The following is a 69939-nucleotide window of genomic DNA, read 5'->3' as shown; positions in this document are numbered from 1 at the left end:
TAATAGCTCCCTACTATGAATCTCGAGTTTAACTTGTTATGCAGCAGCAAAGAAAAGATGAAGAAAGCTGCAATTTGATCGCTTGGAAAAAAATATTGGATTTTGAATCGTGCTTGTTTCTGGTACTCGTTTGTTCACAGTTATTATGTATATTTGGAGAAGTTATCTAGATATATTTAACAGACATTCAAATTTTCGTCTGTGGAGTTGGTCCATCATCCATGTGAGGTGCAAGCACCAATTTAAGAGGTGATATGTTTCCTTCGTTTTAAACAACTGTATTTTTGAGCCAATAATGGACCACTAATTAAATTCTTTCTTGAAATTGAAAGATACAAAAGAACCACTGAAATAATGTAGATAATTTACTGAAAATCAGGAGAATATAACATAAATATAAAAAATATCGAGTATATAATATATAAAAACGAACAAAAATCCATTCTCCCTTCATGTCATACTTTGCCTATTTCTATATTTTTTTACTCACTCGGCAAATTTGGTATTATTTCTGGGGTCTCTTAGCAGTTCATAAAAGATAACTCGCTGTTACTGGGACATGCAAACGTAATAAAGATTACAACAGAAATCACGAAGAAAATCACACACTGCAAACTTCAAATCACACAGTTTGCTCAGTTGCTCTGACCGTCCTTGTAATTTGTCCAGGCGCTAGAGTTCAAGTATTGCTGTCAAAAAATTTGCACTGTATCAAGCTTTTGATAAAACAAGTGGACTCTGTAATCGAAGAGATGTGTTGAAAACTAAATTTAAATGGTACAGGTAATTAAGCTTTTAAGTGAGATGGTTTAACAATACGTACTGTGTAGGAAGAGGACTACCATCCACCAAGTCTTCATAATGTGAAAACGGCGTACAAGAAGATGGTTTCAGGAAATTTGAATTACTCTCTTTTTCCTCTACTTCCCTTGGTTCAGCAAAAAAATTTGACATTTCATTTCCAGGAAGGCTGACGCTGCGAAATTGGGTACTCGACAGAGCATGATTAATGTGAGGACAAATACTGGACTGAAGGGGTTCCCTTTGAGAAAAGAATTGACCTGAATTAACACTATCATGAATCCAACTGAAATGTCTTGAAATTGCAGCCATTTCTAAGTCTGAATCCAAGTGTGAAGTTGTTGACACGGAAAGTTGGCCTTGCTCATAACCAGAGATAATAATCGAGTCATCCCAGAGATATTGACTAGAGCAATGAAGGCTCTGGCCATGAGTTTTGCTTTTCGAGTTAAAATGGTCCTGGTGATAACTGGGATTATCCTTCCTAATTGTGTCCTTTTGGCTGTGATCTTGAAATCCTGCATCTGCTTGGTGATCACATGATTGCATAACATTTTCAGCATTGTGATTGTCTGATTGATCTAGCGCATCAATTGCAGATTTGGCCTTCTTCATCAGCCAATCAAGGGCCTTGCTCGGACGATCATATCCAAGCCTATCTTGCAAATCATAGAATTGAATTGCAGTGTTTGGTGACAGTCTAACACGTCTCTCTTTAGTCCCCCTTGTGGTGCATACCTTGCTGTGCCTATCCTTCCGTCCCATGGATCGAACAATTCGGCCTCCATGGACATCTATTACCTCTCTTTTCCTTCTTTTTAGCTTTAATTTTGATGATCCTTGATGAAAACCCTCTTGCATTTTCTTGTACAGTGGATAATTCTCGGTTGCGGTGCTAAAATTCCACCATAAATGAATCCAATTTTCAGTAGGTTCTTTATTACCCCTTTTGGCGAGTGGAGCGGCTTTATTTAGTTCTTTGTGTAGGTACAGTACAAGAATGTGCTATCTTGGGCCCTCTAATGCAGGTCAGATGCCAATAGTTTGCTTCTGACTGTACAAACGCAAAACCAAGGTGAACTATATATAGAACTTGACGGTGTTAAGAAAGAGAGAAAAAAAAAAGTTACAACCGGACAGAATTACCAGACAACTAACAAGATTCTGAGGGTCCGTTTGATAGTAAAGATGAAATTTGGGTGGAAAGAAAACGAATTACAGGAAATTAAATTGCCTAGAAATTGTTTTACTGAGAATTGTCAATTATTATGTTTGATTGGTATAATTTTTCAAGTAAAAAATGTTGAAATAAAAATATTTTTTGGTATTCGTTTGGTTTTGTTTTACATAAAAATTGTCAATTAAAGGGATAGAATTTACTGGTATTGGGGATATAATTTGTTTTCATTGCCACTAAAAAAAAAAAAAAACTAAGAATATCATCTATCTTTTGATGTTCGCTTGACTTTATTTTATATGAAAATTGTCAATTAAAGGAAAAAAAATTTATAATTAGGGATAGAATTTGTTTCCATTGTCAGAAAAATATAATAATAATAACAAATAAAAAATAAAATAAAATGATTGGCAGCCTAACTATAGGTGGGAATTGGTTTTCCTTGAAAATTAAGAAAAGTCCACTTTTTAAGAAAATCAAGAAAATGAATTTCATGGAAAACATTTATCATCAAACACTACCAAAATGTGGAAAATAAAAAAAAATTTCCATTTTCCATGAAAAAGATGCCCAATCAAACAGGGCCTAAGTTCTTTTATTTCCTTATCTTTGTTCATTCAGTACTGAAATCCAAGAACAATGATAAAGAAGAGTAAGGTTATCTCACATTTTGCTGGCAACCGCAGCGTGGGAGTTCAATTTCTGAGATATGGAATTAGACTTCTTGTAGGCGCAGTGTACAGACAACTCATGTTCCCTAACCCGTTGGGACACATTCCGCGATTTACCTTCTTTACAAAGCTCTAGGGGCGGAGCGGTAGGGACCCTCAAAGTTGGGGTTTAACCTTTATAACGAAGAGAGAACAACCTCACTGCAGACGAATAGTAACGATTTGATGCCATGTAAACACTATTTAACATTTGTTATGCAATACCTTCTATCTTGTAATTTTAAAGGTTGAACTCCAACCTTGAGGGTCTCCACCGTCCCGTTTCTAGAGTAGCGTGAGGAACGTAAATCGCAGGATGTGTCTCAACAGATTAGGGAACAAAAGCTTGCTTGTACACTGGTGCCTACAAAGAATCCAATTTTATGTCTCAGAAATCGAACTCTCATACTGCGACTGCCAATAAGGCTGTGACTACCTCACTCATATTCTTTGCACCACTGAATTATGCCCTGAGGGACTTCTGTCTTGTAATCTTGATTATACATGGAAAGGGTCCTCATTTCAATTTCAGTTTTGTTACACATGCATTAAATTTAAGTTAGACATCAAATTTGACAATGTATGAGGTCTCAACTTTTTGTATATTGATTTTAATATTACTTTTTTTTTCTTCTTCTTTTTTTCCAACCAATGGCCAGATTTCATCCATATAGGAAGAATGTCATTGAAAATGTAATCCAAAAATGTAAAACTAGCATAATTGTTTCAATTTTACTTGTTGGGTTTGACATTTCAATTTTGTTTTAATAATATTAATAGTTTTATGTAATCCATGGAGCCACTATTTACATTCATCATTATTTTATGTCAATCTCATTCAGTCATTTTATATCTATCCCTATTTTAAAAAGAAAAAATATATATTATTTTTATCGACGTCGCGATTAAATGTTGTCCTTACTAAATTCATTCATTTAAACACTACACAACCACATCATTTTATATATCTATATATACACACACCATTTTTATATATCCATATATCTATACCATTTTCATATATCTCTCTCACCATTTTTACATATCTATTCCATCATAATTTTTTCATATTTTCAATTATTGTCATCAATATGCACCGTCAAATTTATTTATTTATTTTGATAATCCCAATATATTAGCCATCGTTGTTTTGAATTCAAGAAAATCAAGAAGAAAAAAGGGATAACGCTAATAGATAACTCAAATTCTTGTTAATCCTAGTAGAAAATATACTATTTGAATTCAAAAGGCAGATTATCAAATAACTCAAACACAAATAAAAAAAAATACTTCACATACTAAGGCTTTATTTGACAACCATTTTACTACATTCTACCACTTTTTTTCTACAGTACTCATTTTTTCATTTTTAACTACACATTCTTCATTAAAATAATATTGCACGTAAATCAAAAAAATTTCTTTCTTTTTTAATCGCAAATTCTTTATCAATCACTATTCCATAATATATTATTCACAAATAATGGGGCTCAAACACCCTGTAAATTCTTCAAACCCACAATAGAATGTAGTCATAATTTCTTTTTCAAATTCTTCAAATATTGATATGTCTAAATGTACTTGCTCTATTGGTGTCTCTTCCATTGTTGTTTTAACTTTAGTTGAAGGTGATATTTTATTAATATTAGAGTTTTAGCCCCCGTTTGGCCCCCATTAATTTTCATTCCATTACATTTCATTTTTTTCTCTTATTTTCAACCACACAATCTTTCATAAAATAATATTACACGTAAATCGAAAAATTTTCATTCTTTTTCAATCACTCATTTTTCAAAAAAATATTATTCCACATATTTTCATTACCACAAAATGGTGGCCAAACGGAAGCTTAGTTAAACATAAATTCTAGAAAGATGAAAAAGAAAAGGTCCAAAAGAATTAAATGAAAATAAATATTAGTGGATGAATTTAGATTGATATATTTTTATTTAATTTTATATGTCTGTTTAAATAAATTTATGGGCTTGTTTGAGCCACATTATTTTTAAAAAAAATATATTTTTTAACAGTGATTTGATATCATTTCAACTACAAATTTTTCAATAAAATAATATTACACGCAAATTTAAATTTTTCCTCGTTTTTTAACCACACATTTCCCATTAATTTGACATAAATAAATTTTTTTCGTAGAATGTGGCTCAAACATGAGTTATATAAGATTAACAATATAATATATTTTTCTTGTAAATGTAAATAGGGGCTCCCAGGTTGGCACCCACCAATTAAACACGTTTTTGGAATACACCAACTCATAATTTAAACAAGCTTTCTCAAACAGGACTTAAAGTTCAAGAAAAAATTTATCTTTATACGCCTACTCAGTGGTTTTTCTGCGTAGGATTGAGGACGGTCCATGCATTTATCCGTCAAATCTATTACACGAAGGGAAAAAAGCGCAGATCGCACGTGTTTAGCAATTACGAGGTTTTTTTTTTTCTTTTTATCCCTATGAATTCTGACAGGTTTGAGAGATCCCAGAAACTTAGGATCTTAGCCGAACATCTCCGAAACTACAAACCTGACCCAACTTTTGATGCCGTAAATGACAAAACTCACACAAATTCAAGAATTCAAGATCCAATACAAACTTCAGAATCTGTTAACAACCCAAATGCGATTCCATCTGAAGGAATCAAAACCAACAGAGCTGCAGTTTTGATCTGTCTGTTTGAGGGCGAAAAGGGTGATCTTCGTGTAATTCTTACAAAAAGATCTTCTACACTTTCCTCTCATTCCGGTTAGCATTTTAATCGGTCCAGTTTATTACTGAATTTGAGTAGTTCGATGATAATTGCAAGAACTGGGGCAATTTAATTTGCAGGTGAAGTAGCATTGCCTGGAGGAAAAATGGAAGAGGGTGATGCCGGTGATGCCGCGACTGCACTGAGGGAGGCTAAAGAGGAAATTGGATTGGACCCTTGTGCTGTGGATGTTGTAACTGTTCTTCATCCCTTCCATACTAAGGTAATATGTCTATGAAATTCGCTACTAATTCTGGGTGCTGTTATGTTTCGATTAATTTCATCAATTTTTTAACTCTTGTATGATCCAAGCAACAGCACAAAAAAATTGACATGAATCTGCACGTTTGCAATTGAGAAAGACTAATGGGCATAATTGGGTCATCGTATTAAAAGTTTAATATCTAAATTCACCCAATGAAAGAACGAAAACATTGTATCCCAACATATAAGAAATCCCTAACAGAGCCTTGTACCATATAAAAGAAGGCATGAAAAGGAGACACAATGACTTGTGGTTAGGAGTAATGTAAGATTGTGTATATCCAATATTTCTTGCTGCATACTGATGTTCTAAATGGGCTTCCAAACTGTAAGGTAAAGCAATCTGAGTTTTGTTGATGAACTATTGATGCAGTTAGATATGGTTTGCAGTTCTTTGAGGTTAGGAAGTAAAAATAAAAGGTGATTAACCAACTAATGTATTGTTTATTTATATTTAAATTGTATTTGTTTCTATTATTCTCAAGGAATCAAACAAAATAAAAACCTATATTACATGGATCCATTGCTTAGCTCACTGGTTATTCACCTTGATTAGAGGACTTTGTTTAACCTTCTTGCGTTTCTGAAATTTTCTTTTGCATGACAGAAATATTAGAATATAAATATCGGCATTAGCATCTTTCAAACCCATTTCGAGCTCACCTTCTTTAAGAATCTTTGATGGATTGCTCAGTAGATTTTATCTCTCCTCGTTTCTGTGCAGAGGAACATTACTGTAATCCCTGTGATTGGCATAATGTGGGATAAAAGTGCATTCAACCCAGTCCCAAATGTTGACGAGGTGGAAGCAGTATTTGATGCTCCTTTAGAAATGTTTTTAAAGGTTTGTTTGTCTAAAAATATGTTCATGCTTGACATTTATTCCCGGTTGCTCTTTAAAATAGTACTTTGTATTGCCGGATTCAGGATCAAAATCGAAGAGCAGAGGAGCGAGAATGGATGGGAAATAAATATCTGCTCCATTTTTTTGATCATCAAGTAGACAGTGAGACCTATGTGATATGGGCTTTGACAGCTGCAATTTTAATAAAGGTTGCATCAGTTGTGTACGATCGGCCACCTGCTTTTGAAGAGCATAGGCCTAAGTTCTGGAGTAGAAGTCGCCAATGAAGATGCTGCTGCGATTTCCTCATAGTAAGTATGTTCGAAAACCCCAAGTGTATGTTTGGTTCGCGATACTAGACATGTCTAGATAGCACAATAAACGAGATCTAAACTGCTTTCTTTTGGTCATTGAAGTCAAATCTTGTAGATTCCATTCTACCAAACAGACCATATGGGTGGAAAGCTATTGTGTGAGCATGCCACTGACCCATTGAGCTGAAGCTCAGTTTATGTGATACTGTGCTTGTTGTACACTTCATAATTTATACAGTGTTAAGTGGTCTTTTTAGCATTGTTATTCATCTTTTATCTACATATGGAAAGAGTAATATAATGATGAAAATTGAGTTGATTGTATATATGTTTTATGGAGATTTTGAATTGGTTATGTTACTTCAATGAGAGTAGCTCAAATCACTTGTGCTCTGACTTTGAAAGGTCAGCGGAATCAACAGAGGCGGATTTAGGGGCAGCCCCCTAGCTGAATTTGTTGGGAAGAATTTTTTTTGCTAATAATAGATAAAATATTTAGATTATATATTTGATAATTCATATTAACAACAAACATCTATGTAGCTCAGTTGGTTAGTCCTTCCACTATTGAATTAGAGGTCTTGTGTTCGAAATTCTTCAAGAGCAATATTTTTTATAATTTTTGTATTTCAACAATTTTTACCAAAACAAATGTAAGGAAGGTGGTTTGAACCTTTCCTTAAATATATTGACCACTTTATCATCATGACACCTATTGATTTTTAGCACATAATGTAACAAAATAATATATGTTCAATTTTATTAGTTTAATGCAAGTAGAAGCATTCAAATTGGTGCTTTGTCCCTTAATATTGATTTTCTTTTTTTTTTTTCCTTCTAATCAATTGATTTGAGAGTTTGGTCAATTAATGGTGGATGAATTTGTAGAAAAATTGACCTTAATGTCATAAGAAATCTTTCAACAAAACTTATTTAATTAATAAAAGGTTCCACTTTTCGTTCACAAAAAATCGATTGCGAAAAAGTGAAATCATACAAGCGCATAAAATTGATATAAGCACATAAATAATTTTAATTTTGTTAATATAATAATGCTTGTTTAATTAACTTTAATTGTAAACTATTGGTACTTTGTTAATATATATTACCTATTTAATTGAAAATAAATTAGGGCATTTTGCATATTTTGGAACGATTTTTTATCCAAAATGAAAGTTCGTACCTAGTTCTAATTTTAGTGGTGTATCTAGTTCTAATTCCATACGATTTTTTGAAAATTATTTAATTAAATATTAATAAACAACCCCGCTATTACGGACATTGGCCGTCGATAGTAAGCTTTCAACGCTCACGGTCTACCCTAACTGAACTCGACCCTTGGATTTGCCCCTGATCATTGGTTGAGGAGGAGCTAAAAGGTTGAGTAGGTATATTTTCAGATTAATTAAGGAAAAAGTCTACATTATAAGCATCATCATCGACTGGAATGTGACAAAAGTTATCATGAGGTGAATTTGTTGAATTTGGAGAAGAAGTAGGCTGTGAATTTTGTGAAAACCATTCATCACAGTTAGGGAAAGTAGTAATTGATAAATTTATGTGGGCATCAACATATTTTTAGATGAATAAAGAAAATGATTTTCATTAAATTCTATGCGGCAAAATATATATGCAACGACTATGTTAATTAAGACAATGATTTTTTTCATATAACGGATTATATAATAAGACCACATAAGGGTTTGTTTTACGATAAAATTTATACTTTTCTATAATTTTTAAATATGGAAAACATAGGTGATTTGTTTTTGAAATCCCACATTGAGTCAAATGATGTGTGAAATCATTCAAATGAATTCGCCACCTCCGTCATTTTGGAAGATTTTGGTTTTCCTGTCAAAATGATTCTCAACAAAAACTTGAAATTCAAGGAAACAAGATCAGAATTGTTTTTTAAAGGAAATAACCAGTATAGCGAGTAAATTCATCAATAAAAATCACATAATACTGGAATTTTGGAGAAGACAATGTTGGGGTAGGCCCCCATAAGCCAGTGTGGTTTTTTTCAAGAGGAAAATTTGAAATAGTATATCGGATCTATTGAATGAAACATCTTCTAGGTTGACAATTTGTAGATGTAACATTTTTGGTCAATCTTTTTAGCAAATTATATTGTTTTCTGATGTCCTTTAGAAAATGAGATTTGGATGTTCTAAATGAGCATGCCATATTGCTGAAGAGCCTCCTTAAGTAGTGGTGAATCCAACATCAACGTTCAGCTAGGGCGGAGGTTAACTTTGATCGTTGACCGTCGACAATCAATGATCGTAAAAGCCATGTCCTGTCGATAGTCGATCGTTTATTAAAATTAGATTAAATAATATTAAAAATTATTCAATATATATATGAAAAATCTGCAACACATATTTATGTCGTGTTTGGTAAAATAGATTATACACTATTAAATAATATTAAAGAAGAAGAAACTAAAATTTTGTTCATTTTAGTGTCAATAGTGTACCAAACATGTTCTCAGCAATTATCAGTTTTGAATGAAAGCAGGACTTGTTCTTTGGGTTACTGACAAGGGCTTAAGAGTTAAGAACACACATTGATTGAGTTTCACATTTAATCTGTTGGACATTGTAGAGTCTAATCATAGTGTATGCTTAGATATATTGTAAACATTTTTTTTATTATTGTCAAAACCTGCTGCCGTAGAGTGGGTATAGCTCTCAGATTGAGAACAACCACTAAAAACTTGTTTTCTGATTTTATTATTGCTCTCGTAGAAGGGATTTTGGACTTTATTAATTTGTAACAATTTCAAGAAGACATATATCAATGTCTCGGTGTTTTCCAATACCTCTGAAAATGTCAAAGAAGCAGTTCTTGAACACTTTTGGCTTGCTGGATATATTGCTGAAATGGCTGTTCTTGCATTCATGGCAGCTGGTACTATCACAAAAGATATGAAGAAAGAAGGGACACCAATAGCATCTGCTATTTGTTGAATGCTAGTCATTAGAGGCCCAGAGAAGAAGGTCAATACAGCAATTCCCAGTATCACTTGAAATACAGATTTGCTAAAAGGCCATGTCATTGATTTAAACTTGGAACTTCCATTTTGTTTCCCTTCATTCACTAAGTTGTCAACTTCATTCCACATAATCTGCAAATTTCAAAACAAAACCACTGTAATTGTTTTGGATTATACCTAATCCGTATTGTGAAGAGTAATAATTTAGCAAAAACGAAATCAGAAGCAGACAAGCGAATATACCGAAGTTTAACGTCCACTTGCCAAAGCATAATTTCACAGCAATGGTAATTTCATGCCCAAGTATGTATCTCTTTAAAACAGTCCTCTAATTAACTTTATATATGTAGGAATATTAGGGAGGTCCAACATATTTATAGAATCACTAATACAGCCCTGAATCAAAAATATCTGCTAATGAATAGGGTTTATCAAGCAGCGAGGGACCTCTCAGTTCAAGTGGGAGGAAAATTGATGCAATAAGCAAATGCTGTTGCTCACCTTGTCAAATTCATCTATAGACTTTTTTGCATCCTTGCATTTTGTTACATCAATGGCTTTATTAAGCCATTTAGTTACTCCATTGAAGAATTCTTCTTCATCGATTATGTCATCACCATCCTTGTCTAAATCTTTCATCACCTTCTCTATCACATTCTCGCGATCTAGCTGTATTTCTCCAAATTTGACACTATGGATTGCTTGTTCCATTTCGGATTTGGATATCGAGTTGCTTTTGTCGGTATCAAACTTATCGAAAAGACTAGAAAAAGAAACAAAAAAGATCATAAAAAATTTATGGTAAAAAAGTGAGTGCACATTTAAAACATAGTATTAGACCATATGACGAGAATTAGGTTTCTTTTTCTCATTTAATGTTATCTAGTATTGCTAATCCACCTTGCAACCATGAAGTAAAGGAAGAAAAATTACTCTTTTATTCGATTAATATCCGGGCTTCCATCATCGAAGAGAAGATGTTGTCCTTCAAGTGCTTGGCTTTGGGCATGCTTCAAAATCCTTGCCATCAGATGCTCAACCTCTGTGAGCATATTTCTTTTGTTTGGTTGCACTACCTGCAGTTCGAACTAAAGTAAGAGGATCGCAACATATATAGTTACGAAATTCATGTCCAGTACTCATTCCCCTAATGTATATCATCAGTTTTAACAAATAAATCATAATATCCTAAAAAAGTTCAAATCAAAACCAGTAATATCCTCTTGAATCCGTGGAAATCAATTGAAATGCACCATCGAAGAGATAGCTTGCCTCGCGTAAGAACTTTCTGGGCGTAGAATCGCCACTTTTAGCCAACTGCTTAGCTTCATGTATCCATTTTTTGCATCCCTCTACGAACTCATGTTCTTCTATTCTTCCATCCGTATTCTGGTCGAACGTTTTCAGAATTTCAGATACAGCATAGTCTTTGTCTACCTGCACCTTCCCCTTCTGGATATCAAGTATCAACTTTTCCAATTCATGAAATGTAATACAATTGTCATCATCTTTATCTGTTTGGAAAAATAATCTGCAACAACAAATCTACAAATGAGATGCTTCCTTGGGCTAAACTATTGAGCTTTCAAAGTGTTGAAAGGACTCAATTCTACATGTAAAGTGTACTGGCTTGTATGGCTTAGTAGACTAAAACACTCTGTATCAAACATGCTTATATCAAAGTTACCTTTTGATGACTGGAACATTAGGTTGTCCATTTTCATCAATAAGCTTTTCTTGAGCATGTCTTTGAACATGATGCAGAAAACCAGCTAGCAAATTTTCATACTTAACGTACTCTAAACTTCTTTCCTGAATCCAAGGATAAAAAATCTGCCGAAAGAAAAAGGAAAAAAAAATGAAGAAGAAGAAGAGCTATTGAACCACGTATATATTGACTAGTTGTTGGGAAATTTTCATCACTGGGGTTTGGAGAAGAAAACAATAAATAAAAATGATCAAGAAGATGAAAATAAGAAGAAAATCATAATGAGTACGAAGGCTTAAACACAACATTATATCATTGTCATCAAACGATATTTGCCCCCTTTTGAATACAAATTTTGGTGCTTAAAGGATCTCGCGGCAAATAGTTTGAAGGATCAATCAAGTTTTGTAGAGAATCAATACTTATGTACTTGTATAAATTCTCCAAAACTTGAAGAACACAAAGAGAATATTGAATATGGACGAGAAAGACTTTGATTTCTTCTTTGTGGAATGAAGATTATAATCACAAATGCAATCAAGTGGTTTTCTTAATGTTAGAATGATCATCAACCGCCTATTTATAACCATGAAACATTGCTATACGAAGTGGTGCCAAAGTATAGGTGCTCCAAATTTGAATCAAAAACCGCTTCCAACGGCTAATAAAACCTTCTATGCGGTCAAACAGAAGAATCCTATGCAACCGCATAGGCTGTTCGGAAGCAGGGCCTTAAAAAGGGCCTGCACTGTCTTACACGACCGCACCCTTAAGGGCTGTGCGGTTGCATACATAAACATACGGCCTCAATTTCTTCACTTTCATTCCACACACCTCTTTATTGATTTTGAATAATATGTTCCATCACTAGTGTCATTCCTGTAAATGAGTATGTAGCCAAATGAAACATCGCTAGCTAGCTACCTGATAGACAAAGTAGGACAGTAGCAATAAGGTTGATAGTATAATCACAATCAGAATCACGAGTCGCTTTTCAAATGTCGTGTTGAAGACATTGGTTAAATGCACTAGAATATAAGGGATCAAAGAAAGAAGCATAATCCCAGCTGTGTAACAAGTCTTTTTGTCAATTGTGACTCCAGTATCTGCAGTTAAAAAACACCCTTAGTTCATACGTTGATTGATTTATTTTTGATAAATACACAAGTCGAAAAAAAGAGCAAACCCTTCAATTCTGATAGTTTTCCTTTGGCCAGCAAATATTTTGAAACTGAAGAACTTGTTTGCATAGAAGTTGATTTTGGAGATAACTCTATTCTGCCAAAGATTACACACATACCCCACATCACTGTGAGATTAAACACGGTGGATCCAGTGTACACGCCTACTCCAAACGAAACCTTAGATTGAGCAGTCTCTTTGCTCTGGAGTATTCCAGATACTGCAAGAAACAAAAGGAACTGTTAGGTAATATGCCGTAATCCCAATAACCAGAGAAATATTAAGCAAAGCAAGCACAAGTTTTAATAGTGGTTTTCACTCAACGTGAGAACTACATCCACTTTTAATGCATATTTCTTGCTATTTTGGAGATTGCTAGGTTTTTCACTCCTTTCTGTCTCATTTATCCAAAATCGGTTCCCCCCTACCCCCACCCAAAATAAATAAATAAAAATAAAAATAAATAAATAAAGCTTTATATATAGTAATTGAATACGTGCTCAATGGACCCTTGCACCCCTCGACCTTTGTAACAGTCAAAGAAAAGTGCATAGTATGATTAGGCTCCACACAGCAGTGATGCCTGGCAGTAAATTACTAAACTGAATTAATTGCCTTGCTGATCTTGCCTGAGATCTACAATCAACTGTTCGTGAACGCTTTGTTTTAGTGTCACCATATTTTGCGCACCAAAAGTTGACTTATTGATGTATACTACTACTTACCAATCACCATAACCAGTTTTGGCAACACCTTGAGGATTCTGAAAACACTAGCACCATATACACCAGTGCCTAGGATATTGAACAAGGTCTTGCTCCCTTCTGTTACAAGTTTTCCTCCGATTATCAGTATGTACTGATACACGACTATGTGAAAGATATAGCCTCCAATGTTTTCTGCACATGGGAGGAATCCATACTTGTGATGGCACGATTTCAACTGTGCAGAAGAGCCGGCTGACTTAAGAAATGGTGGTTGATTACTGACAATATCAACCCCATCTGAAATTAGATCATCATCAGAACTGAGTCTTAGAATTCGGGCTTGGACACGGCCTATGGCAAGTACAAGCATGAGAAAGTATAGCAAAAGGCTAGGCATTGATAAAGATATATGTGACATGCAATGAATAGCTAAATTTCATTGAGCTTGCGAAAAGGGATATGGAACATATAAAATTTTTCATCGATTTATAAATGACAACTTGTACTCAAGGGATCTCGAATATGGGGAAAAGGAGAAAAGAAATATTTTACTATTTCTTGTGAAATGATTTACGTAGTCCCTGTTGGGTTCAACTAAAATTTTAAATTAAAATCGAAGTCAAATCACACATTTCACGAGATTCGCAACATTTCAATCCATATTTCATCAATTTTATCAATATCTATTAAATATCTAATTTTTATTTATACCAAATAAAAGTATGTTTCACAATTAAGTATGAAGCTTGTCCAAGAAAAAATGGTCATATATATGCGTCAATTCGAACAGTAAATAAAGTGAAAAAAATAAAAAACACATTTAACATATTTAACTGGCAGACATGGAAGAAATTCGACATGATAATAGACAGTGAGTCAATTACCTTCGTTGAATCGACACTAAATAAAGTGAATAAAAAAGAAAAAGAAAAAGAAAAAAAAAACACATTTAACATATTTAAATGGCAGACAGAGAAGAAATTCGACATGATAATAGACAGAAGTGTGTCAATATCCTTCACTGCACTAATCGAGATTGCATAAGATTGGAATTTCCTTTTGGAGAATAAATTCCTTCATCACTTGCTCCACATTAAAAAAGAACATAATCTGAACGTTGTAGGTAATACCATGGGTCCACGTTTTTCACTTCGCATCAAAATCTCACTCTGCCGAATAGTAACTTTTACGTGCCTTTAACGTTCCCATCTAAAGAAATCTTGAGATCATTTAGAGTTTCAAGAATTCGACACAATCCCACTTAATAATACTAAATAAAATCAGAGAAAAAGTTAAAGACGTCTGTAAAAATGATTAGCAGCCACCAAAATCGTCATTGCAAAGAATTCCAGGTCTGTAAACATAATTATCATTACATCCACGCCAATAACAAAAAAAAAAAAGGGAAAATTTAACTCATCTCTTAGTCTCATTAAAAGTTGGTCCGGATACACGAAGTACATCAATACATTCAATTTCGAACTGCGTTCTATCATCTAGTTTATAACTCTTCAAGTGCAAATCTTTATGCTACATGGCTGAATGGAAACTTATCTGTAGCTCCTTCCCCTTCCCCTCCCACGTCCACCACGGCCCCTCACCCTGCCATTGCCCCTTGAGCCACTTCTCCCTCCATAAGACAGGCTTTCAAATGTCCTATTAGCATACTGGTTTTGCATATTGCCAGCTCCACGCCCCTTTTTCGAAGCACTATTGCCAGCACCATTGAGAGCATCAACAGGACGCTTCCCCCTGCAGATGAAAATACAGTAAGTAGGCTGAATTTGTTTCCTCTCCGGAAAAAGCATCAAATTGACAGCATGGAAGATACAGCGAAAGAAAAACTACATTACAGAAGGCATTATAAGAAATAAAAAGTTTCCGTTTGAACTGGCATTCAATCAACTGAAGATTGTGAAAATGGTAGCTATATCATAATTACAAGATAAGCAAAGAATTCTTATACGGTCAGCCCCATAATTTTCACCACATAATATACCGTATCTGTATGGACGCTCACATGTGCATTATTATAATCACTATTGCTGGCATGTTTTAATCCTACCAATTAACACCACCCACCTTCAGGTTGGGGTGGCAATTATGCTCTTCAGATTCACAATTTATGTAATTAGATCAGAAGGAAATTGGAACTAATATTACTGAATTTTCTGTTAGGTATTTTCTGAACAAAGATACAAGATCTGATAATACATTCGTAGTAAGCATATTGCTAACATTTTTAAGAATGGTAAACTAGGTAACAGGACTTTTATCCTTGCGTACATAGTCAAATTTCTTACGTCTCAAAATATATTAGTAAATTGAATGTGCTCAAATGTTCAATTTAGTCAACTCACATCGTGGGACAATAGGATACATACCCAACAGTAGGAGTAGATGTTGTCGAAGTTTTCACAGTTTCTTTCCAGGACAAATTAACTCTCTTGTCACCAATAAATGAAGGTGACTTGGGGTGCAGTGGCTGTAAAAAAAATGCAAGAAGATTAGTTCAAAAACATGCATATGTACTTAGAATTCCAAATCACTTTTATATCCTTGTACCTGTGTCATAGCCAGGATGTTATTGCAAGTTCGCAATCCAGTCGTAGTGTTCTGCTTCTGCATTTTCTGCATAATGCAAAGGTCATATATGTTAATAGTTGGAAAACGATTAACACACTAGGTCTTGTAAGATGAACTCACAATTCTATCCTTTGCTTCATCAGATGAAGCAGCTGCCAATGCTTTGTTGTGTTCAGCCATTCCCTGGGTTAACTTCTTCATTGTAGCCCTCGCTAACTCTTCAACGCAGTTCAACCTGTAGCATTAACAAAAGATATATTAAAAATGTGAGAAGGTCATGAAGATATTATGTTACATTTTTAAACAAAAGGAGAGGAAACAACATCGGTGCATGTGATGGTGAACAGGGGAAATCTTCCTTATATGTAAAGAAACATAACTTGTAAATCAACACTGTCCACCTGTTCATATTTTCTGCAGAAGCTAAAATGAGCTATTACTGGTTTGGTTATGAAAATAAATCATGCAACGGACTCATAAAGTTGGCGCTCTATAATTTCCTTCCCTCTATTTCATAAAGAGCGTCTCTGTGCAACATTCCTCTACTAAACATATTTTTGAGCCTCATTCTTCTAAAAATTCATTTTTTCAAAACTCATTTTCAACCACATATTCTTCAATAAATAATATTACATGCAAACCCAAAACTTTTCTTTAATTTTTAACCACACATTCTCCATCAATCTACTATTCAAAATGCCTCAAACAAGGGCTAAATATCCCCTTTTTTTCTTGTAAAGAGTCTTTCCTAGTGACGGATGGCATGTATTTAAGTACAGGGCCAATCCCATTAGCGAGGTCACAAATTCCACTAGCCACAGGTAATGAAAGCAGTTAGTATTGGAGACATCTAGAGATGGAATGCTCAAATTGTATTAAAAATATAAGTCAGGTGGTGACCAACACGAAATAAACATGTAAGTGGGTGACCTCTAGTGAAATTTTTCGAGAAATTAGGAGACAAAATTATTTTGAAATATTTTAGGAGAAAAATAAATAGAATAAAGATGGTGGTAGGTTGAATAAACTTACCGCTCCGTGAAATCTTTGTATTGCTCAGAGAAGTCCTCCCCTAGCCTATCCGATGGTTGCCCAGTGACAATCTTGAAACCACATAAGCTATTAGTGGCACTTGGAGCCTGTGTAGTCACAAAAGAAAACAAATGAGCACTAAAAAGGCAGTTACACAAAAGGTGTTACAATGGCAAAAATCAAGTAGCAATAATAACCTTATGAGATAAATGGTGGAATGTGTACAACAAGCATTCAACATAGGTAAAGTTCATCTCTTCTCCTGCTTTTCTTCGAGGCATGTACTTCTGAAACAATGAAAGAGAGGTTTCATGAGGCATAACGTCAAATAATATAGAAATATTCTCAGCAAAAGCTCCTTGAATTGTAAAGGTGCTGGCTTCTCGCGACATTTCTTTGGTTGGGGTTGGGGTTGGGGTTATCTAGGCCAGTATGACCTCTAAATCAGTTGTAATATACATTTCTCATATCATTTAGAAGTATTAATTGCCATAAACTAAGACTCCATTTGACAAATTTATCTATGGCTTATAAAGAGGAATAGTAGTGGGTCCCATGAAATGTGTGGATAATAATTAGTAATAGTTATGAATGTGTTTTTGAAATTAATGTTTTGACTTTGACTGAATTTATAAATCCAAAATAAATTTGTATCCAAATGGAGGCTAACTTCTTAAACTTGCCTTTAACAACTGAACGACAGAAGGCAGGATTTGTCTCGAGTCTTGTGGTGAGGTGTAAGGTGAACTCTCGGCAATGTTTTTAAGAAGGTCCACTCTTCGTTCTTCAGGAAGCTGAAACAGAAACCACGCAATTTTCATAGAGAACACATTATTTATAATATGAAAATTGTGGTCGAGGACCATGAGAACATAAAATGAGAAATTAATGCAGAAGCAAGGTTCTATATACAAAAATACAGGGCACACGAACCTAGTAGCTGAATATTACAATGGAACAAGCCCGTAAGGTAATTACCTCATCAAAAACTAAAAAAATGTGTTTGTTCACGTAGTTGAAAAACTTGCTATTAGATGCCCCTCTCTGCATGTTCAAGAAGTTCTGAGGCTGTAAGAATACATTAACATGTAAATAAATTAGAGTGACAATTAATATTCAGTTTAATACACACCTCGAAAAATGGAACAGCCATGAATAGACATGAAATAAGTCTATCAATATGGTCTCCATCTGTAACCTGCAATACAAACAGTGCTAATAATTTAGTATCGTGAAAATGAAACTTCAAAACAACAATTTCTTTTGTTCTTTCCTTTATTTTTTATTACTCTTTTTCATCTAAAAATCACGAGCTGAGACTTGAGCAATCATTTAGAAACTCACACTCAAAACCATAGAAACCAAATGTCTCACATTTTGAACAATTCAGTCAATATAAAGGAGACAACATAACTGAAACCAGTCAGGGCCGTGGTTCAGCTCTCAAATCAAACAGAACGAGAACCCTCTGATCCACCAAGATGATAGAATTCATTTTTGATTAACTTCAAAGGACAACCACAGACTTGGGGTAATTTTAGAGGAAAATGTAAATCTATTCTGGTGGTCAATGCTTCTCTTATGCCACTAAATTTCCAAAACAATTTTATTTCTAGACAGTGCTTCTCAAAGACTGATCAAAGGGGGGAGTGAAAGGTATTTTCTGCTTCACACCACCTCCAAGCTAAGCCAGGGGGTGATAACCACAGTGAAACAAAAGAATAAAGGCTGCAGTGGGTGCTCTTTATTCTTTGACTTACTCATGAAAACGAAGTACACTCTATATGGCAAGACTCATAAGCCCATGCACACTTCTCCTGCACGTAAATATTTCCATTCTACCATGAAATCTAAAATTCCATCACTTGGCAAAATTTAAATAAAAATAAAAAATACGGATCACAAGCCAATTGATAAACTAGAATTGAAACACAGCCATGGAAAATCAGGACCAAGGAGTGAGAACTGTTCACACATAATTGACAACTATACTTCCACTGATGTCCAACAAGAGACAATCCTAACATTGGGATTTGTCCCATTGAAAATCTTATACTGCTGAGCAACAAAAAAATGTCGTAACATGAAGTCTTTTAGGGTGTTGAAGATGAGAAGTTGTGGTCCTACATGGAGTGATTTGTCATTAATAAAATCTATCAGAGAAAAAGAACACATCCAATAGCCATCCAGAAATTAAAAGCACATTTAAGTCAAGGGTGGGTTTCTTAAATAGGAAAGCACCTATTCCTACCACTTCAATTACTAGACACAATCAAGTCTATAAAATGGCCCATCTCCACTTGTGGACGCAAGTTCGGGAAAGCTAGTTGTTAGGCTCTATGGTTTACTCGTGAGAATGATACGGGTTTTGAAATCTTGGATTACAAATTGTAAAGATGGATTGGCTTCTTCCAATATCAGCAACATAATGTAATCTTCGTGCTGACTATACAAGGTAAAAACTTAATTTCCTTGTGAAAGCACAAAAAAGAGAGAGAGACAAATACTATAGTAAACAATACCTAATAAAGAAAATACTCACATTGAATTGTGCATCCAAATCAGCTTGGCCTTCAATGATTTCAATAAGTTCTTGCACTCGCTCGGGAGGAGCTTTCTCTCCAAATATGTTCAGGTTTTTTAAAAAGTCCATAAACATTTTAAATTCAACTCCTGTTACATCTTGTAGACTCTGCAATTTAACCCCCAGTCAATCTGGAATCTTGTTCTAAAAATACCATATCAAAAATAGGTATGCATAATTGATATAACAGTAGCAATTTTCTTTACTTTCTACCAAGAAAATTTCATACTAAAGGAAGATATATTATTCTGCTATCTTTTGTGAAGAAGAATTAAATAATGAAACATGTATCCTTCACCACAAGAGAAGAAAATGTGGGACCAATACAGTGATGATATACCTTTTTAATAAGGTCAGTTATGTGTCTTTCCATTTGATCGGAAGGCTTCAAGAGCTCAGCTTTAAGAGGAAATACCTGCATTAAATATTTCCAATAGAAGGACCAAGTCATTGCATTATTTAGCTCTAACTGTTTAAACCAAAAACAACCATGAATCAACTAAATTGGCATGGAGTCACAGTGTTTATCTTCCCACCTTATCTCTAATAAAGATTAAGGTTCTCTCACGGAGATTTTCATCTATTATTTGCTCGTCGATGCTCTCAATGTGCTTGAACAGGGCTGTCAAAGAAGCTGCATGAAGAAAGCATTACTTAATTGAAGCTCAACAAGACTAAATCCAATTAAAACGGGTAGTAGTTCAACAACCCAGCCCCATTCCTCCGAACAGATAAGCCACAAGGAAAAAGAAAAGGAATGGATAGATAAAGCATGATATAGTTAGCTGAGGATCATGCAGCAAAAGGATTTTGTAGGACTTCTAGTAACGCTAGACAAAATATGTACAGATCGCTTACAGGGCTCAATATTTAGGAACATCAAGACTAGAGGTGGGTATCCATCTAATATATTTGACAGCGAAACACAGAGCCATATCACAGAATTCAAAGCCACAAGGAAAAAGAAAAGGAATGGATAGATAAAGCATGATATAGTTAGCTGAGGATCATGCAGCAAAAGGATTTTGTAGGACTTCTAGTAACGCTAGACAAAATATGTACAGATCGCTTACAGAGCTCAATATTTAGGAACATCAAGACTAGAGGTGGGTATCCATCTAATATATTTGACAGCGAAACACAGAGCCATATCACAGAATTACATCATGTTGGATTTTGTACGCAATAATAAAGAGATGAAAAAAGAAAAATCAACACAAGAATTTTACGTGGTTCGGTGGTGTGCCTATGTCCACGAAAGCGAAGCGGAGATAATTTTATTCAGTAGTGAAAAATAGGATTACAACATATTATTTATACTAACCCTAGCCTGCGCCCATATAAAACTTTAAGGCTCATACAAAAAATACCTCTGTACCGCACCGCGGGGGCAACCCTAACAACCAAACAATGAATTAAACCCGCGCGAGGCCGATACCATCACTCCGCTCCGGCATCGACCCATTTAATTCAGGACCTGTGTTCCACTGTATATGACTCACATGCACAACAATCTTCACCTTGGCGAATATTCACCCCTTAGGAGAAAAACATAACCTGGAAAACCACACCATCTAGGACCAATAGGTTGGAACACATCATCTCTAACACCTAGAGATATTAATCAAGTTCAAGCAATGTTTGAACCTAGCCATTGTGATTGGCTTTGTCATCATGTCTGCTGCATTCTCTGAGGTATGTACATTTTCTAACAACAGCTCTTCTAAAGTAACCAACTCTTTTTATCTTATGAAATCTCACATCAATGTGCTTGATTCTTACACGACAAATCTGATTTTTAGCTAGGAAGATGGCGCTCTGACTATCACAGTACAGCTTCATTCCATCTTGCTTGATCCCAAGTTCCCTGACAAACCCTTTCAACCACAATAATTCCTTGGCTGCCTCAATTGCCGCCATGTACTGTGCTTCGGCTTTAAATAATGCCACAATTGACTGCACCATTGATCTCCAATATATGGGCCTACCTGTGAGTGTGAAAACATAACCTATATGGGACCTTCTATCATTTAAGTCCCCTGCATAATCTGCATCTACGTATCATTGAACTGAAATATCACCATGTCTCTCAAACATGATCCCACACTCCATTGTACCTTTCAAGTACCTGAAAATCCACTTTACAGCTCTCCAATGCTCTCTACCACGATTAGCCATATACTTACTAACCACACTGACTACATGTGCTAGATCTGGTCTGGTACACACCATTGCATACATCAAATATCCAACTGCGCTGGCATAAGGTACCTTTGACATCTCTGCAACTTCTTCATTCTTTGGGCACTGATTATTAGACAATCTGAAGTGATTTGCCAATGGTGTAGCAACTGGTTTTGCATCTGACATGCTCAACCTCTCTAACACTTTCTTCAAATAATTTTTCTGAGACATCCATAATTTTCTGGCTTTCCTATCTCTGTTGATCTCCATGCCAAAAAATTTCTTAGCCAGTCCCAAGTCTTTCAATCAAAATTACTGCTCGGCAAAGATTTCAATCTGTCTACCTCGTCCATGTTCTTAGTAGCAATTAGCATGTCGTCCACATACAACTTCAAGAAAATATATGAGTAATCCTCAAGAACTCTGTAGTAAACACAACAATCATACTCACAACGGCTGTAGCCAATCTGAATCATATGAGAGTTGAATTTCTTGTACCATTGCCGTGGAGACTGCTTAAATCCGTATAAAGACTTCTTCAGTTTACACACAAGATTCTCTGTTCCTGATTAAAAAAACCCTTCTGGCTGCTCCATGAAAATTTGTTCCTCCAAATCACCATGAAGAAAAGCAATCTTCACATCCAACTGCTCTAACTCCAAATCAAAATTAGCCACCATTACCAAAACAATCTTGATGGAGGTGTGTCTGACGACCGGGGAGAAAATTTCATCATAATCTACTCCCTTCTTCTGTGAGTATCCCTTTGCTACTAATCGAGTCTTGTATCTTTCTCCTTCCTTTTCTGACATTGCTTCTTTCTTTCTGTACACCCACTTACACCCTATCTGCTTCTTCCCCCCTGGAAGCTCCACCAAATCCCAAGTATCATTTTTATGCAGTGACTCAATTTCCTCCGTCATAGCCTCTATCCATTTATCTTTCTCCTGACTGCAAATGGCATCCTGAAAAGTTATAGGATCGCTATTGCTGGTAATGAGTGCATAAAAAATCGAATCCTCAAATCCATACTTTGCTGGTGGCTTGATAGTGCGACGTGGTTTATCTAAGGTAACACTATGATACTACTCCACCACTGACCCAGAACTATCCGCTCCCTGAGCATTAATTTCTGTGTTAACATTGTCCAGCTTTACTTGTACCATTTAGCTCTTACCGCTGCCCTCGTCTAAATTGAGCTTCTCTTTATCTGGAGAGGCTTTAAGCATGAATGCTTCATCAAAGACTGCATCCTTACTTATCACCATCTTCCTTGCCCCTGGATCCCAAAACTTGTAACCCTTTACACCTTACATATAGCCTAGAAAAATTCATTTTCTTGATTTCGGATCAAGTTTGGATCGCTGATCGATAGATACATGCACATAAGCCGGACGCCCAAATACTCTCAATTCAGAATAATCAACTTCATTACCTGTCCAAACTTCCTTTGCAACTTTCCCATCTAATGCCGCTCGTGGTGATCTGTTTATGACATAACATGCTATGTTCACAGCTTCTGCCCAAAAACTCTTCGAAAGCCCTACATTCAGCCTCAAATATTTTGCCCATTCTGCAATTGTTCTGTTCATCCTTTCCGCTACACCATTCTGCTGCTTTTTCTTGCGAATTATATAGTGCCGCTGAATATCATGCTCCTCACAAAATTTTAGAAATTGTGAATCTTTGTACTATGTACCATTGTCTATTCTCAGATACTTAATTTTTCTACCAGTTTGGTTCTCAACTTCTGCCTTCCACAACTTGAACTTGGCAAAGACTTTAGACTTGTGCTTCATGAAATATACGCAAACTTTTCTAGAGAAGTCATCAATGAAAGTAATGAAATACTGAGATCCACCTTTTGACAACTCCCTCACTGCTCCCCAAACATTAGAGTACACGTAATCAAGAATGTCCTCTGTCTTGTGCTCTCTCATCTTGAACTGTACTCTGTCTGGTGCTCTCTCATCTTGAACTGTACTCTGGACTGTTTTCCAAGTACACAGAACTTGTAGAAATCCAGCTTGCATGATTTTACCCCTTCAACAAATTCCTCTTGTGAAGCTCAACATGCCACATTCTCCTATACGTCCCAGTCGCATATGCCATAGAAGAGTGTCGTCTGACTCAGATTATGCTGTAGCAACTCCACCTACAACTATATCCCCGAGTAGTTTATAAATATTCCCCACTAATTTCTAACCCTTCATTACAACTATAGCCCCTTTCTTCACTGTAAAAGCCCCACTCTGATTTATAAGAGTAACCATTTGTGTCTAAAGTGCCTAGAGAAATTAGATTCTTTTTCAACTCAAGTAAATGCCTAACATTTTTCAAGGTCCTTACCACACCATCGAATATTTTAAATTTTATGGAACTCATTCTAATGATCTTACATGATGTATCATTACCCATCAAAATGGATCCAAAATTATTAGAACGATATAAATAAAATCAATCTAGATGTGAACATGCTGAATCAAGTACCCAACAGTCATTTAATTTTACAGAATTACCTGGAGAGACTGATAAGATGTCTCCATCTCCAAAATCGAGTCTCTTTCTACAACACTAGCTGAGATTGAGGACTCATCACCTTTCCTTTTATCACCCTGCTTCTTATTGGGAGAGTCTCTCTTAAAGTGGCCCATCTGATGGCATTTGTAGCACTTGACGTTTTTCTTATTTTGATTCCTAAATTTTGATCTTGTGTTCCCTCTATAAGAACCACCCCTGTCCTTCCTTCTCCCATGATCCTAGTAGTCCTTCATGATCAACACTTCATCCTGTGAAATTTAACCAGTACGCAGTTTCCACTGGTTGTAGGGTACCGGGGCTGATGTGACTTCCTCCAATTCGAGAGTCTCTTTACCTCACGTCAACGTGGTCACCAGATGGTCGTACGAATGAAGAAGTGAGCACAGCAAAATCATTGCCTTGTCTTCATCATCAAACTTGATTTCAAGTCGCAATAGATCGTTGATAATTTGATTGAACACATTGGTGTGTTGAATCAGATCTATACCCTCCAACATCTTCAGCCCGTACAGTCGCTACTTCAAATGCAACTTGTTCGTGAGAAACTTCGATATATAACGACTGTCCAATTTCTCCCAAACCTCCGTCGGAGACTCAATGTCCATGACATGATACATGATCTCGTCCGCCAAACAAAGCCGAATTATACCAACTGATTGCGCCTCAGGCTCTTCCCAATCAACATCTAACGTACCCTCTGGCTTCTTCCCAGATAATGCCTTCACCATCCCTTGCTGCGCTAACAAATCCTTCACCCTTCGCTGCCATAATCTGAAATTCTCAGATCCGTCAAACTTCATCACATCGAATTTTGCAATCAAAGAACTAGCCATCTAAACCTGGCTCTAATACCAGTTGTTGAATTTTATGCGCAATAATAAAGAGACCTACGTCCACGAGACCAAAGCAAAGATAATTTTATTCAATAGTGAAAAATAGGGTTACAACATATTATTTATACTAATCCTAGCCTGGGCCCATATAAGACTTTAAGGCCCGTACAAAAAATACCCCTATACCGTACCGTGAGGGCGTTGCCCCGGCACCCCCAAACAATTCGACGTCCTTAACAACCAGACAGTGAATTAAACCCACACAAGCGCAAGGCCAATGCCGTTGCTCCACTCCGGCATCGGCCAATTTAATCCAAGACCTGTGTTCCACTCTATATGAACCACATGCACAACACATCACTTCGTTGCATATCACTAAGGTCCCACTACTTCAAATCAAACCCTACAAGCTATCAATATATGTTTTTAATTGATGTATATATTCCATGCTCTAAAATAATAATAATAATAATTAAATAAAAAATAAACTAAACTGTAAACATGTAAATCAAACCACATGTCAGATATTTATTAACTGTAGATCAGATTTAACCTATTTTCATTGAGTGTCAAGTTTATTAATTTGTTCTTTAGTAGGGCCATGATAGCATATCTGAACTCTGGGAAACGACTTGCCTGAACCATTGAACAGGGATCATGAGTTCGAGAACAAGGCTCACTCAAAGAACTGGGATATGATCTGTAGCCTCATTTTGATGACATCTCATGTCTATGTTTCCAACACTGCAGGTATCCTATAGTTCTTGGAGACAGGCTATTATAACCCATCAGGCAATCCTATTAACTTTTTTTTTCTTCTTGTTTTAGCTGGGGGTACACTAAGACTTAAGTGACGCAGGATACAATAGGAGAATTATATAAGCGGAAAGGGGAGAAAGGAGGGAGAAATAGAAAAAGAGGAGGTGGAGAAAATATCAATCTTTATTTCATTTCAAGGTTGTCTTATTACACCACCATGACACCCTTTGTATAGGGTTTCAAAAATCATAACTAAATTAAGAAATGTTATAAAAGTTATTAAATCACAATCTAATTATGTAACATAAAATACGAATCAAAATATTAAACTAATTAAATAATTATCTCCGATAATATTATATCATTTCTCCCCGGCTGAGGGACTGAAACTTCATATTCCAAGGAGGTTTATCTTTTATCTTGACTAATTTCCTATATTGAACTTTGAACAACGTCCTAAGGTTGAACTCAAGCCAAAGGAGATGATCTTTCTTGTGAATCAAATATTTGAACTATTACTTAAGAATAACAGAAGTTGCAAATGCTCCCAATAACTATGATATGACCAAGGACAACGATCTTTGCTTCTAAACAAACAACGACATAGAACTCCAAAAGGCGAAAATCTATGCAACTCATTCACAAAATCTTCAATTGATTGTGCATAATGAGCACAATGATCTAGCAAAATAAACTGGCATGCGGAAACAATTGAATGCAACAATGGTAGCTTGAATGTACCTCGATAAGAAAACAATTCTACCATATTGAAATCAAACCCTCATTTAAGTGTGATGAGCAATCAAATAGATTAAGTTCAAGTGACAAATTCGATTTTTTCTTTACACGTGTGGGAAAAATGCTTGAACAAATAATGATATTGGATAACGTGGTAACCAGAGAAACATCACAAAGTAGAGGTAAAATCGTATCAAAGTCAACATTAGAGTCGTAAAACATATTAGGCAAGATCAACTTAGGCACAAAATCGAGGATATGTGAACCGTTTGACTTAAGGGACAACAATATAGATAATTCCTCATCCTTGGTATCAAATTATTCGGTTGATTCAACAATAGAAACCTCGATATCTTTCTTAGAAGGAACACAATTAGACTCGAGAGGTGACTGTCGAGACTAGGATGATATACCTAGCTTATGACATGCTTGACAAAGATGGAAGGATATGTTCCATTATATAGCCTATTAGTAAGCGTTATCTAAAGATTGGAATGCAAGAATATCATTAAGTAAGATTTGAGGTTCAAACCATCAATAAACCTAGACGCAACGATGATGGGAGCTTCATAAATATAACAATTGCGAAGTGAACTATATACTAAAAGTGGACATACCTTGCCTATAGTATAAAAAGAATTGATTTAACAATTAAGTTCGATAATATATAGGAGCGTATTTGTTACTTAATATCCGTTTCATTTCATCCCATATTGATAGGACGCTGACTGAGATTATCAATGTTATGCAAAAAGGACTTCCAATAACACCTAAATGATCCAACAAGCAACATATTAGCATGAAAAATACGATGCGGGTCAATCAAGTTGTGATGGTCAAAAAATATCTCAAATGTATTGAGCCAATAAAAAAATGAGTCAGGTCCTATGAGACCATCAAAGTCCCATAACTAGAGTCTGACTTGCCTAGAGGGAGAATTTATGTCTCCGACAAAATTCTTAGGTGGAGGATAATTATGTTGTTAAGTGCAAGGAAAAGGTACATGACCATGGTAGTGACCTAGCGACGTACGTTGGGTGTAAGAATTGTCGTATCAAGAGTACGTGGTGTAAGATGACATTTTTTTTAAATATGAGATAGCATTGGCCACAAACACCTAAATAGGACGTAGAGTTGTCAAATAACAAGATTAGTATACCTCATAAGAGTCGAAACAAGTCGCAGGTGGTGCATGATATATTTCAATTCCAATTCACTTGACAAATGGGCTGCCAGATGACTTATTGGAATTTGGACAAATCTGACAATGTTGGATCAGGTAAATAACCATTAAGTGGAGAAATACCAATTGACCTTGGTAACCTCACAAGGCTCAAATTGAGCTGCTGGCTGTCCAAGAAAATATAAATCCAACTCAAATAACAAGTGGACTGCTCGATGATTTCACAAAACCTCTATTTAGTAAATTGTGTCCCAAAATCTCCGTCAAGAGAATTGCATCCAATACCTCTGCAAACAGGGATTTAGATTTTCAAGTAGTGCCACTTTGCAACAAAATAGCCAATTTTCAGATTAATCGGGCTTGGAGAGTGAATTATGCTATGTACAAGTGATGAGGTGGGCAGCAGGTGAAGGTGGAAGATGTGGGTTAGTTGGAGCAGCAACTGTGAAAGTATGGCATGGGTGGGGTCTGTGCGTAAGTGGCTTGTGAAAGTATGGCATGGGTGGGATCTGCCTCCCACTTGGAATTTCTTTAAAGGATCGTTTTATCTAGGGAAAAATGAGTGATATGTATACAGAATTATTGGGAAACATAAAACTTGAAGGGATGCTATACATTAGACACAAAAAGATAGCATTAAACCTTCCAAATAATATTTAAACTACTAGCACTCTTTTCTGTGCGTGAGACTGTATATTCCGTACAGATTTTAAGACTATCTTCAATCAGTCCACCAATTATTATTATTTACAGTGATCAAATCCAACTAAATTAGAATAACATGACTGATGGTCTCATCTCCATTATTTCCTCATATTACCATAGCTAAGACCAACGTTCTTATGGAAGAGGTTTCAAAGCTGTATTTTCTGTCTATGCATGTTAATAATGCAGTTATTAAAGACGTAAATTTGACATTCTGAGGATAAACAATAACAATAACTACAATCTTGCACCAAAATCAAGCCTTTTGTAAATCAAAGGTTAGGGACCCTTTCCCAATACTACACTACGATATTCAAAATTTCAATCAAAATAAGATGCAATACGTATGTATAGATAGTCTTTCACAATTCAACGAGAAGATACCTTTTACATCTTGCCTCAATAAGGACAAAAGGGCTTTATGCACTGCATCCCGCTCCACATTTTCCTCTAGAACCATTAAGAATATTCGAATTAAATTTTTATATTAACATATTTCTTTGCTTTTCTTATAAGGAACTTTTGGCACTCTATATTCCTGACAGATAAACTTGAAATCAGTTAACTAACCAGCCGTAAGGAGCTGTGCAAGAATGTCAACAATTTTAGAAAGATGCTCTGGTGTATCCTTGCAGAAAAGAGGAAGGCCGCGAATAGCTTGCACCCGAATCTGAATACATAAATTAAACATGTAACTGAGCCTTAAATCCAGGAAAGTTAAAATAAACATGTACGTACAATTATAATTACATTTATTAACAAATGTACCAGACAACAACAATTATTAGCTAAACCAGTAATGTGCAGGAGAAAAGATTAGTTACTTAAATCTAATCCACTTCATGCTTGAATAAAATGTTTAAAGCTTCTATCCTCACATCCATTTCGCACAAAGGATAAATAATTTCATGCAAACAAAAGAGAGAAGCTGACCCCAAGCTCTTCAGCTTCACACAAATCAAGATGTGCATCAACAGCATTGACCGATAGGCCTGGAAAATACTTAAAAAACCTCGGAATAAGCTGCGCTGCTAATTGTCTTGCTTTTACGCTGCTACTCTTGGCCGTCTTTATAATATTCCCATAGTCCTCCGAGTTCTATACAGAAATATAAAATACACATATATTTAAACAAAAAATCGATCTTTTAAAATCAAACGGAAGATAACTAAAAACCCTAGAATAGAAAATCGGAAAGACAATCAAATTGATTCAATGGACGCAAATTACGGAACCTGAGACTTGTCTTTGGCCTCGTTCAGTCGTTCTCCGTACTCGTAGAGCTTCTCGATGTCCTTTGCGTCATCGGAGGTTTCTGCCATTGCTTTATAGTGCGCGTGTTTGTGAGTGAAGAAAGCGACAGCCTACCTGCAGATATAGAGCAATCGTTGCAATATTCGTGCCCGCGTAATTAAGTGAACTGAGTAGATATGTAAGACATACAATTGGAGACTGTATTTGAGCTGGCTCAGCTGAGAAAGGTTTGGGATTTTCGTGCGGAGACGAAGAGGAAAGACACAAGATTGTACCGTGATGACCACGGGAAATGTTCATTGTGACGTTGTGTAAAAAAATAAAATTGAAAATAAATAAATTTAAAGAGTAAAAAAGAAAAAAGAAAAACGGTGTTTCCATATATTTCACAGAACTTTTGGTGGTAGTATTTTTAAGATGGAATAAATATATTGCATTGTTAATTAAACCCCTTTTAGCCCCTATTTAACTCTCGTTTTTTAAAACTCATTTTTCAACAAATTTCAATCTTAAATTATTCTTCTTCATATGTTATTTGTGGCATGCAGAATTTCAAAATAGCTGATGTTGTATCTACGAAAAAAGTTAAATGAAATTATATACGTCACATAGATAATATTTATCTAATGAATAATGCTATTTATAGTCGTTCACTGCGGTAGTTGCCCTACGTGGCATACACATGGCAGGTGATTATTTGATACATTAATATAGTGATTTTTTTTTAATTCATTAATGTATCAAATAACCACCTATCATGTGTATGCCACGTAGGGCGACTGTCGCAGTGAGCGATTGCAAATAGCATTATTCGTATCTAATTCACTTACAAATGTGTAAATATAAAGTAATTTTTCATTCTTATCATAAAAGCTAAACAATTATTTTCAAGCACGTCCCTGTTTGTTTTTCATTATTTTCCCATAAAATAAAAAATATGATCGTTATTTATCATATCCAAACTACCAATTTGAATTTTTATTTTTTGTGTGGGATCCATAACGACTATATTTTTCATTTTTATTCTTACAAAAATGAGAAACAAACTGGGCAAATCTATTTATGTGATGTAATATAATTTTTCATTTTTATCATAAAAGCTAAACAATTATTTTCAAGCACATCCCTGTTTGTTTTCTATTCTTTCCCTATTAAAATGAAAAATATGATCATTATTCATCATATCAAGCTATTAAATTTGAATTTTTATTTCTTATGTGGGATCTATAACGACTATATTTTTTATTTTTTTTCCTTACAAAAATAAAAAATAAAGAGGCAAATCTATTTATATGATGTAATATGACGCACGAAAGTAATGCAATCAAAATCATGCCTCGTGAATGTATGATCAAGGATAAAAACACATATAGAGACATACCCTTTTGCATAATAAATATTTAAAAGTAGGAAAAGGACAATCCATGCTCTTGCAATTTCCAAGCTACAAAACAGGCATATCTAATGCCTACAAGACATCCTAGAACTCAAATTCACGGGTTTCTTTGTTGAAATGCTCCACCAGTTCGTACCTGGCATCATTTAAGTAAAATGATTGTGCAGTCTCGAGAAGCAATTTTGCCTCTGAATCGGTCAGCTTACTAGCGAAACACTACTTTCTGCAAATTCTATATAGTATGAAGCAATGAAATATGTATTAGCTTGAGTTCATCTTGCCTTACAATCTTCTAGACCGGTGAAAAGCGAGCGTGGGATCTGAACTGCATAATCAATTCCAATACACAATTAAGTGGCCTGAAGAACATATATGTTTGTTTAAAATCGTCAACAAATCAATTGTAGGAAAAATTTTAATGGGGTTCAAAAAATTACATCATCCCAAATGTTCGAGAGTTCGTCAGTTGATTTATTCTTTGCCCTCTCTATATCAAATAATGACTCCAAGGGCTTGGTAAAATTGTGTGAACCCAGTTGCAAAGATTGATGTCATGTCAAAACTGAGCGAACACCGCTTTAAGAATTTCCTAGGAACTGTAAGCTTTTGGCACATTGTCAAAAGTTATTCCATAATAAAAGGAATTCGCTTTCTTAGCAAGCACATCAACCGATACAGACCCTCAAGCAGGATCAAAAGCAAGCAGTCCTAAATAATATATAGTAGATATAGCAGACTTTCTTATGCCACTAGCCTGATGGGAGGTACATAAACAAAGGGATATCAAGACTTTCAATCATAATATATTTCCAGAGAAAACTAACTAATAACTTTTTTACATTTTCTGTTATCGAAGAATTGAATTACACCAGGGTTGAATAGTTCCATATACAAAATTCCTACTTTTTAGGACTGATTCTGAAAGTCTAGTTTGATTCAAGTATACCATTAAACACGAAACCTATAAAATTCTCATCTAAAAATGTTCTAGTCTGGTTATTGAAAAACTGAGACCAAAACCACCCCATTTCCAACCCCTTTTACTTGTTATGTTAGGAAGACAATCAATCCATACTAACAAATATCTAAACTTCCAGTCATAATATATTTCCTTTACCCAATTGAGAAAATTAGGACTTCTGCCTGTTTATACTTGGGAAATTGAAGTATACTAGTTAGATAATTTTTTGAGAAAAACCGACCAACCTAAATTTCGAGAGTAAAGGGAAAAGTAACCCAAGTCACCACCTCCATTTCCCCTTAGTCTATTATTCATTCTAATATGCAATATCTCTGATGCTACCAAAAATCGTACCTGCTGATTTTCCGAGCTTGATGACTGGTGAGGAGCACGAACGTGATCTTCCGATACCTGAAACAAAGGCAACGAGGTGTGTTCTCGTCGCCCCTCCGATGCTTAAGTCAGAAAGGGAAATATATGCGTGAGGCTATGTGCTGAAGAACAATGAGAAAACGTACCTGAATAATGGCCCAAGGTTCTGCTTTTATAGGAGTAGGTAGTGTACTCCTAGTAGGATTGTGTTGGTTGGAAGTTTTTATCCAAGGGAATTTCTATTATAAAGAATGTCCTACTTGCAATGGAATTGTTTGACAAGTGGTGTTAGGGTTGATGTAGAATCCTTGGGTGTTTAGGTTTGTTAGTTAGGTACCCAGGTCTTTAGGAGGTATGTTGGTGGTGTATGTCCTCGAGGACTATTTCTCGAGGACATTGAGGGAATGTAAAAGTGTCCTCGAGGTATCTCGAGGACTACAATATCTCGAGGACTTAGATGACCTCGAGGACTGAAGAAGAGAAATGAGGTGGGGGTATGTATTGAGTCCTCGGGAATAAATGCCTCGGGTGTATCAATATTGGCATAGTCAATCTCCATTTCTATATTTTACCTATATCTCGTCCTACAATTTTCCTAGCGGTGTTGTAAAACAAATATGTTAAGCTCTCTTCATCTTTATGGAGAGAAAAATTATAAGCAAAAGGCTGTTTAGATTAGCATATTGGAAGGAGCCGTCAACGACGTTGGCGTGGTCACCGTTATTAAGATTTGAAAGGCATCTGCAGGAGCCCATTTTGGACGAGCCAGCCAACTTCAAGAACCCATAACAATGGATTCAAGTCCAAGTAAGACAAACAAGAAAGTCAAAATGAAATAAACTACGAGCGGACACACAATTGAGAACAAAATTTTAGACTCGTAAATGTTCCTTCTCTTTTCCCTGAGGTCCACAAATCAGGTTACAATTAAAGTTGAGGGCTGAGGGCAACTGGTCCTGTTGAGTATTAATTGTTCAAAACCAACAAAATAATTGTGGAATGAAAAAATGGAGAAAACGGAGGCCCAAGATGGGGCCAGGCTGTTGGAAATATATAGAGGAATGAAGAAGAGACAACAAAAAAAATGAAAATGTAATCGCAAGTTGAATTAATATCCAGAAATTTGAGGAAAATAAAATGGCAGGCTCGAACGCGTAATCGCTATCCTCAAACTATATTTGACTCCTCTCGGAATTGAATGAGATGCTTAAGGATCTTTGGCAACCGATTTGTAGGATTATAACAAGTCTTGTAGATCAGGATCTAGCACCAAAGTATAAGTGTGATCCTCCAAAACTTTAAGAACACAAAGAAGAAATTAAGTGTGAATATCAATCAATTGTTTAATCTTTGATTTTGAAATGAGTATTGGTCACAAAATGTTATTCACATTATTTGGTTTTAGATTTATCACCTATTTATAGGCCTTCACCAAATGTACACGAAATGTGCCAAAATAGGTTGAAAAGCCACCACTTTTAAAGTTATAACGGTAAAAAAAAGGCTCCCAACAATCACAGGAAATCACCATGTGGCCGCATAGTTTTAATCCATGCGGCCACATGGAGTAATTGAAGGGCTCCTTTAAATCTCAGTAGATGGCCATGCGATCGCATGGCACAAAGTTTGGGCCTCCTTTTTTTTTTATATATATATTTCCACCGTTTGGTTTCTATGCTGGGTTTTTTTTTTTTTTTTTTGATGTTGTTTCATTTCATTTTCATTCCTTAATTGAATTTCGAACAACAATATAACAATCCACCACTTGTTCAAAATTTCAATAAAGGATACTCATACTCAAATCATACGATACTCATACATAAGGACTAGATATCTTTCGATTTGAATCTAGCCATAGTGTAATCCAAACAAACTAAAGTCGGAATCAAAGGTAGCTGTATCTTTGAACTAGTTATTCCATGTAACAATATCGGTCCAAACACACACACGAGTACCACGTGTTCTCAAGTTCCTTATATCTCGCTTAGCGCTGTTATGGCATTACGCTCATCCTATTCAACAACCTTTTAAGAGAGAAACTCCAACTCTCACTTGAAGCGGTACCACCTCGAAGTTTGTTTAGGTGAAATTCTTCCAGTACCTTTGTTACTTTTAGAAGTATTTGTGTTTTAGCACTGAACTTCATTAAAACATTTAATGTTCAACCCTCACTTCAGTAACAATTAGCATTATTTTACTTAGGGTAGGGTCATTGCAGATTTTAATAATGTTGTGACCATCCCACATATTGAATAACTTGTTTTTACTCTTTGAACCCGTGGATTACCTTTTGAGTAATGACAGGTAGGGTTGCCGACATTGGTGGACCTTTATTTGAAAGGAGTTTCAACCTCATCCTACTCGAAGTAGATGCCACTAAATCTCTATTTAGTGGTTTAGTTAAAAGATCCGCTAAGTTCTCAATTGACTTTACATAATTTAGGGAAATTATTCCATCTTTGATTAATTTCCTTATGTAATCATGTTTTAGACTCATATGTCTAAACTTTCCATTATATACCTTATTGTATGATTTCGCTAACATGACTTGACTATCACACATGATAGGTATTAAAGACATACTCTTCGATCATAAAAGTATCTCATATAAGAGATCCTTAAGCCACTCAACCTCTTTCCCGGTATCCGATAGTGCAACAAATTCAGATTCCTTGGTCGAGTGTGTTATGCATGTTTGTTTCTTTGATTTCCAAGAAACAGCACCTCCTCCAAGAGTAAACACCCAACTCGAGGTGGATTTACTTTCACCCATACTAGATATCCAACTAGCATCGGTAAATCCTTCCAATACCGTCGGGAATTTATTATATTGTAGGCCCAAGTTCTTGATTTTCTTTAAGAACTCTCCTAATGGCTTTCCAATGATTATTGTTCGGATTGCTAGTAAACCTGTCAAGTTTACTTATTGCATAGGTTATGTCCGGTCTTGTGCATTGAACTGCATACATAAGACTCCTTATAGCACATGTATACTCCAATTGAGCAATCGCCCTTCCACTATTCTTTACAAGAGTCAGATTTGGATCGATTGGGGTACTATATTCCTTTAGGTTCAAATGTTTGAACTTATTTATCACAATCTCAATATAATGTGATTGACTCAAATAGTAACCCACACTAGTCTTTGTGACTTTGATATCCAAAATGGTATCCACATGTTCAAGATCTTTCATTTTGAATGTGAAAGATAGAAACCTCTTCGTTTCTTCTATGTCGTCCATATGATTACTCATAATCAACATGTCATCAACATTTAAGCATATAAATGTCACATAATTTCCACATACTTTGAAATATAAACATTTATCTACAATATTATGTTTAAACCTGAATGATATAATTGCTAAGTCAAATTTCTCATGCCATTTCTTAGGTGCTTGCTTCAATCCGTACAAGGATTTCACCAACTTGCATACCTTATGTTCATTTCTAGGTAGGACAAACCCTTCAAGTTGTTCCATATAGACCTTCTCATCAAGATCTTCATTTAGGAATATTGTCTTGACATCCATTTGATGAACATGCAAGTCATATATTGAAGTTAAAGCGAACAATATCCTGATTGATGTTATTCTAGCAACCGGTACATAGGTATCAAAGTAGTCAATTCCTTCCTTTTGCCGATATCCTTTGGCTACTAGTCTAGCCTTGAAGGTATTTAAGGATCCATCAACATTATATTTTCTTCTAAATACCCATTTACATTCTATAGGTTTGGATCCTGGTGGTAAATCGACAAGTTTCCAAGTTTTATTAGACATTATCGAATCCATTTCATATTTAATTGCATCTTTCTAAAAAATACTATCACGAGAAGCCATAGCTTCTTTATAGGTTTTAGAGTCAGTTTCCACTTGTAGAACAAAATGAATTGTTCTAACAACATTCAACTCATTTCCTTCTACTAAGTAAAAGGAGACAAGTTGATAATCAATTTCATCCGATCCCAAAGATTTTTCAACTCGAGTTCTCTTGCTTCTTCGTGGTTCACTAGACTCATCAACATCTTTAGAAGACATTTCATCACGTGTTCCACTTGAACTAGGGATACTTTCATGATTTTCCCTCAATTCATTATCCGAAGACAATGAATCCTCAAAGAACTCCACATCATTAGATTCGATAATCACATTGGACTCCAAATTCAGCAATCTATAAGATTTGCTATTATTTGCATATCCCACAAAGGCACACTTAATGCCTCTTGGATCCAATTTGGTCTTGTTAGGATTTGTGTTCTTGCTATAAGCATGACACCCCCACACTTTGAAGTATCCAATGTTTGGTTTTCTTTCTTTCCATAATTCATAAGGAGAAACCTTAGTATATTTCTAAGAAATTCTATTATGTATTCTACATGCACTCAACAAAGTTTCACTCCACAAATTAAATGGAAACTTAGCATGAATAATCATGACATTTATCATTTCTACAAATGTTCTATTTTTTCTTTTAGCCAAGCCGTTTTGTTAGGGTGTTCTACGTGCAGAACATTGATGAATAATTTCATGTTGTTCAGAAAACAAATTAAATTCATTGGAAAAATATTCACCACCTCTATCATTTCTCAAGGTTTTAATTTTCTTTCCTAGATAATTTTTAACCTCGTTTTTGTATACTTTAATCATATCAAAAGCTTCACTTTTATGTTTTATCAAGTAAACATACGTATATCTAGAAAAGTTATCAATGAAGGTAATAAAGTAAATATTTCCACCTCTAGTTAACATGCCATTCATTTCAAAAATATTGGTGTGAATAAGTTCTAAAATGTTAAAGTCATTTTTACACTATGGTAAGGCTTTTTGATCATTTTAGATTCAACACAAATCTTGCATTTATTTTCATTATTTCAATCATATGAGATCAATTCATAATTTTTCATGCGTTTCATGGCACTTATTCCAACATGACCTAATCTAGCATGCCATAATGAAAATAAATCCACAACATAAGCGAAATCAGTTTTATTTATTTCATTAAGCATTCGAAATTGTTATTAACAACATTTGTGATTTCTTCATCTTGTTGCTGCAATTTTATTGCTATTTCTTTTGTCTCTACTCCATCCCCCATTATTTTCCAACAATATAAAATGTTATTTCCTGCGATAGAGAGCAAGACAACAATGGCGACAATCAAACTCATGAATCAAGACTTGGTGCAGTTGGATCGGTTCGATGACACAAATTTCACGCGGTAGTAAGACAAGTTGAAATTATTCCTTGTTGCGTTGAAGATCTTCTATATTTTGGATCCAGATTTGGTGTCGTTACCAGAACCCACAAATGGAGAGACCGAAGCAATCAAGGTTGAAAGGCAAAAATGCCAAGAAGATAAATTAATATGCCACGGTCACATACTCAATGCATTGTCGGAGCGTTTGTTTGATTTATACATAACACAACATCGGTGAAGGACATTTGGAATGCATTAGAGAGTAAGTATAAAGCGGAAGAAGAAGGTACCAAGAAATTTTTGATTTTGATATACATTGATTTTAAACTCTCAGATAATATTCCCCTTCTTCTCCAAGTACACGAGATACAAGTGATTGTTAACAAATTAAATGCGGTGAAGATTGAACCCCGAAGACCTTTCTAGTGGGGGCTGTAATCGCTAAACTCTCAAGAACTTGGAAAGAATACGGAAGACTATCATGCATAGTTCTGAAAATTATTTTTTGGAACGACTGCAAAAACATTTTCAGATTGAGGAAGAATCCAGAATGCGGGATAAGAATAAAAACTCTTATGAAGGAACTTCTATGGCTAATGTCGTTGAAAAATCTAAACCGCCTACAAAATCCAGCAAGAGAAAGCCTTCGAGGAACTTTAATAAATCCAAGAAAAAGACCAAAGGAAGATGTTTTGTGTGTGAAAAATCTGGATACTATGCAAAAGATTGTAGACACCGAAAACGAAACATCTCCGAAGGTAAAATAAATTCCATCCAAGAGGACAAAATTGTGGCCACCGTAAGCGAAATAAATGCAATTAAGGGAAAGGTTCTCGGATTGTGGTATGATATTTGTGCTATGATGCATATCATATGACAAATCATTATTCAAAACATATCATGAAGTAGATGGAGACCAAAAGATTCAAATGGGTAACAAGGTTCGGTCCAAAGTGATTGGAAAAGGAAATGTTGATATCATCTTCACATCCGGGAAAATTGTTGCTCTTACAAATGTACTACATAGTCTGGATATGAATAGAAATTTGGTTAGTAGAAATCTTTTAGAAAAATCGAGTATTAAAAATGTATTTAAGTCCGGTAAACTTGTATTATCCCTTAAAGGGAAATTTGTTGATAAAGGCTATTCTTGTAAAGGAATTGTCAAATTTTGTACCGTTGACAAATAAATAAATAAATAAAGTTGATTTTCCTTATTCTCTTGACTTATTTTCATTGTAGCGTGCTAAATTAGTTCATATTGGTAGAAGTACTATGAAACGTAATAAAAATGTTAATTAATTTCATATGATGAAAATAATGAATATAAATGCAAAACATGTGTAGAATCTAAAATGATTGAAGGCCATATCAAAGTGTGAAAAGGATCTTTAGTATCTTAGAATTAATTCATAAAAATATATGTGAATTAAATGGTATGTTAACTAGAGGTGGAAATATATATCTTATTACCTTTATTGATGATAGCACTAGATACACGTATGTTTATTTGATGAAATATAAACACGAGGTTTTTGACATGTTTAAGGTGTATGAGAATGAAGTTGAAAATCATTTAGGTAGGAAAATAAAGACATTAAGAAGTGATAGAGATGGTGAATACTTTTCTAGTAAATTTAACTTATTTTGTGAACAATATGGCACAATTCATCAATGTTCTACACTTAAGACACCCGAGCCAAATGTTTGGCTGAAAGAAAAAATAGAACCTCGGTTGAAATGATTAATAACATGCTTATTTATGCTAAGTTGTTATTTAATGTGTGGGGTGAAACTTTATTAGGTGCATGTAAAATACTTAATAGGATTCCTTCTAAACATACAAATGTTTCTCCTTATAAATTGTGGAAAAGAAGAAAATCGAACATTGAATACTTCAAAGTGTGAGGTGTTTTGCTTATTGCAAGAACATCAACCCTAATAAGATCAAATTGGGTCCAAGAGGCATTAAATGTGTTTTCGTTGGATATGCTAATAATAGCAAATCTTATAGATAGCTAAACTTAGAGATCAATGTGATTATTGAATCAAGTGATGTAGAGTTCTTTGAAAATTTGTTATCATCGGATAATGAATTAAGGGAAAATATCCCTAGATCAAGTGGAACACGTGATGAAATGTCTTCTAAAGATATTGATAAGTCTAGTAAACCACAACGAAGCAAGAGAACTCAAATTAAAAAATCTTTAGGACAGAATAAAATTGATTCTCAATTTATTTCTTTTTACTTAGTAGAAGAAAATGTGTTGAATGTTGTAAGAATAATTCCTTTTGTTCTATAAGTGGAAACCAACCCTAAAACTTTTAAAAAAGTTATGGCTTCTCGTGGCAATATTTTTTGGAAAGATGCAATCAAAGATGAAATGGATTCGATAATGTCAAATAATGCTTAGGAACTTGTCGATTTACCACCGGGATCCAAACTTATTGGATATAAATGGGTTTTTATGAGAAAATATAATGTTGATGGCTCTCTAAATACGTTCAAAACTAGATTGGTGGCCAAAGGTTATCAACAAAATGAAGGAATAGACTATTTTGACACTTATGCAGGGTAGCTAGAATAACATCAATAAGGATATTATTTGTTTTAATTTCAATACATGACTTGCATGTTCGTCAAATGGATGTCAAGACAGCATTCTTAAATGGGGATCTCGATGATGAAGTCTATATGAAACAACCCGACTGTTTTATTCTACCTGAAAACGAACATAAGGTATGCAAGTTGATGAAATCGTTATACGGCTTGAAACAGGCACCTAAGAAATGACATGAGAATTTTGACTTAGCAATTATATCATACGGGTTTAAACATAATAGCATAGATAGATGTTTATATTCTAATATATGTGATGATTGTGTTACTTTTATATGCTTATATGTTGACAACATATTGATTATAAGTAATCACGGGGACAGTATAGAAGAAATGAAGAGGTTTCTATCTTTCACATTCAAAATGAAAGACCTTGGACAGGTGTATACCATCTTAGATATCAAAGTCACAAAGACTAGTGGGAGTTACTATCTAAATCAATCACATTATATAGAAAATCTGATAAATAAGTTCAAACATCTAAAGATAAAAGAGTATAGTGCCCCGATTGATCCAAGTTCAAAACTTGTAAAGAATGATGGAAGGACGATTGCTCAGCTTGAATATGCTAGTGCTATAGGGAATCTTATGTATGTAGTTCAATGTACAAAACCAGATATAACCTATGCAATAAGTAAACTTAGTAGGTTTACTAGCAATCCAAACAATGATCATTGGAAGGCCATTGGGAGAGTTTTTGGATATTTAAAGAATACCAAGAACTTAGGCCTTCAATATACTAAGTTCCCTACGGTATTGGAAGGATTACCGATGCTAGTTAGATTTTTAGCATGGGTGAAAGTAAATCCACCTCGGATTAGATGTTTACTCTAAGAGGAGGTGCTATTTCTTAGAAGTCAAAGAAACAATGCATAACACACTCGACTATGAAATCTAAATTTGTAGCACTATCGAAAACTGAGAAAGAGGCTGAGTGGCTTAAAGATCTCTTTTATGAGATACCTTAGGGATCGAAGAATATTTCTTCAATGCTTATCATATGTGATAGTCAAGCCACATTAGAAAAAGCATATAATGAAGTATACAATGGAAAGTCTAGATATATGAGTCTCAGACATGACTGCATAAGGAAATTAATCAAAGATAGAATAATTTTCCTAAATTATGTGAGGTCAATTAAGAATTTGGTGGATCATTTGACTAAACCTTTAAATAGGATGAGGTTGAAACTCCTAAACCAAATGATCCACCAATGATGGCAACCCTACCCGTTGTTACTTAAAAGGTAATCCACGAGTTCAAAGGATAACAAGTCATTTGATTTGTGGATAGTTGCAACATTATTTGAATCCGCGGCGACCCTATCCTAATTAAAATAATGCTTGTTGTTATTGGAGTGAGGGTTGAGCTTTAAAGCGCTTAATAAAGTTCAGTATTAAAACACAAGTACATCTAACAATAATAAAGGTACTGAAAGAACTCTATCTGGACAAACTTTGAGGTGGTGCCGCCTTAATAGAGAGTTGGAGTTTCTCTCTTAAAAATTTGTTGAAAAGGATAAAACGCAAGGCCATAATAGCTCTAAGTAAGTCATGAGAAACTTGAGAACACGTGGTACTCGTGTGTTTTTTCATCGGTACTGTCATATAGAATAACTAGTTCAAAGCTTAAACACTGCCTTTGATTCCAACTTTACCTTGTGTGAGTTATATTATGATTAAATTTAAATCGAAAGATATCTAGTCATTATGTATGAGTATACTTTGAATACGAGACTTTGTTAATTTTAAACAAATAGGGCATTGTTGAGTATTAATTGTTCAAAACCAAGAAAATAACCGTGGAATGAAAAAATGGTGAAAACAGAGGCCCAAGATAAGGCCATGCGACCGCATGGCATTTGGCTTTGCGGTCACATGGCCACCTTCAAAAAACTAGGTTGGTTTTCTGCATTAACCATGCAACTGCAAAGTTTTAAACCATGCGATCGCATGCTACTTCATATTCGATCGTTGGAGGCCGTTTTCAAACGTTGCAACTTTGAATTTGGTGGCCTTTCACTCGTTTTTTTGCACCATTTCATGGACAAGGTTGAAGTCTATAAATAGTAGAGCCATGATTCAAGGGAAGTTAATTGAAAAACATTTGAGATTCATTCCAATTCCACAATTAAAATTAAACCCTTGTTCAACATTTATATTCATTTACTCTATCGTGTTCTTCAAGTTTTGAAGAATTTTACTTTGTGTTTTAGTAAAAAAAAAAAAAATTTTTTTACAAGACTTGTTATAATCTTTCAAACAATTTGCCAGAATACCCTTAAGTAACTTATAAACACCGGAAAGGGGGCAAATAACATCTGAGGACAGCGATCCCGCCTTCGAGCCTTCGAAATTGTTATTAACAACATTTGTGATTTCTTCATCTTGTTGCTGCAATTTTATTGCTATTTCTTTTGTCTCTACTCCATCCCTCCATTATTTTCCAACAGGTCCACAGCTTTTACTTTGCACAAAACAAAAGGCTCAATCCACTCAATGAAACCATAAATTGGAAAAGAGAAGGCAATTAGATGAAAGACTGAACACATGGGCCATGGCCATTGAGAGCAACATGTGGAAGGGAAAATGTTAAATTTATATTGAAAGGTAGTTAATAAGTTGGTGAGATTCCTCAATGCACTGCATTTAAAGATGGTGTTCAGGTCTCTCTTTCGCGACTCTAGACGACGTAATAATCAATATGATATTAAAACAGACAAAAAAAAGTATGCCATGTCAAAGTCTTCTATTTATGCTCATAAAGTGCCGGTGAGTTTAGTCCATGTTCAAGCATCGAGTACACTTCCATGCTAAGGGCGTATTAGTAACACTAAAAATTACGAATAATACAATATATAAAATTAAAGTCGGTGGCTATGCCCGTGAAAATGAAATGATGCTTTTCGCTGAACAGTGTTATTTTATCTGATATCAAACCAACAAATCCTCGGACTTTAAATATCTAATCAAACAAAAAGAGCAAATGGTATATTGTACAAGGGTAAAGTTTACGCCATCCACCAATAAATTTCTTAGAAAGAGCCACGCAAAATGCAGTAAACTTATTTTTTAAGATAGAATGTTTGATATTCCTAGACATTATTGAAGAAGAAAAAGAAGTTCTCTAGTCGTTTTATTATACTGTTTAGCCCAATGAGTACTGTGTGCTAATAGAGGAAATAAGTCGAGCAGTAATGCATTCATGGTTTTATTCCTTTTATGACACGGATTATACTTTTTCCTGCAGTTTTCTTCCATTTCACGAGGGCTTGTGTGTGTGTGTGTGTCTGTGAAAATTTAATTTTTCACAACTTCTGGGCCTCACGGTCACGGGATTTGATTCTCTCATTAACGTGACAGGTTTTTTTCTCCCAGTGACACTCACTTCAATAATATTTGCTAATTTGTCCTAGAACATTGCTCTCTAAAAAAAAAAACTGCCATGTCTGTCTCTTCCAATTCATTCCCTGTTATCATTTTCGTGCTCATTTTCCTTTTCCTTGTTACATTGGCTATACACTCATTCCCCAAGTCCACGGCCAACACCACTGGCCGGCCGCCACGACAACTCTCTGTCGATTACTACGCCAAATCCTGCCCTCTGGTCGACCAGCTTGTTGCATCCGTAACCTCCCTGCAATTCAGAGAAGCGCCGGTATCTGGTCCAGCCACCATTCGCCTCTTCTTCCATGATTGCTTCGTTGAGGTATTCCCCCATCTCCATATTTAATTGTTGGATCACTTCGTCTAGAAGTTTAAACAACTAATACAACCCGCACAAGTTTAAGCTGTCTTGTAATTATTTATGAATGGTTTTGCTTAAGGGATGTGATGCATCAGTACTTATTAAAACAAGAATGGGAAGCAAAGAATTATCAGAGAAGGACGCAGAGGATAACAAGGAACTAGCAGTGGAGGCATTTGATAGCATAAAGAAGGCCAAATCATTGGTGGAGAGCAAGTGCCCTGGAGTTGTATCCTGCGCAGATATACTTGCAATTGCTGCCAGAGATTTCGTCCATTTGGTGAGACATATTTTCCTGTTATTTTGTTAAATTTATATTGAAAGGTAGTTAATAAGTTGGTGAGATTCCTCAATGCACTGCATTTAAAGATGGTGTTCAGGTCTCTCTTTCGCGACTCTAGACGACGTAATAATCAATATGATATTAAAACAGACAAAAAAAAGTATGCCATGTCAAAGTCTTCTATTTATGCTCATAAAGTGCCGGTGAGTTTAGTCCATGTTCAAGCATCGAGTACACTTCCATGCTAAGGGCGTATTAGTAACACTAAAAATTACGAATAATACAATATATAAAATTAAAGTCGGTGGCTATGCCCGTGAAAATGAAATGATGCTTTTCGCTGAACAGTGTTATTTTATCTGATATCAAACCAACAAATCCTCGGACTTTAAATATCTAATCAAACAAAAAGAGCAAATGGTATATTGTACAAGGGTAAAGTTTACGCCGTCCACCAATAAATTTCTTAGAAAGAGCCACGCAAAATGCAGTAAACTTATTTTTTAAGATAGAATGTTTGATATTCCTAGACATTATTGAAGAAGAAAAAGAAGTTCTCTAGTCGTTTTATTATACTGTTTAGCCCAATGAGTACTGTGTGCTAATAGAGGAAATAAGTCGAGCAGTAATGCATTCATGGTTTTATTCCTTTTATGACACGGATTATACTTTTTCCTGCAGTTTTCTTCCATTTCACGAGGGCTTGTGTGTGTGTGTGTGTCTGTGAAAATTTAATTTTTCACAACTTCTGGGCCTCACGGTCACGGGATTTGATTCTCTCATTAACGTGACAGGTTTTTTTCTCCCAGTGACACTCACTTCAATAATATTTGCTAATTTGTCCTAGAACATTGCTCTCTAAAAAAAAAAACTGCCATGTCTGTCTCTTCCAATTCATTCCCTGTTATCATTTTCGTGCTCATTTTCCTTTTCCTTGTTACATTGGCTATACACTCATTCCCCAAGTCCACGGCCAACACCACTGGCCGGCCGCCACGACAACTCTCTGTCGATTACTACGCCAAATCCTGCCCTCTGGTCGACCAGCTTGTTGCATCCGTAACCTCCCTGCAATTCAGAGAAGCGCCGGTATCTGGTCCAGCCACCATTCGCCTCTTCTTCCATGATTGCTTCGTTGAGGTATCCCCCCATCTCCACATTTAATTGTTGGATCACTTCGTCTAGAAGTTTAAACAACTAATATAACCCGCACAAGTTTAAGCTGTCTTGTAATTATTTATGAATGGTGTTGCTTAAGGGATGTGATGCATCAGTACTTATTAAAACAAGAATGGGAAGCAAAGAATTATCAGAGAAGGACGCAGACGATAACAAGGAACTAGCAGTGGAGGCATTTGATAGCATAAAGAAGGCCAAATCATTGGTGGAGAGCAAGTGCCCCGGAGTTGTATCCTGCGCAGATATACTTGCAATTGCTGCCAGAGATTTCGTCCATTTGGTGAGACATATTTTCCTGTTATTTGGTTGATAGTGACAGACTATTGATTAGGATGTCGAATGCAGGGTGACTAAATTAGAAATATAACAGCTGTAAAATTTTGGCCAGTATATAACCAGACAAATATTAATTTTTTTCTCTAATTTGGTCATTTATCAGTCATCCATGTACCTTCAAATCTGTTTGTGCTTTTGAGGTCTTAAAAAAATTAGGTTTCAACTGTTGTCAGCTATCTAGTCCAATTGTTTCAACCGGGACCGGACGGCATACTGGTTTGGCGGGTTACTAGTCCGACGGGCCGGTCTGGTCCAATTCTTATAACACTAATTACTAGGGTATATATTGATAATGTGATTTTGTATATATTAAAGGCTGGAGGTCCATATTATCAAGTGAAAAAAGGAAGGTGGGATGGAAAAATTTCCATGGCATCAAGAGTCCACTCCAACCTTCCTCAAGCAAATTCAACAGTGGACGAACTTATTTGGCTCTTTAAATCCAAAGGCTTAACACTCGAAGACCTAGTCGTCCTCTCGGGTGCACACACCATTGGTTTTGCCCACTGCCATCATTTTCTCAGTCGCATATACAACTACAAAGGCACCAAGCAACCCGACCCAAATATTGACTCAAGACTCCTGAAGGCCCTCAAAATGTCATGCCCACAATTTGGAGGGAATTATGATGTTGTTGCACCATTTGATGTGAAAACCCCTTTTGCATTTGACAATGCATATTATGGGAATTTGGAGGCTAAATTGGGCTTGTTGGGTTCTGATCAAGCTCTGTTTTTGGACCCAAGAACAAGGCCCTTGGTTCAAAATCTGGCAAAGGATAAAAAGAAGTTTTCCCAGTTATTTGCTGCTGCTATGGATAAAATGGGATCCATTGGGGTGAAGAGGGGAAGGAAACATGGAGAGAAAAGAAAAGATTGTAGTATGCATCTGTGATAACTGTTTTTATTTTCTTTATTTTTTCTTGGGTTTGATAATGTTAATGGATGATTGATTTTAATTTCGTTATTATTCTTTATTTCTTTAATTAACTGAACTTTTTAATTCTTTGGATGAGTTTGTAGGTTCTTGGACCATTTGTCCAAACTAGACTATCCAAGTGCTATTTGAGTCAATTTAGGTCCAAAGTGTGGGCAGTTCTGTCTAACTATATGGGCCTTATATATAAATGGGCACGGGTTCATAGTCGACATATATAGTGACGCAAATTTAAATAATGTTACACAATTGGTCGCTTTGTCGATATGATAAAAGTCATATTCGACGGAGCAATCGTTAAACCTTGGCGTCGACTAATGTGCGTTATAGCGACTAATCTCTTTTAACTGGTCTCCTATTTCAGACTTTTAGCTTTGTGGTGATTTTTTTACCATATTTTACTGATGAAATATAGGATTACGTTTAAAGGGAGCAATTTTTTTATCTGATATCAAACCAACAAATCCTCAGACTTTAAATATCTAATCAAACAAAAAGAGCAAATGGTATATTGTACAAGGGTAAAGTTTACGCCGTCCACCAATAAATTTCTTAGAAAGAGCCACGCAAAATGCAGTAAACTTATTTTTTAAGATAGAATGTTTGATATTCCTAGACATTATTGAAGAAGAAAAAGAAGTTCTCTAGTCGTTTTATTATACTGTTTAGCCCAATGAGTACTGTGTGCTAATAGAGGAAATAAGTCGAGCAGTAATGCATTCATGGTTTTATTCCTTTTATGACACGGATTATACTTTTTCCTGCAGTTTTCTTCCATTTCACGAGGGCTTGTGTGTGTGTGTGTGTCTCTGAAAATTTAATTTTTCACAACTTCTGGGCCTCACGGTCACGGGATTTGATTCTCTCATTAACGTGACAGGTTTTTTTCTCCCAGTGACACTCACTTCAATAATATTTGCTAATTTGTCCTAGAACATTGCTCTCTAAAAAAAAAAACTGCCATGTCTGTCTCTTCCAATTCATTCCCTGTTATCATTTTCGTGCTCATTTTCCTTTTCCTTGTTACATTGGCTATACACTCATTCCCCAAGTCCACGGCCAACACCACTGGCCGGCCGCCACGACAACTCTCTGTCGATTACTACGCCAAATCCTGCCCTCCGGTCGACCAGCTTGTTGCATCCGTAACCTCCCTGCAATTCAGAGAAGCGCCGGTATCTGGTCCAGCCACCATTCGCCTCTTCTTCCATGATTGCTTCGTTGAGGTATTCCCCCATCTCCATATTTAATTGTTGGATCACTTCGTCTAGAAGTTTAAACAACTAATACAACCCGCACAAGTTTAAGCTGTCTTGTAATTATTTATGAATGGTTTTGCTTAAGGGATGTGATGCATCAGTACTTATTAAAACAAGAATGGGAAGCAAAGAATTATCAGAGAAGGACGCAGAGGATAACAAGGAACTAGCAGTGGAGGCATTTGATAGCATAAAGAAGGCCAAATCATTGGTGGAGAGCAAGTGCCCTGGAGTTGTATCCTGCGCAGATATACTTGCAATTGCTGCCAGAGATTTTGTCCATTTGGTGAGACATATTTTCCTGTTATTTTGGTTGATAGTGACAGACTATTGATTAGGATGTCGAATGCAGGGTGATTAAATTAAAAATATAACAGCTGTACAATTTTGGCCAGTATATAACCAGACAAATATTAATTTTTTTCTCTAATTTGGTCATTTATCAGTCATCCATGTACCTTCAAATCTGTTTGTGCTTTCGAGGTCTTAAAAAAATTAGGTTTCAACTGTTGTCAGCACCAATTGTTTCAACCCGGACCGGACAGCATACTGGTTTGCCGGGTTACTAGTCCGACGGACCGGTCTGGTCCAATTCTTAAAACACTAATTACTAGGGTATATATTGATATTGTGATTTTGCATATATTAAAGGCCGGAGGTCCATATTATCAAGTGAAAAAAGGAAGGTGGGATGGAAAAATTTCCATGGCATCAAGAGTCCACTCAAATCTTCCTCAAGCAAATTCGACATTGGATGAACTTATTTGGCTCTTTAAATCCAAAGGCTTAACACTCGAAGACCTAGTCATCCTCTCGGGTGCACACACCATTGGTTTTGCCCACTGTCATCATTTTCTCAGTCGCATATACAACTACAAAGGCACCAAGCAACCCGACCCAAATATTGACTCAAGACTCCTGAAGGCCCTCAAAATGTCATGCCCACAATTTGGAGGGAATTATGATGTTGTTGCACCATTTGATGTGAAAACCCCTTTTGCATTTGACAATGCATATTATGGGAATTTGGAGGCTAAATTGGGCTTGTTGGGTTCTGATCAAGCTCTGTTTTTGGACCCAAGAACAAGGCCCTTGGTTCAAAATCTGGCAAAGGATAAAAAGAAGTTTTCCCAGTTATTTGCTGCTGCTATGGATAAAATGGGATCCATTGGGGTGAAGAGGGGAAGGAAACATGGAGAGAAAAGAAAAGATTGTAGTATGCATCTGTGATAACTGTTTTTATTTTCTTTATTTTTTCTTGGGTTTGATAATGTTAATGGATGATTGATTTTAATTTCGTTATTATTCTTTATTTCTTTAATTAACTGAACTTTTTAATTCTTTGGATGAGTTTGTAGGTTCTTGGACCATTTGTCCAAACTAGACTATCCAAGTGCTATTTGAGTCAATTTAGGTCCAAAGTGTGGGCAGTTCTGTCTAACTATATGGGCCTTATATATAAATGGGCACGGGTTCATAGTCGACATATATAGTGACGCAAATTTAAATAATGTTACACAATTGGTCGCTTTGTCGATATGATAAAAGTCATATTCGACGGAGCAATCGTTAAACCTTGGCGTCGACTAATGTGCGTTATAGCGACTAATCTCTTTTAACTGGTCTCCTATTTCAGACTTTTAGCTTTGTGGTGATTTTTTTACCATATTTTACTGATGAAATATAGGATTACGTTTAAAGGGAGCAATTGAAACTTTTTTGGATGAACAAGAAGAAGTTTCTTTGAAGATTCATGTTTTAATTTGAAAATCTCTAATTTCACAATATGCATAACAATTGTATGTTTTAACAAGGTCATGTCGAATCTAAAGTTGATGTCGCTAATAGAGTGGCCAAATTACGAATAATATAACGGAATTAAAGTATACGATCAAGAAATTTGATAGAAATGATAATGATGTAGACTATGTTTCGTAGGACCTCGTGAAATACGATCAAGAATTTTGATTGAAATGATAATGATGCAGACTATGTTTCTTAGGACCTTGCGAAATATTATTTGTAAATTTGAAAAGATTCATCACGTACTTTATTGTCAATAATATCGTACTTCGTGATTCTAAAAATTGTACATTTAAATGAGAAGGCAAATAGCTTCCACTTGATGGTATGTCTCTAAGGGTTTAGGATTTGATTTGAGGGGTAAAAAGCAATAAGTAATAGATAACTAAACGACCATAATACTTATAGTATTTTTTAATCAATCGTACGTATAGTATTAAACATAAAATGCATATATATACTGATGTAATAAACAAAAATACGTTCTCAAAAATAAGAAATGCACACAGCTTATATGTCATATTTCTTGGTGCAAGTTAATTAATAAAATCTCAAGATGTCCTTTGTTTCCTTATTCTGGACCAGGTTATATGTACAAACATTCTAATTCCGTTGGAATATACCTTAACAACTGATTACTATAATTTAAACAACAAAATTTCTTGTCCTAATGACGTCTTTTGACATTCCCTACTTGTAATTCAACACTCTCCCACAAGATTCTTGAATTTGAAATTCCTCATATTCATCATTTTAATTTATTAATTAACAAAACTACTGAATTTTGTTAATTATAATATAAAATTAAAACTGACAAGTTAGAAGAAGGTTAATAATGTTTCTACACTTCATCAATTTCCTAGGAATATGATATTAAATTTAGTAAAAACGCTATAAAGATATATAAAAGAAAGTGTCGGTGTTTTACGGATCCGAAGATAATTTTTAATTTTTTTATTTATAACGAGAGACAGTATTTGGGGGGAAAAAAAATTCTTTTCCCAATAGATTTGAAGCTAAAATAAATCTTACATTTTAAAAGACTCATAAAATTTCATATGTTATTCAATTGAGTTTTCCAAAATTCTCGATTTTCTTTGAAATAACTGTATTTAATTTCATATGTTAGTCTGCATTGAATTTTTTTGCATTTTAATTTGCTGCATCAATCTCCCCCAATGCGCATTTAAGATTCGATTCAATAAACTTTAATTTTGTGAAAAATATGGTATAGAGGTAAAAGATTGGATGAAAAAGTCGCATGAATTTCAATTAACAAATAATAGAGTGCCACGTGGATATTATGTAATCATTTATGTAAATTTTGATGTACATCTTACAAGGTTCAATAATAAATGGATAATTCTATATATACATTATAGTATCTATAAAAGTGTCCATAATATACATGTGGAATTACATTAGTGGAGGGTTGAAAAAAATTATTTTTTCAACTCTCCAATGATGTTATGCCACTTGTACATTATGAACACCATAATGTACATGTAGCATAACACTTGATAAATTGAACTATACTACACGTATCGAATTTTTTTTACTGAATCTTTTACCTACTACTCACAACAGGGATGGAAACCACATGTCAACATTTATAAATTCACACGGGCTTGCATGCATTGTGAGATAAGGGACACCATTCGATACATATGAAATAATCCTAATAAATTCCTGCCTTCAACAAGACTTAAAAGGCAACAAATTTCTACCCGAGAAGATCAAATTGAAAAAGAAAAGGCAATACCCGATTCCAATTTTACACCAAAAGTTTCAGTGGGACAGAATTTAATTTTATATGCATTTGGTCTCTCAAAATATGAAGAATTGTCATATTAATAAATTGGTAATGCATGTGCCAAAAAACAATTTTGTGCATTAAATCATAGGCGTACCGTGTGTATGATGTTGGCGCATTTCTCTCTTAAGACACACATACCTATTACAATAGGCGTTTAGAAAAAATAGAGACATTCATTGTAATCAGGGCTATCTGCCTAAGGTCATTTAACATTTGGGATAGGAATAAAATAAATATTAAAGAAGAGAGATGCATAAAATCGAAGACAAATTCGTATGTGCTATGTTTTCAATGTTATTTGAATAAATTAAGCTCTTATTTGAATTATTTTTTTTTTATTTGAAAGATTTTAAGTCGGTCAAACTTGATAAAATTTATTTTTAACCAGGCTAAACGGACTAAATGTTCGATGAACTAAGGCACGAGCCTAAAAAGTGCAAGTGAACATTGTGCAAAAGAGCATTAGCCAGTTCGATAAGATAGTTGAATTTAAACTTTTTTTCTAAATAAATTAGTGGAACAAAAGTTGACAAAATTATAGAAATAATTCAGTAAATATCAAATAGAAGATCGGACCGTACACATACGACGTGAGCTAGGGAGTGAACTAAAGCAAAAAGAAAAAAATTCAACGACTAACTTATGTGACGTAGTTACATTTTTTTTATTTAAAAAAAAAATTAGTTTTTCTACTAAGAAATTTCTAAAAAGTTAACATCTAAAAGCATTGGACTGGGCTTGACGAGTTTAATTACAAGTATATTTTTAATAAATTTATGTATTGATCAAAGTTGTAGTTAATTAAGTTACTTTTTTATTAACAAAATTTCTGTTTTCTACTAGGAATTTTCTAAAAAGTTAACCTCTAAAATCATTGTGGCTAAGCTTAAAGATTTTACTTATAAGTGTATTTATAACAATATTCACACATACAAATACAACCAGACAAACTTGTGGCACTTAATAGTTCTGAAATCTATGGGCCATCGCAAAAATAAAAATAGAAAACTTTATAGGTCAAAACGAAAACGTTTGACTTGAACTTCAAATCTAGTAATTCCAAAATCTTAGAGGCTTTTCTCTTTGTATTTGAGTTTTGTGTTTTAAGTGTCTGTTTTGAAATTATTGAAGATTTTTTGTCATTTTGAAAAAATATTTTTTAAAACATGAAAATTAAAAACGTGCTCTTTTTTGGAAATCGAAATTGTCATTTTCTTTTCTCCAGCCACCATCAGTTGCCGTCTTCAACCTCACAATCCGACCACTACCTGATTTCTGGCCACCATCGCCATCGAATTTTTGCACCAACACCATCTCCTCATCAATTCCCACCAACCGTACACAAACAACAACCCCAAATGTCAGCAAAATCAAGCCAATTACTGTCCAAAAACAACCACTCCTGCACGGTTTTCTACCAGATTCAACCAACCCAGTTGCTGCCCATATTAATTACACCCCATAGATCGATCAAGCTCAACAAGGCACATCCATACATGGTATTATAACAACAAACAACACGCCCCCAGGGCACATCTCCAAGTGGTAAAAGGGGAGGGTGGAGAAATTCAGCTTTGCTTGAAACTACCGCGTCGAGGGTTCGAATCCTGAAATATGGATTTGGCTCTTGGGTAAATGCAAGTGTACAAGCAGCCTTCCACCCTGTACCCTTTGAGGCATAACCTGCGATTTCCTCCCTCACGATGCTCCAGGGCAGGGGCGGTGGGGGACTTTTAAGGTTGGGGTTCAAGCTTTTTTTTATAACAACAAATAACACAGAAAATCGAAATCTATAGCAGAAATTCGACACAGCAAACTCCCGATCAACAAATAGATTCAACGATGAATAGGTAGCGTCCATCAACCACGTCGCAAGGAACTGCAGCTTATCTCCATTCGACCGTAGCAAAGACGAGCATCCATAGCCGACAAAGGAAAAAAAAAAAAAAGGAGTCCAACCACTTCCAGAAGAGAGAGATGGGAGACTTGAAAATGGGAGCGTTTTCAAGTTTTTCAATTTTTGCACAGAAAACATCCAAAGCGATAAAAACATCATTTTGTATTTTCAGCACATTTTTTTTTTTGTTTTCAAAAAAGCATTTTCCAAAACGAGAAAGAGAATGCGTTTTCACCGTTTTAGAAAATCGAAACATAAAACGGCCCGAAAACAACAAAGAGAACGCACCCTTAGTTTTCTGTATTTAAGTTCTTAAAAAATCAAATATTAAGGTAAAAGTCAACAGTTAGTTTTAACCACAATTTGTTTTTTTTTTTAAATAATAGTATGTAGCCCCACCTAAAAATGGCAAAAATACATTTCAAACTCGATATCTGCGAGGATCCGCCCCGAACTAGGTGGAGACTACCTGCTTAATCGGGGTGCGTAATTCCCTGCCCCGAGGCGGGTACAGGGCGGTTGCGGATTATGGGGTCCCCAACTCGCTCTACCCTATTTAATTTTTTTTTAATTTAAGAATTATATACTTTAAACCTTATTTGATTCTCATTATTTTTAAAATACATTTTTCTCTCTTCTTTTCAACCACACATTCTTTAATAAAATAATATTACACCATAAATTCAAAAAAAAATTCTTATTTTTTAATCACATATTTTCTATCAATCTACTATTTTAAAATGCATTATTGGGAAATAATGGGATTCAAACAGGTTATAATAAAAAAATTCAAAGAAATTTCATTAATTCTAATAGAAGATAGTAACTAAGATTATTTAAAAAATATGATCAACAATAAAAAATATGATCAACAATAAAAACATTAGTTTACCAAATATATTCGAATAATTTAACTTTTAAAAATAAATTAATTAATTAAAAATTTAATAACTATAATATTGTCTCACTTGAATGAATGGGGAAATTAAAATGAATTTTTTTTTAAAAAAAATTAATGAGTACATAAACGGGGCAAAAATCCCACCCTGCCCTAAACAGGTAATGGGGCGAGTACAGGACGAGAAAATGCTCCCCACCACTTGGCCGTAACTCGTCGCGTTGCCATCCCTAGTCCCATCAGGTTTAAAATCCTAGTCTATGTGGTGTTAATATGGCATTAAATGACGTGGTTTGCTGGCTATTATGTCAGTTCGAGAGTTTATTTAGTGCGCATCCAAATGATAGCGGCTGCGAGTTCCTTCATAATAATAATAATAATAATAATAATAATAATAATATGGCATTAAATGGTGGGTGAAATTAATTATGTCATTTAATTTCACTTTTTATTCAACCTATTATTGATTGTCACCTAGACGGGAGTTGTAATTTCAGTGGAACTAAATAGCATTACTCTTTTTTTTTTCTTTTTTCTTTTTTTAATTATTATCCTCCGCATATCACGATACACCTCAGTCTTATCTAAATGCAAAGACTCAATGTTCAAAATTGTGACACTAAAAGTCTGAGTTTAGAGTTAAAGATTTACATGTCGGAATCACACAGACCGAACCATTACTCTCCTTAACTTTGATTTGTGCATGGGGAGTTGGGAACCAACTACTATGTAGTTTGTATGTAGTACACCCCTAACCAATACCCCACCCCACTCTCTATCTCTCTCTCACACACACACACATTGAGATCGATGAGAGAGAAGGAACCCCAGAACGAAGCACAACGGGATTACCCCAGCCAACGCCTTTCCAACTTACTTTCTGAACCAAAATTTTCTTAAAGAATGCAATTTCCTGGAGGGAGTCAAAACTGTCATTAATATCAGAGAAAATAGAGTATTCTTTCTTTAATTGAATCGTAATTAAGACGCTGTTTGACAAACGGGTTGTAGTGGGCTTTTCAGTTTTCCACAATTTTTCTTAACACGATTTTATTTATTTATTTATTCATTTTTTGGAATATTAGTAAAATTTGACCCCAAAAAAAAAAAAAAAAAAAAGCCAGCTAGAAAATGCTAATTTTAAATTTTCCACATTCTAATCAGGATTTGGCTAAGCCTTAATAATAATGACTAACAATTCCATGAATGAGTTACAATATGATTATGCTTTCCTTTAAAAGAAGTAACATCGTATAATCAAGAATAATGCTATGTGACAGGAAATCCACGTTCTATAATTGTCTAAAGTAAAAAATAAAAATGCACCGCCTATTTGAAGTAAAATGTTTCAAATTTCTTTTGCGTGGGTGTTACATAGAGCATCATTCTATAATTAATCTTTGCTAGCAAGAAAAATGAGCTTCACACCCTAATCAAATTTTTTTTGTTGCATATTATTATTAATTAATTGCACAAATGTCTTTTGGGGGTGAAACCCAAATTGTTGTATTATTAATAATTAAAACAACAGGATATGACCCTAAGAGTTAAGGGTGTGTTTGGTATGTTACTTTCAATTTTGTAAATTATTGAAAACGTATTTGATTTGGTATTTTTGAAACTACGTTTTCAAAACAAATGATAAGTTATAACATAAAACTCAAAATTCATATTTGATATTTTCAGTGAAATTTTTTAACACACTCAAAACATGGAAAATAAGGGTTTAAATAAAATTTGTTAACTTTGATAACTAAAAATTTTAAAAATAAATATAGCATTTTAAAAAATAAAAATCAAGAAAAGTAAATTCAAAATTTATATAAAAAAAAAATTATAAGTATTCCGAAAAAATAAATTCAAAAATTATAAAAAATTCTAAAAAAATAAAAAATGTACATATATAATTATAAATAATAAATAAATAAAGTTCAAACTCTTAATGATTATTTACATAAAAATTCTACAAAATTATTTAAGTGAACATGGATAAAAAATATTCTCATTTCATGTTGCTAGTTTTTATTTTATTTTATACATTTTAAACTCCATTTATTATTTATTTTTATTTTAGTTTAATATTGTAAGGTTCACCAACTTTAAAACATAATATTACATGATAATAAATTAATATAAAATTATTTTGTTTTACTGGATAATCAAATATCATAAAATAAGATGTCATAAAATAAATTTTCAAAATTTCAAACCAAATATTTTTTCTAATTTTCTATTTTGAGAAATAATTTTAAAAATGACGAACCAACCACGTTTTTAGAAATCTTAAAACAGACCATTAAAACAAAAAATTGAAAATAAACTCAAAATTGAAACACGAACCAAACTACCCCTAAGGAATTACATTTGTCAACAGTTTGGATTGTATTTCCATTTCAGACCTATATTTCTTTATATTAGAGGTCTTTATTTTGACTTTATACCTAAAAAAAAATTGGAAAAAAATGTATTATGAAAAATTATTTTTTTGAAGAATGTGCAATTAAAAAATAAAAGAATGATTTGAATTTGTGTTTAATATTATTTTATTAAAAAATGTACGACTTCTCATGCTATTTTTCCTCCGAGTTTTTCTGTTCCATCTCCTCCTCATCCCAGTCAAGGTACTTAGGGATACATATCTAAAAAAGTGATTTTTTAGCCATTTATCTTATTTAAAATATAAATAAACAAGCTGATTTTATCTTATATAGCCATGAAAACAATTAAAATTTATGTTTACTCGTGTTGTTACACAATTTCATCTGTAAATAGCTTCTCCACTTCCATTTCATGGGAGTTACTGATGTTTACTGTGTAGTCCAATACTTTTTCTCTCCATACATACGTTACGTAATGGGTATATATGTCATATTTAGGAAAGGACAAGGATAGATGTGTCTGTGATCCGCAATTCATGCACCATGTCCCTTTGAACCTGTGCATGGATTGACTACTGCTTTGGTTCTTTTTGTATGCATACAGGAGATGATGATATGATGTTTGCTGGTGCAGGTATAGGAGAATCAGGAGTTCGAGGTCCCACAATATCAACGGTTTATATCAATGATGTGTGCTTTGAGGTATCAGCAATGGTACCCTTCAATGTCAGAGATGCATTTGGTGATGATGCAGTGCTTGTACACTCATCTGGTCAGCCTGTTCTCACCAATGAATGGGGTGTGACTCTCCAGCCACTCCACCATGGCGCTTTTTACTACCTAATGCGCACGTTTACTCCTTCCCCCGTTGACAGAACCATGGATTTGGTACTTGATTTGATGTTTCCAGCTGTAAAATTGTCCACATTTTTTGCTTGATGGTTTTCATTTTTGGATCATTAATCTTGCTCATTAAGTATTGGACAAAACTCTAAATTAACTTAGTTGCCATTTATTGACTAACAATTATGGTTTCTGGACATGCAGATTTAGAAGGATTAAGGAAGTTCACAAGAATTGATGAAGTTGAAAAGGAAGGGTTGCTGCTATCTTGTCTTTCTTTTCTTTTCTTTTCTTTTTTTTTAAGTTGCATGAATCCCTATTTTCCCTTTTAGGCCCCAGTTTCTGCTTCTTGTGACCAACCTCTCGTTCCATTTGATCTATATAACTCTGTTTCGTGTCGTATTATGTTGAATATAAATGAAATGCATTTTTGCATTGTTTGTTTGAGTGCGAATGTTAATCTGATTTAGACATAAATGAAAGTCAATTAAATGAGATAATAAATATCAACGAGGACGAGGATATAAGCGGTTTAATCTATATAAAATAGACTATGCAATACACACACAAACTTATACTTCCAAAGTATTAGAACTTGTGACTCTTAAAAAAAATAAGCAAATATCTAATAAGCATTTTTACTATTTCGCGCTCAATTCCAAGATTCACCCCACCTATCTGTCCATCATTCTTAAAAAAGATTTCTTTGTTTCCTTGTAATAAAAGTACGATTAGATAATAATACATAATATGTTAAAGAAAGTATAAAAATGGGCGGAATAGTATTTTTTTTGAAAAATGAGTAGTTGAAAAAGAAAGAAAAATTTTCGATTTACGTGTAATATTATTTTTATGAAAAATTGTGTAGTTGAAAATAGGAGAAAGAAAAATAAAATGTAATAGAATGAAAATTAATGGGGGTCAAATGAGGTATCGATTTCAAAAAACTAGTATAGTAGAAATATTGTGACATGTCTTACTTAGCCCCGTTTGATACCCAAAAAAAAAAAAAAAAATATATATATATATATATATATATATAACTTTTTAAATACACATTCTCTAAAATTTACTATTACAAAACTCACTTTCAACCACCAAAAAATAAAATGAAGCTCCAACATAATTTTAGGATACAATTGTTCAACTGAAACATCAACTAGCTCAATCCATTTTGTATATATAAATGCACTTTGTCCTCTAATTTGAATGTGTCGACTTGAAAACGTTTTTATGATAATTAGAAATAGTTAGCATAGAAAGTGAAGATTGGAATTTTTATTTTTATTTTATTTTTTTTTAAGAATTTGACAAAACAAAACACAGTTATTTACTAAAGTTTTCCTTTCGAACTATTTTAAATAAATAATTTAAAAATTTCCTCACCTTTCCTTGATCAAAATATAACACTGAATGAGCCATTGTGTCTGATTGCACTTTTCAGAGGGCTGCCAAGAAAGAGACAGATTTTCTTCAATTTCTCTCCCAAATTCCAGTTACCTATTTACAAGTTTGAAGACGTTTAACTTCACATCGACACAAGTTAAATATTATGCTTCGAAATCCGTACTTAATACATAATACATACAATGTTTTGTTCTTGACTCAAATTATCGTTCCACTTAATTAAAATTTATCGTGATTCTCTAACCACCTAAATGGTCTTAAATTCTTGATGAGTGGTCAAGTGACGTTGAGTGACGGAGAAGGATTCCTTGCAAAATGGTGGGAACAATGTTACTTTATACTGATATACACACACACAAATTCACAGATGAATATGTATGTCTTGTTTAGGGTTTGATTGATTTGAGGTTGAGTGATGTTGAAATATCATTGCTGTAAAATTCTATCCTCACACCAATACTTATACTACTGTGTCTGTGTGAGCATGAACCATCACATTGATAGTCACCTAAAAGATTTGAACTCAAACTGCTCTCTGGCCAAGTTATGGGTAATCATATTTAAGGTCAAAACTGATTGATTTTTCCGACATATGAACCAAACAGTGAACCTACTTATGTCATTTTCAGTTTCTCAATGTTTGCTTTTTTCGCTTTTAGGAATATGATTTTTTGGACCAGTTAGAGCTCAGTGGGCAGGTTAAAATGTTCAATTGGACAGAACGTGACTAAATAATTTAATGCTGTAAAATTGTCCACAGTTTTTGCTTGATGGTTTTCATTTTTGGATCATTAATCTTGCTTATTAAGTATTGGACAAAACTCTAAATTAACTTAGTTGCCATTTATTGACTAACAATTATGGTTTCTGGACATGCAGATTTAGAAGGATTGAGGAAGTTCACAAGAATTGATGAAGTTGAAAAGGAAGGGTTGCTGCTATCTAGTCTTTCTTTTCATTTTTTTTTTTTTAAGTCGCATTTCTTTTCATATTTCCATTTTCTGCTTCTTGTGACCAACTTCTCGTTCCATTTGATCTATATAACTCTGTTTCGTGTCGTATTATGTTGAATATAAATGAAATGCGTTTTTACATCGTTTGTTTGAGTGCGAATGTTAATCTGATTTAGACATAAATGAAAGTCAATTAAATGAGATAATAAATATTAACGAGGACGAGGATATAAGCGGTTTAATCTATTATAAAATAGACTATGCAATACACACACAAACTTATACTTCCAAAGTATTAGAACTTGTGACTCTTAAAAAAAAAAAGAGCAAATATCTAATAAGCATTTTTACTATTTCGCGCTCAATTCCAAGATTCAACCCACCTATCTGTCCATCATTCTTAAAAAAGATTTCTTTGTTTCCTTGTAATAAAAGTACGATTAGATAATAATACATAATATGTTAAAGAAAGTATAAAGATGGGCGGAATAGTATTTTTTTTGAAAAATGAGTAGTTGAAAAAGAAAGAAAAGTTTTCGATTTACGTGTAATATGATTTTATGGAAAATTGTGTAGTTGAAAATAGAAGAAAAAAAATAAAATGTAATAGAATGAAAATTAATGGGGGTCAAATGAGGTATCGATTTCAAAAAACTAGTATAGTAGAAATATTGTGACATGTCTTACTTAGCCCCGTTTGATACCCAAAAAAAAAAAAAAATATATATATATATATATATATATATAACTTTTTAAATACACATTCTCTAAAATTTACTATTACAAAACTCATTTTCAATTACCAAAAAATAAAATGAAGCTCCAACATAATTTTAGGATACAATTGTTCAACTGAAACATCAACTAGCTCAATCCATTTTGTATATATAAATGCACTTTGTCCTCTAATTTGAATGTGTCGACTTGAAAACGTTTTTATGATAATTAGAAATAGTTAGCATAGAAAGTGAAGATTGGAATTTTTATTTTTATTTTATTTTTTTTTAAGAATTTGACAAAACAAAACACAGTTATTTACTAAAGTTTTCCTTTCGAACTATTTTAAATAAATAATTTAAAAATTTCCTCACCTTTCCTTGATCAAAATATAACACTGAATGAGCCATTGTGTCTGATTGCACTTTTCAGAGGGCTGCCAAGAAAGAGACAGATTTTCTTCAATTTCTCTCCCAAATTCCAGTTACCTATTTACAAGTTTGAAGACGTTTAACTTCACATCGACACAAGTTAAATATTATGCTTCGAAATCCGTACTTAATACATAATACATACAATGTTTTGTTCTTGACTCAAATTATCGTTCCACTTAATTAAAATTTATCGTGATTCTCTAACCACCTAAATGGTCTTAAATTCTTGATGAGTGGTCAAGTGACGTTGAGTGACGGAGAAGGATTCCTTGCAAAATGGTGGGAACAGTGTTACTTTATACTGATATACACACACACAAATTCACAGATGAATATGTATGTCTTGTTTAGGGTTTGATTGATTTGAGGTTGAGTGATGTTGAAATATCATTGCTGTAAAATTCTATCCTCACACCAATACTTATACTACTGTGTCTGTGTGAGCATGAACCATCACATTGATAGTCACCTAAAAGATTTGAACTCAAACTGCTCTCTGGCCAAGTTATGGGTAATCATATTTAAGGTCAAAACTGATTGATTTTTCCGACATATGAACCAAACAGTGAACCTACTTATGTCATTTTCAGTTTCTCAATGTTTGCTTTTTTCGCTTTTAGGAATATGATTTTTTGGACCAGTTAGAGCTCAGTGGGCAGGTTAAAATGTTCAATTGGACAGAACGTGACTAAATAATTTAGGTTACAAATATATCATACGAGCCTTTGATTTATTTTTATCTGGTCTGGCATAATCTAAAAGTCTTGAGTTGAACATAACGGGAAATGTAGAAGTTCTCACAAACGTTGATATTTTAGTTTACAGGAATAATTAGACATTGCAGTTGTCCGACGGTAAGAAACTTTTCTGTGGCTTCATTTTCAACCTTCGTTTGAAAAAATTTATGAAGATAAATAATAGTTACAAAATTGTCTCAGAAACTAATATTTAAATTTGATTAAAACTCAATATTATTCAAGCATTTTGTAAAATCCACTGCTAAATTCCTTGTTTATCAGAAAATCATAGTCCTATTTGGCCACATTCAATTAATGTCACGTTCCATTTTTTATCACATCAATTAGATCAATGAATTCATGCTAGACGCTCTTATCCCACTCAAAAATCGGTTAAATCATATATATATATATATATATATATATATTATTTTATTTTATTTTATTTATTTATTTATTTATTTTTTATGACGGAAGAAACCGCAACCGCTACCTTTCGAATACGCACCGAGTAAATCCTCAAGCTGACACAATAACTTGCAAACTACGCTAACCAAATAAATCGCAATAGATAAGCCCAGTACGACATACTCGACTGAGAAAGTGTTGGTAAAAAAAATCGAAAACTATATACAATTTCAAAATGACATTCTTATGAATTTAAGATGTCCAAAACTTCAAGATTTCCGATGGTACAAAGATATGTTTATATCCCGTATCATGCAAAGATCTGACTATCAACAATCCTTCTGGAACGAAAAATTTATTTCAGGACTTCCAAAACTTTTTGCTGAAAAAGTGAAAAATTCAATTTTAGAAGAAAATGATGATCTTCAAACTCTTACTTATGGTGAAATTATTAATTTCATTAATAAGGAAGCTCTCAATTTATGTAATGACTTAAAACTCAAAGCTAAATTGAAAGCAGAAAAGTCTCAAACTCAAAATGAGTTAGGATCCTTCTGTGAACAATATGGATTTGAGAAAGTTTTACCTCCTTCTTCAAAATCAAGAAAAATCTTTCATAAGAAAAGATTTTCAAAAAGAAAATATTCTCCTGAAGAAAATTTTCATAAAAAGAAATTTTCAAAAAGAAAACAATTTTCTAAAAGAAAATTTACAAAAGATTTTCAAAAGAAAAATTCAAAAGTTACATGTTGAAAATGTAACAAAACTGGTCATTATTCCAATAGATGTCCTCTCAAAGAAAAAATTCGTACTGTTCAAGTTGATGAAGATACTAAAACCCAGCTTCTCAATCTCATTCAATCTAGTTCTGATAATGAGTCTAACTCTGAATTAGAACAAGTTTTTATTAATCAAGAAGATTCTGATTATGAATCTACTCAAAATTCTGACTCTTGCACTTCTTCAAATGATAAAGAAATTTGTGGTTGCAAAACTATAAATATCTTAACAGGAGAAGAAGAAATCATTCAAAATATTATTGATAGGATTGATAATCCTAAACTCAAAAATAAATTTTCATCTTTGCTTTCTTTCTCTACATCAAAAGAAGATTTTGATGATATCAATCTTACAAATATTCTTCGACGAGCTCAAAAAGAACTTTCAAAAGGTTCTAAACCTTCAATTCCTGATCTTCAAGTTGAAGTCAAGGAAATGAAATATCAAATTTCAAAACTAGAAAAACATGTTCAAGATATTCGTATGGAAGTAGTTTGTCTCAAAGCAAAAGACTTAACCAACGACTATTATTCTCAAAACAAAGGAAAATCCAAAGTTTCCTCAAAAACTCCTTCTCATCGCTCTCATCATTCTGAATCATCTTCATCTGATTTTTCATCTACTTCAAAATTTCCTCAAACTGAAGAAGAAAAAAGATTAATGTTATTAATCGAATTCAACTTCAGAAATGGTACTGCAATATTACTATTATAGTCAACAAAGAATTCAAATTCACTACTCGTGTTCTGATAGATTCAGGTGCTGATCAAAATTGTATCAAAGAAGAACTTATCCCTACAAAATATTTTGAGAAAACTACTGAACGCCTTTACGGTGCTAGTGGTAAAAAACTCAATATTAATTACAAAATTTCAAAAGCTCATGTTTGTAATTCAAATATTTGTTTCAAAAATATTTTTTATCTTTTAAAAGATCTTGATCAAGATGTAATTCTTGGTACTCCTTTTATTGTTCCAATATATCCTTTTAAAACTGATTATAAAGGATTAACTACAAAAATCTTTGGAAAGAAAATTCACTTCGAATTTTCAAATCCTCCTTCTTATAAAGATGTTAATTCTTTAAAAGAAGCTGCAATTTCAAAAATAATTCACAATATTAATTTAAAAAGAAATCATGTTCAGTTTCTTAAAGAAGAAATCTTTTCAAAAAACTGAAAAAAGATTAGAAGAAGATTTTTCTATAAAAAATCAAATTTCACTTTTACAAAAGAAAATTGAACAAGAAATTTGTTCAACAATTCCAAATGCTTTTTGGAATAGAAAGAAACATATTGTTTCTCTTCCTTACAATTCTGATTTTCATGAAACAAATATTCCTACAAAATCTCGTCCTATTCAAATGAAAAAAGAATTACTTGATTTTTGTATCAAGGAAATCAATAATCTACTTGAGAAGAATTTAATTCGTCCAAGTAAATCTCCATGGAGTTGTTCTGCATTCTATGTTAACAATTTTGCTGAAATTGAAAGAGGTGTTCCACGCCTTGTTATCAATTATAAACCACTCAATTCTGCTCTTCAATGGATTCGTTATCCAATTCCTCAGAAGAAAGATCTTCTGAATCGACTTTCAAAAGCTATCATCTTCTCAAAGTTTGACATGAAGTCATGATTCTGGCAAGTTCAAATTAAAGAAGAAGATAGATACAAAACTGCATTTAATATTCCCTTCGGACAACACGAATGGAATGTTATGCCTTTTGGTCTCAAAAATGCCCCTTCTGAATTTCAAAAAATCATGAATGACATTTTTAATTCATTCTCAGATTTCATTATTGTTTACATTGATGATGTTCCCATCTTTTCAAAATCTATTGAACAACACTTTAAGCATATCCATACATTTATACATGTCATCAAGAAAAATGGTTTAGCAGTTTCTGCTAAAAAGATTGTTTTGTTTCAAACAAAAATTTGTTTTCTTGGTCATATTATTCAAAATTTTTCAATTATACCAATTCAAAGAAATCTTGATTTCACTGACAAATTTTCAGATGAAATTAAAGAAAAAACAAGTTTGCAACGCTTTTTAGGTTGTGTCAATTATGTGGCCGATTTTGTCAAAGATATTCGTCAAATCTGTGCCCCATTATTCAAAAGATTACAAAATAACCCTGACTCATGGAGTCACGAGTGTATGCATGCGGTTCAAAAGGTAAAAAAGTTAGTCAAAAATATTTCCTGTCTGTCTATTCTTGACCCCACAGCTTTAATTATCGTCGAGACAGATGCCTCAAATATAGGATTCGGTGGTGTGTTAAAGCAATTACCCCTAAAATCGTCAAAAGAACAATTGGTCAGATTTCATAGTGTAGTATGGTCTGGACCTCAAATCAACTATTCAACTATCAAAAAAGAGATTCTTTCAATAGTTCTTTGTATTTCCAAATTTTAAGATGATTTGATCAATAAAAAATTTATTTTGAAAACTGATTGCAAAACTTTAAAAGATGTTTTACAAAAAGATGTAAAAAAATCTTGTTTCAAAACAAATCTTTGCAAGGTGGCAGGCAATTTTGTCCTGTTCTGATTTCGAAATTCTATATATTCAAGGAAAATCAAACTTCTTGACAGATTTCCTCACAAGAGAGTTGATTCAAAAGAGTGAGAAAAATGAGTTGGGCTAAGAAAGTTGAAGAAGAAGAGGATTCTCAAAATCCTTTTCAAACAAAAACTTCAAGAAAGAAGAAAAATTCAATTCCTTTCTTCGAAGATCCCCCAAAGGATCAAAAGGAAGCTTCATCTTCCTCAAATACCCTCTCAACCTTTGTCAAAAAACCCAATCAAAAGGCTGAGTCCTCAACCCCTTCAAACTTCAAAAAAGCCGTTCAAAGTTCTGGCAAACTTCCTCAAATCAACCCTCCAAATTCTTTCAAATATTTTACTAAGAGTATTTCCGATGTTGTTTTTACAATGGAAACCTCTTGGATCAATAGATATGGTGGTCTTGATGATTGCCTTGAATTTATCCTTCCTCAAAACTTTTGGTTCATGCCCTCAAATATCCAAAAAACTAGAGAATATTATGAAACCATTCTTCTTTTGACTGGTTCTACCAAAATTTCTCATACTCCTGAACCAAGAGACAAATCAAAAATTATGTTTTCAAAAATCTCAATTACAAGAGTTCTGTCTTATGAAAACTGGGGACAAAAACCTTTAGAAGAAAAGAGACTTCGTCTCTCAAAGACAAATTTTACCTGTCCAGAAAACTTCAATTATTTTGTTTACCAGAATGCTTGGTATAAGGTTTTTCTTTTCAGACCTGTTACCCATTCTTGGTTCATTATTTTTAATCAAAATTGTAACCCTCATTTTTCGAGTTGGTTTCAAACATGGTTTTTGTGTCATGGACTTGAAGAAAAAATTTTACCCAGTCTAGTTCTTCAAGGATATGAATACTTCAAAAGAGAAGCAAAACCTTTTCTCAAGCTTCAAAAAAATCTTTTGTTCCAATTTGCGTTCAACATGAGAGTTTCCTGGATTTTTTACTGGGATTTCTTTCAATATCAAAATTTCAAAGATGATTATTCCTGTCAACAAATTACAAGGAGATTCAAAATTAAATGGTGGGCAAAGTTTAAAGAAACAAACTGTTGTCCAAAGACAGTTCAAGCATGGATTCAAGAACAAAGAAATTTAGGTGTACCTAAATTTTCAAAGAAAGAACAAGAAGATCAAGCTGATTTTTTGACAGAAAAACAAAGAATTATTGCAATGTTATCAAAATGTAAAGATCCTAAAGAATTGCTAGAAATTTATGATCAAATTTCTAAATAAGGATCTTCAAAAACAAATGAATCTGATCAAGATGAAGAATCTCAATATTCTCAAGAGACTGACAATGGTGATGACTTAGTTGATCTAGGTGATGACTATGCCGAGTATCTTGCTCAAGAAAAGGCCGCTAAAGCTTCAAAGAAAACTTCAAAATGACTATATGGACCCAGTTTTCTCGATGAATTAAGGAAATCTAGGGTTTACAAATCAAAAGAGATTTTGCTCAATCTTTGTCCAATTCAAAATCAATGGTGCAATTTTTGTCAAGATTCCCATCAACTTTGTGTCAGACATCAATATCTCTTTTAATAAAGAAAAGGATTATCTTTATTAAAGGAAGTCAAAAATTGGAAACTTTTGACTAAAGTTGATGCTGCTTTTCAAGATGCTTCATTATGATGTCGTTCACTCCTTTGCTCAAGATTCTTTCTCTCAAATGAAAGAAATTTCAAGTTCGAATTTCATTATAAAAGGAGTTCAAGACTTCATTTCAAGACAGAGCGAATTCAGCAAGACGAAGTTTAACTTTTCTTTGTAATTTGTTCTCTCAAATATCTTTCAATTATCATTGTAATATTTAAATCTTCTTCAATTCTCAATAAAATTATCTATTTTCATAAATTTCTGTTCTTCTATTTCATTTCCTATTCCCCTGGGTCTTTAATTGTATTATTTAAATCTTCTTCAATTCTCAATAAAATTATCTATTTTCATAAATTTTTGTTCTTCTATTTCATCTCCTATTCCCCTGGGTCTTATATATATATATATATATATATATATATATATATTTATTTATTTATTTTTTTTATTTTTTTTTATTTATAACGAAAGAAATTGCAACCGCTACCTTTCGAATGCGCACCGAGTAAATCCTCAAGCTGACACAATAACTTACAAACTACACTAACCAAATAAATCGCAGCAGACAAGCCCAGTACGACAAACTCGACTGAGAAAGTGTTGGTAGAAAGAATCGAACTCGTAATCACAAACCTCCACGCTTACCTACTTTACGATCTCGGCCACCCCATAAAGGTCGGTTAATTCAGATATTTTACCTCTGAGATTCTCTGTTATTTGAAGGAACCACATGACCTAAATATTGGACCATTTCATTAATGCTTCTTCTTTTTCTTTTTTTCGCTGTACGCTTTCTAGAGTTGAACCAGCTATCAACATGGAAAAAAATATAGTTTAGTACATAAATTATAACTGATTTTTGCTCTGTAAGGTCAATCCATACCGTCTTGTACATAAAAATAGGGTACTAATAAATCTGAAAATTAAAAACTACCATGCATCCCAACGACACATGCCCAAACAGCTAAACAGGCAAAGGCAAGTAAGAGTTGCCAACAGCGGACGATAACAGTGCTCGATTGAGCCCAACAGAATAAAAATGTTTCATAGACGAAAATAACTTCTTTAACATGATCTCTTGGAGCAAGCCAAATTCATTTGCGAGCCTCCAACTTCTTCTGCTCTTTGGCTGCAAGGAGAAATTGTGGAGTAAGGTCAAGGTGAAAATGAAGGAAATAAAAATTACTTAACAGTTGGCGTGACGAATGCAGATAGCTACCTGCTTTCTCCTCTTCACGTTTTTTAGCAGCTTCTGCTCTTTGTTCCCTTATAAGAGCCAAACGATCTGCAAGATTAAGAAAACAATCATTAAATGTTTCTTTTAAGAAAGAAAAATAAGTTGTAAATCTTGAATCATGTGGATCGAACTCAGTTAACAATAATCCCATATGCACAAGATGAAATATGTCACAACAAATTGGTAATGTTAATCTGAAGGATACCATGTGACGTGGGAGCAAGGGAGAAATATGCAATTACAACGTTATAGAAAGTTATACACTTTCATGGTCATTTTATTACGAACAGCTCAAACATAAAACGATGGAAGATCTCGGAGCTGGTAGGTTGCACATTCAGTTGATCCCGTANTGGTCATTTTATTACGAACAGCTCAAACATAAAACGATGGAAGATCTCGGAGCTGGTAGGTTGCACATTCAGTTGATCCCGTACGCTATGTGAATCAGTCTATAGCTCAAGATCAAAGTAATCATAGATGCATCAAAATAAGTGTACACACTACCTGGTTAGAATACGCTGAAAATCACTACTGCACATTTATTGCTCAACAAAAGTTGCATAATATCCTAATGGACGACATTGGGCCTTTAATAGGAAATGTTATGGGGAGGTTTTAATTATTGAAACATACACCAAACTAGTTAAGCAACCAAGAAAAAGCTACAAACAAGAGAAAAAGCCAACAGAAGTAGAACCTGCTAAGTGACTACGCCACCAATAATTGACAGCACATTTGGATTCAGTTATCTAAATCTTTATATAATCTGATCTAGTGTGGTTTTTGCACAGATTTTTGTTTTAAAATTACCATAGGAGTAGGGGAACTTCAAGGATTAGTCAAAAGATGAGGCACCTTCTGGATTCAGGAGGTAAACATTCACCAGAACCACGGGAACATCCCCCACCCCCACACTCCTCTCTCTTATTAATATTCTTTAACAGCAAAACTTAGTAAGAAACGAAATGTAGATTCAAAAACCCTACCTAAATCTTTCCTTGCTTGTTCTGTCTTCCCTTGTTCCTGCAGTTTCATGTACCTTTCATGAGCTCTCTGTTTTTCAACCTCCTCTCTGTTAACAAGAGGAGAACAACAGGAAAACAAAACGACAGTAAGAATATCAGTAATAAAAAGAAAACCACCACTGAATTATCAATAACATTATCAGAACCTACTGCAGATGCCAGGAAAAATGGAACTAGATGCACACAAGAAAAAGAAATGCTAAGACAATACTGAATAAATTTCTAAACACAAACTTATTAAGAGACCAAGGATCAATCCAGAGAAAATAAAATAAAG

At 34.1% G+C, this 69939-nt stretch overlaps 7 protein-coding genes across 13 annotated transcripts in view; 3 read left to right on the top strand and 4 right to left on the bottom strand.

Moving 5' to 3' along the window:
• Window positions 1-413: 413 nt before the first annotated feature.
• Window positions 414-1723, bottom strand: LOC111408179 (transcription factor DICHOTOMA-like). The gene is made up of 2 exons (XM_023037976.1): window positions 824-1723; window positions 414-689 (listed from the first exon to the last, which is right to left on the bottom strand). Exons 1-2 carry the CDS (start codon window positions 1660-1662, stop codon window positions 680-682), a joined length of 849 nt encoding a protein of 282 aa, XP_022893744.1. The 5' UTR covers window positions 1663-1723; the 3' UTR covers window positions 414-679.
• A 3269-nt stretch (window positions 1724-4992) lies between these two features.
• Window positions 4993-7199, top strand: LOC111407252 (nudix hydrolase 15, mitochondrial-like). 2 transcript variants are annotated; one of them, XM_023036632.1, is made up of 5 exons: window positions 4993-5449; window positions 5534-5676; window positions 6442-6561; window positions 6645-6872; window positions 6978-7199. In XM_023036632.1, exons 1-4 carry the CDS (start codon window positions 5161-5163, stop codon window positions 6846-6848), a joined length of 756 nt encoding a protein of 251 aa, XP_022892400.1. In that variant the 5' UTR covers window positions 4993-5160; the 3' UTR covers window positions 6849-6872; window positions 6978-7199. The 2 variants fall into 2 exon arrangements, with proteins under 2 accessions (XP_022892400.1, XP_022892399.1); XM_023036631.1 differs by having other exon boundaries at window positions 6645-7199.
• A 2121-nt stretch (window positions 7200-9320) lies between these two features.
• On the bottom strand, window positions 9321-13948 carry LOC111407250 (sodium/calcium exchanger NCL2-like). 3 transcript variants are annotated; one of them, XM_023036628.1, is made up of 8 exons: window positions 13492-13948; window positions 12771-12986; window positions 12509-12690; window positions 11564-11709; window positions 11149-11407; window positions 10810-10952; window positions 10378-10639; window positions 9321-10008 (listed from the first exon to the last, which is right to left on the bottom strand). In XM_023036628.1, exons 1-8 carry the CDS (start codon window positions 13889-13891, stop codon window positions 9493-9495), a joined length of 2124 nt encoding a protein of 707 aa, XP_022892396.1. In that variant the 5' UTR covers window positions 13892-13948; the 3' UTR covers window positions 9321-9492. The 3 variants fall into 3 exon arrangements, with proteins under 3 accessions (XP_022892396.1, XP_022892397.1, XP_022892398.1); XM_023036629.1 differs by having other exon boundaries at window positions 12885-12986; XM_023036630.1 differs by lacking the exon at window positions 13492-13948 and adding an exon at window positions 13091-13163.
• Window positions 13949-14765: 817 nt separating this feature from the next.
• On the bottom strand, window positions 14766-30172 carry LOC111407249 (apoptosis inhibitor 5-like protein API5). Of its 2 annotated transcripts, XM_023036627.1 has the most exons (17): window positions 30062-30171; window positions 29854-29986; window positions 29552-29716; window positions 29189-29288; window positions 29003-29068; window positions 20212-20309; window positions 20016-20090; window positions 19634-19783; window positions 18224-18289; window positions 18070-18135; window positions 17775-17885; window positions 17289-17378; window positions 17092-17198; window positions 16180-16294; window positions 16039-16104; window positions 15858-15958; window positions 14766-15225 (listed from the first exon to the last, which is right to left on the bottom strand). In XM_023036627.1, the coding sequence occupies exons 2-17, from the start codon at window positions 29938-29940 to the stop codon at window positions 15024-15026; spliced, it is 1665 nt and encodes a 554-aa protein (XP_022892395.1). In that variant the 5' UTR covers window positions 29941-29986; window positions 30062-30171; the 3' UTR covers window positions 14766-15023. The 2 variants fall into 2 exon arrangements, with proteins under 2 accessions (XP_022892395.1, XP_022892394.1); XM_023036626.1 differs by having other exon boundaries at window positions 29854-30172.
• Window positions 30173-43421: 13249 nt separating this feature from the next.
• Window positions 43422-46926, top strand: LOC111407248 (peroxidase 19-like). Of its 2 annotated transcripts, none has more exons than XM_023036625.1 (3): window positions 43422-44128; window positions 44247-44447; window positions 46281-46926. In XM_023036625.1, exons 1-3 carry the CDS (start codon window positions 43865-43867, stop codon window positions 46857-46859), a joined length of 1044 nt encoding a protein of 347 aa, XP_022892393.1. In that variant the 5' UTR covers window positions 43422-43864; the 3' UTR covers window positions 46860-46926. The 2 variants fall into 2 exon arrangements, with proteins under 2 accessions (XP_022892393.1, XP_022892392.1); XM_023036624.1 differs by lacking the exons at window positions 43422-44128; window positions 44247-44447 and adding exons at window positions 44955-45590; window positions 45709-45909.
• Window positions 46927-47731: 805 nt separating this feature from the next.
• LOC111408177 (peroxidase 19-like) lies at window positions 47732-49457 on the top strand. The gene is made up of 3 exons (XM_023037975.1): window positions 47732-48127; window positions 48246-48446; window positions 48812-49457. Exons 1-3 carry the CDS (start codon window positions 47864-47866, stop codon window positions 49388-49390), a joined length of 1044 nt encoding a protein of 347 aa, XP_022893743.1. The 5' UTR covers window positions 47732-47863; the 3' UTR covers window positions 49391-49457.
• An 18758-nt stretch (window positions 49458-68215) lies between these two features.
• Window positions 68216-69939, bottom strand: part of LOC111407247 (28 kDa heat- and acid-stable phosphoprotein-like) — a 5193-nt gene continuing 3469 nt past the window's right edge. For both annotated transcript variants that reach the window (XM_023036623.1, XM_023036622.1), the window contains 3 exons: window positions 69624-69709; window positions 68617-68682; window positions 68216-68526 (listed from right to left, as the gene is read on the bottom strand). In XM_023036623.1, coding sequence (XP_022892391.1) covers window positions 68492-68526; window positions 68617-68682; window positions 69624-69709 — 187 coding nt within the window. In that variant the 3' untranslated portion in view covers window positions 68216-68491. The remainder of the gene's footprint in view (window positions 68527-68616; window positions 68683-69623; window positions 69710-69939) is intronic.

The sequence above is a fragment of the Olea europaea genome, chromosome 13 (assembly GCF_002742605.1).
Source record: "Olea europaea var. sylvestris chromosome 13, O_europaea_v1, whole genome shotgun sequence".
Lineage (NCBI taxonomy): Eukaryota > Viridiplantae > Streptophyta > Magnoliopsida > Lamiales > Oleaceae > Olea > Olea europaea.
Note: the sequence above shows the minus strand (reverse complement) of the source record. Positions and strands in the feature narration are given on the sequence as shown.

What these genes read in the sequence shown, in the direction of transcription:
- LOC111408179 (XM_023037976.1), bottom strand. Translation starts at nt 1,662, where the DNA reads ATGCAAGAGGGTTTTCATCAAGGATCATCAAAATTAAAGCTAAAAAGA.
- LOC111407252 (XM_023036632.1), top strand. Translation starts at nt 5,161, where the DNA reads ATGAATTCTGACAGGTTTGAGAGATCCCAGAAACTTAGGATCTTAGCC. An exon ending in TACACTTTCCTCTCATTCCG is followed by an intron (nt 5,450 to 5,533) that starts GTTAGCATTTTA and finishes TTTAATTTGCAG; the next exon opens with GTGAAGTAGCATTGCCTGGA. An exon ending in TTCATCCCTTCCATACTAAG is followed by an intron (nt 5,677 to 6,441) that starts GTAATATGTCTA and finishes GTTTCTGTGCAG; the next exon opens with AGGAACATTACTGTAATCCC.
- LOC111407250 (XM_023036628.1), bottom strand. Translation starts at nt 13,891, where the DNA reads ATGTCACATATATCTTTATCAATGCCTAGCCTTTTGCTATACTTTCTC. An exon ending in AAAACTGGTTATGGTGATTG is followed by an intron (nt 12,987 to 13,491) that starts GTAAGTAGTAGT and finishes TGTTTCTTGCAG; the next exon opens with TATCTGGAATACTCCAGAGC. An exon ending in AAAACTATCAGAATTGAAGG is followed by an intron (nt 12,691 to 12,770) that starts GTTTGCTCTTTT and finishes TTTTAACTGCAG; the next exon opens with ATACTGGAGTCACAATTGAC.
- LOC111407249 (XM_023036626.1), bottom strand. Translation starts at nt 29,940, where the DNA reads ATGGCAGAAACCTCCGATGACGCAAAGGACATCGAGAAGCTCTACGAG. An exon ending in CTGTCGTTCAGTTGTTAAAG is followed by an intron (nt 17,379 to 17,774) that starts GCAAGTTTAAGA and finishes TCATTGTTTCAG; the next exon opens with AAGTACATGCCTCGAAGAAA. An exon ending in ATGAAGCAAAGGATAGAATT is followed by an intron (nt 16,105 to 16,179) that starts GTGAGTTCATCT and finishes TGCATTATGCAG; the next exon opens with AAAATGCAGAAGCAGAACAC.
- LOC111407248 (XM_023036625.1), top strand. Translation starts at nt 43,865, where the DNA reads ATGTCTGTCTCTTCCAATTCATTCCCTGTTATCATTTTCGTGCTCATT. An exon ending in TCCATGATTGCTTCGTTGAG is followed by an intron (nt 44,129 to 44,246) that starts GTATTCCCCCAT and finishes GTTTTGCTTAAG; the next exon opens with GGATGTGATGCATCAGTACT. An exon ending in CCAGAGATTTCGTCCATTTG is followed by an intron (nt 44,448 to 46,280) that starts GTGAGACATATT and finishes TATATATTAAAG; the next exon opens with GCTGGAGGTCCATATTATCA.
- LOC111408177 (XM_023037975.1), top strand. Translation starts at nt 47,864, where the DNA reads ATGTCTGTCTCTTCCAATTCATTCCCTGTTATCATTTTCGTGCTCATT. An exon ending in TCCATGATTGCTTCGTTGAG is followed by an intron (nt 48,128 to 48,245) that starts GTATTCCCCCAT and finishes GTTTTGCTTAAG; the next exon opens with GGATGTGATGCATCAGTACT. An exon ending in CCAGAGATTTTGTCCATTTG is followed by an intron (nt 48,447 to 48,811) that starts GTGAGACATATT and finishes CATATATTAAAG; the next exon opens with GCCGGAGGTCCATATTATCA.